The 72,089-nt window shown below is 45.1% G+C and overlaps 1 protein-coding gene across 1 annotated transcript; it reads left to right on the top strand.

Annotated features, from left to right (window-relative positions):
* Window positions 1-16,145: 16,145 nt before the first annotated feature.
* On the top strand, window positions 16,146-50,073 carry GDF2 (growth differentiation factor 2). The gene is made up of 2 exons (XM_086921786.1): window positions 16,146-16,605; window positions 48,827-50,073. Exons 1-2 carry the CDS (start codon window positions 16,281-16,283, stop codon window positions 49,771-49,773), a joined length of 1,272 nt encoding a protein of 423 aa, XP_086777912.1. The 5' UTR covers window positions 16,146-16,280; the 3' UTR covers window positions 49,774-50,073.
* The last annotated feature ends 22,016 nt before the right edge of the window (window positions 50,074-72,089 follow it).

Raw genomic sequence — 72,089 nt, 5'->3', positions numbered from 1 at the left:
ATTGCTGTTTGACCAACTTGAAGAGTTTCTTGGGGGGGTTTTCCGTTTGGTCCAGTAAATGTGTTTTTGTATATTACAGTTTATACCACAAAGTAGTTTACTGGAGGTGAGAGGTTTATGAAGATAGAATGGATACGTAAAACTATAATGTTAGTGAGTACCCCTGTCATGGAAATGAAGCACGTTAGATTAAGCTTGCATTTAAAGAGAAGGAATCGTCTAAATCTCTAAGATGCATAGGGATGGTATTTCTACAATTTTGCTGCACCCACAGAAGGCAAGACTGCCCCATCTTGCTTGCTTATATTTTGGGATCCGTAGCAGTAATTGGTGTGCATACAGCAGATTCCTAAATGCGGCATGTCTTTCAAAAGTGCTATAAAACAGTCGAACAAAGCAGTTTATATAGTACATGGCAAATCAGTCTAGACTGTGTGCCTCATGGGAACAGTCCAGCCCGAACTGCCAAGCCAGATCCTCCCTGGACAGTAAACAAGCATCCTAGGACCGGTTTCGGGGTTTCACCACTCTTCAGCCAGAATAGCTTGATTTTAGTGGCATGGAGAGCATGGGACTCAAGTCAATATCTTTGTGTTTTGGACCCAAACTCTTAGGAAGAGGAGTGCTGTGAGTATAGCTGTGTTTATGTGTCCCTCTATAACACAACGTGGCTCATGTAAAGCACTCTGATACCTTCAGGTCAAGTTCGTGCTATATAAAACTCCCCCCAAAAAACATTCCTTGGTATTTTATGTATTATTACAAATAGACCTCTGAGTGAAACGATGTTATCAACAGCAAAACCCTGAATCATTTATGAGTGAGTCTGGTATTGTCAGTGATCGATATTTTCAGTGATCTCTGAGTGGCTCTGTATTATTAAGAAACAAGCTCTAAATAGGTTTGCAGTATCAAGAACAGAGCTTTACATAGACCTGAGAATTTTAACGGAGAACAGAATGAATGGGAAGTGAACAGTGGGAGTTTTGTCTTTTAGTGGGGAAACCTGAGTGAATATTGGTATTTTACGTAACTCTAGGCATATTATCAAGAGGAAAGTCTAAGTCTGGGTATTATGAAAAGAAAAGCTCTGAGAAATGATGGTTAGTTGGGTGAGTTAATATCAATTATTGTGTTGTTTGACACAAAACTTAATAAGTCTTTTTTTATTTTTAGATAATAATCTCTGAGTGTGGTTCGATATTATGAGCAGAGCACTGAGAGAGGCTCCCTATTAAAACAACAGTTCAATATTTTAGCAAAATTGAATAATAGCGTATAATACACTCACTGCACTGCCTGGCTATTTTATCTTATCCTAAATAGGAAAAAGACAGACTGAATCTTCACAAACTAATCTACTCTTGGGTGCTATTGTAAACGAGTTGAAGAAGCAAGAATTGGCTGTCGAGTTATCTTGAATTGTTGCCATAAAGTTGTATTTTTCAGGAGTTGCCTGTGATGAGGAACGTATCCCACTATACAATATTTCGAGACAACACTCCACGACCCATTAATCTTTCAGTATTGTACATTATTTTCAGCTGCAGTGTTTTATGGCACAGTATTCCAATAACCATTATGCTATAGCACTGGACTAATTCGTGGAACTATTTGAATTTGTCTTCAAACTGTTATACTTATGGTAATTGTAACCATAAAATTATTTGGCTGCCCATCCTTTTTCCTGTAATCACATCTGTGACAGGTATTACTAGAGGTGTGGATTCATTTTTCAGATTGACACAGCTTTGCTGTAAATTAAGCATTTTCTGTAGTGGATTGGGTGTTCTAGTTATAAGTATAAATTATAGGCACGTGAAAGTTTTTTTTTTAGCTCCAGAGCAATACAACATATGAGCAGGTAAAATTGTGATGTTGAAGGTCAGTTTGCACCAGATCATTACTTATGAAAAGCTGTGAAGACATTGCTGTTCCCTGAGTTAGACTTTAAGGCTACTGTTGAGTGTTTTTAGGTCTCGCTAGAGTCAGCGCATGCGCTGATCTTGTGAGACATTTAGTGGCTGCTTCAAAAAGCGCTACCTTGCTGGCCACCAGCTTGCTTTCCGGTCTTGAGCACAACTTTCGTCACCACTTGCGTTTTTTTTTTATTTACACACGGTCAATGCTTGTTCAGATTTTACATGCTCTGAGGTGTGAATCCGCCGCTTCAATCCTGCTGCAGCTGCGAGGAATTCCTTAGGAGATCTCTCCTGAGCAGTCTCAGCAACCGCTGTCCAGGGTCCTGACTGCCAACTTGTTTCCGCGCAGCGCTGAGTCTGTGGGCAGGCACGTTAGCAGTTCCCTCCTACACCAGGTCCCCCTGCCGCTCCCCTCTGCTTGGTGTGTTCTCTCCCGGTCCCTCACACAGGGCATTGTGTGCCACATGCAGCTCTGCAGGTTCCTGTCTCCGCGCCCGCTCTTCCCGGTATTCAGCACAGCACTGGTGTGCTGCTCGCAGTCCCGCCGGTTCGTGCTCTCACGAGAGTTCTCGTCATTCTGTGCTGAGCCAGGTGAATACCTCTCTGTGTGCTCTCCACACACATGCAGTGCTAACACCACTCCGTGCTCTCCAGATACACGCAGCGCTAACACCACTCCGTGCTCTCCAGGCACACGCAGCGCTAATACCAGGCTGTGCTCTATGGATATAGGCAGCGCCAATGCCTCTCAGTGTGCTCTCCCGGTGCACGCAGCGCTAATGCCTCTCTGTGCGCTCTCCCGATGCACACAGCGCTACCTGTCTGTGCTTTCCAAATACACACGGATGCAACTCTGTGTGCTCTCCCAATACAGCCGACGTTAATACCTGCCTGTGCTCTCCCGACACACACAGCGCTACTTGTCTGTTCTCTTCAGATACACGCAGAGCTAATGCCTCTCTGTGCGCTCTCTCAACACACACAGCGGTACTTGTCTGTGCTCTCCAGATACACGTAGTGCTGATCCTCTCTGTGTTGTCCAAAACACGCAGCACTAATACCCCTCTGCGTGCTCTCCTGATACACCCAGCGCTAACAGTCTCTTTGTGCTCTCCAGATACACGCAGCGCTAACACCGCTCTGTGTGCTCTACTGTACACCCAGTGCAGACGTGCATTTGGCAGGTAAGTAGGATTTTCTACACTGTGGGTGCTACTGGGGCTTGACCCACCCCTGCTGTTGGGGATTGGTCTTCAGCCCCTTCCACACCTTTATTAGGGAATTTTAATAATTAGCATCCTACACTCTCAGCTCATAAGTTCCAGCAAAGAGCGACTAGACCCCCGCCTTCCACAGAGCTTCCTGAACTCTCAGCTTTAGATACTTGGCCCATCAGTTCATTGCGCTCAGATCTTGCGGACGCTCCCAGCCTTTCTCCAGCAGGTGGGTTTAGTCTCTTGGCTGGTTTCCCGCAGGCAGACACGAACTCAGTGTCCCACTCTCTGAGGACCATGAAGAGCTGGCATGCGAGTGCCTGGGGCTGCTGGCACAGCAGAGTGCTGGTGACCTACAGCCGGTAGCGCCCGCTCCCCGGTGGAGGTGGCCGCCTTAGGTTCTCAGTCCAAGAGGGAGACAGACCTCCCAGCCGCAGCAGCCTGGAAGAGATGGAGCAACTCTGCCTCGACCCCTCCTCTCTCCAGCTGCTCTAGGGGACTTTAAAGTGAACTCTTTAGAGTGGAACTATACAAGGACAGCGAGAAATTAATATACTAATGTTTTGTGACAAATTGAACAAGCATTGGCATAGCCAATAGGTCTCGCCTTTGGGACCTTATAAGTTTTTAGCCATGCAAAAGTTCATGCTGTTGTACCAATGATATTGTGCTGCATAACTAAATACTTATAAGATCGCAAAGGCGAGACCTATTGGCTAAGCCAATGCTTGTTTTCTGTTGAATCAGAACCCATATACCAATGGATTGAACATTTGCCAACTGTAAATGGCCAGACACTTATGTACCCCATTTAAACCATATCTTTACCAGTCATATACGAATATGTGCACCATTGGAGCCTATTTTTATTAAATGTTGTGGAGGCGAAACCACACACTGTTGAAATAAAAGGGTGGCTCATTCACTAAACGCCTTCAATCCATAGCATTTTTCAAAGTTCTTATCATATGCTCCGCTCAAATGTCGGGACTGCAAAAACTGTTCCAGTCCTGCTGAGTTTCCTTTTCTTTTACACACATCTAGATCCGGATTTATATGGTAAACTTAAATTTGAACTTTCATGAGGTTCTCAACAGCAGGTTCTCAACAGCTCCGCTCGCTGCTAGGCGGTGCCTCCTTTGTATGTGTGCCTCCTTCCTCTGCACATACTGCTGCTAAGGCTGCTCCTGCCCTGTGTTGGTTAGTCCTTGTCAGCCAGCCAGTTTCAGTTTTAATTTTCCTGGTCAGTCTTAGTTTCAGCTCTCCTTGACTCTTTGGCCACTGCCTTTGATTTTGCCCGCTCAGCACAGTTCACCCTTCTCGCCATCCGCTTCCTGCCACCCGCTTCCTGCTGCCCGCCTTCCCAGCACCCCTCCCAGGACCTACTTATTGGAGACCGCAGCACGGCCTCATTGTGCAGGTCCTCACTAGCTCCCCTCGCTACTTGGCAGTGCCTCCTTCCTCCGTGTGCCTCCTCCCTCCGAACGTACTGCTACTAAGGCTGCTCCTACCCTGTGCTGGTGAGTCCTTGTCAGCCAGCCAGTTTTAGATTTAATTTTCGTTGAAAGTCTTAGCTTCAGTCCTCCTTGACTATTTGACGATTGCCTTTATTTTTGCCTGCACGACATCCTTCCAGCTTCCCACCACCCTCTTCCCGCCCCCACTTCTGGCCACACACCTTCCCAGCCCACCTCCCAGGACCTGCTTAATGGAGGTCGCAGCGTGAACATTGCATGGCTGTATGCCACTGGTGCTCCATCTGTGCCTGGACTGCGCCCAGTGCCGGTACCCTGGATCCCCCACCATCCACCACTAATCTGGGACTGAGATCAAAGCCCTGAACTCCAGAACCCGCAACAAGAACTGCTGCCGCACATCTCCACACTCTACAACAGGACCCTTCACCTGCTACCAACACACATGCATACCTATCTGCCACCATCTCACCCAATTTAACTGTGTCTAAACAACCCCACTGCCTTCTGCTCAGTGCTCGATCACTTTGAAAATATGCAACCGAGATATGGGACACCATCACCACCCTCAGCACCCAAATCGTCTTTCTCATCGAAACCTTGCTCAACTCTGCCTCCAAACCCGAAATCGTCATGGCCACGCCTGTCGGCTACAAGATTGTTTACTAGGACTGCATCAACAATCACGAAGGCGGAATTACCATCATCCACAAGAAATCTATTCACTGCACCACAGCTATGGACAACAACACTATCTTCATGGAACACTTCAACTTACAGCTCAAAATAGAAGGCTAACCCACCATCAGAGCTACCCTCACCTACAGACCTCCTGGACCCCTTCCCGGCTTCTGCGACACCATCCCCAAAATTAATTGCCCCCCCAAGCCATTTACACCGAACACCACATTTTCCTTGGAGACCTCAATTTCCATCTGAAAGACCCCAATAACGCCAACAACGTCAACCTTTCTGGACAGCATGAACATCGGCCTCACTTAAATAGTCACTGACCCCACGCACATCGCAGGACACCTGCCAGATCTTTTCTTCACCACTAGCAGCAGAGACAAATAAAGCCAAACCCCTAAGCTCAACTGGACAGACCATGCAATCATCCACTCCAACTACACAGCAGCCTCCAGCCAAGCCACCAGACCGGTCACCACCTCACAAAGCTGCTGGAACAGAGTATCCAAGAGCTAATGAACTGAAGCCCTCCATTCCTCCCCTGACACCTCCTCGAACAAGCTGTCAAAAACTTCACCACTTGGATCACCAACTGCACCAACAGAGTTGCCGCCAGCAAACTCTCCAAACCCAATAGACCATCCAAACAAGCCAGCTGGTACACCCCGGAACTAAGACCCTCAAAACGCAACTGCAAACAACTGGAAAGGAGATGGCACCCCACCAAGGAGCCCACTGACCAGACCACCTTCAATACATCACTCAACCAGTACCACAGACTCCTGAAAGGCACCAGAAAAAAACTCCCTAGCCAACCTCATTGAAGCTTGCTTAAACCACAGCAAAGAACTCTTCAAGATATTCTTCAGCCCCTCAATGACTGTAAACATCATCAGCCCCTCTAATGAACTCTGCAAAACCCTAGCTGACTTTTTCACAATAAAATATCCACCATCTACAGGATCTTCAAAACCCAACTCACTGCTCCCGAAACCTTTCGCCTCCTAGACCCCACAGAGGCCCCCGCCAACAACAGGATGCCCTTCTAGAACCAGCTCTTCATGAAGAACACTGCCAGCCTCATGCGCTCTGGCCACTTTGGGTTTCCCACGGACACCTGCCCACACCACGTGTTCAACCTCGGCAACAACACCATTAGTAGCAAACTCACAGAAATCTTAAACACATTCATCACCTCAACCACATATACAGAGGATTGGAAACATGTGAGATCAAATCCCTCCTCAACAAACCATTCATCGACCCCAATGAGCTCAAAAACTATAGACTGATCTCCCTGCTCCCCTTTCCTGCCAAAGTCCTCCAAAACGCCATCAACGAGCAACTCACAAAATACCTAGAGAACAACAATCTTCTAGACAGATCCCATCGGCATCCAAGACGATGCCCTCAAATGGATCGCATCCTTTCTCTGCAGAAGAAATCGAAGGGTCCTCATCCCTTCCTTTTCCTCAGAGCCCAAGAGCATCATCTGCGGCATCCCTCACGGTTCTTCCCTCAGCCCCACCATTTTCAACACCTACAAGATCCCCCTGGCCAACATTATCAGAAACCATGGACTCAACATCATCTCCTATGCTGACGACACCTAGTTCATCATCTCGATATCTGAATACCCCTCCACCACCAAGGCCAATTTCCACCTCTGCATGACCAGCATTTCCAACTGGATGCAAGACAGCTGCATCAGACTCAACACAGACAAGACAGAACTCCTGCCTGATCTTCTGGAACTTCACTCACTGTGGGACAACTCCTGGTGGCCCACCAACCTGGGACCCCCACCCACTCCCACAGACCAAGCACAGACCTCTGCATCGTCTTGGACAGCTAACTCATCATGAAGAGCCAGATCTATGCTGTCTCCTCTCCATGCTTCCTCACCCTCCACATGCTTTAAAAGATCTTCAAATAGCTCCCAGTCACCACCAGATGAACCGTCACTCAAGCACTCGTCACCAGCCACCTGGAATATAGCAAAGCACTTTATGCTGGAATCACATCACACCTCCTAAAGAGACTTCCGACCATCCAGAACTCGGCAGCCAGACTCATTCTTGACCTCCCCAGATGGACCCACGGTATACAGTCAAAATATTGAGTTTTTATTATCGATTTGCATTATTATCGATTAAAAAATATAGGAAGGACATAATATCGACTGGACAGAATATAGACTACAAAAATATCGAATAGGATAGCATTAATATCAAATTAAAAAATATAAAATGGACATAATATCGAATGGACAGAATATAGACTACAAAAATATAGAATGGACAGAATATAGACTACAAAAATATAGAATGGACAGAATATAGACAACAAAAATATAGAATAGACAGAATATAGACTACAAAAATATCGAATTTGAGGTAAGTTAATATCAATTTTTAAAGTGTTTTTTATGTTAGTATATGTTTGAAAAGTTTATATTTATTTTATTATTTCTATTAATTAATTATTTTTATGGTATTTAATTTTTGCGTAATATAATTCTGTAGCGGTTTGTGGGTTTATAGGGGAATAGGGTGGGTAGTAATTTAATTATAATTAATTAAATATGTTAATTTATTTATTGGTATTTATTTTGAATTAATTATTAATTAATTATTAATTGGTAATTAATTAAAATATAATTGGTAATTATTTAAATTAATACATTAATTGATAAATATGTTAATTTTAGTAATTTATTTTCAGTAGTGGGTTGTGGGTTTATAGGGGAATAGGGTGGGAATTTATTTAATTATAAATAATTAAATATGTTTATTTATTTGTATTTATTGTGAAATAATTGTTAATTATTTATTAATTGGCAATTAATTAAAATATAATGGGTAATTAATTGTAATTAATTTATTAATTGATAATTATGTTATTTTGTTAATTTAGTTTCTGTAGTGGGTTGTGGGTTTATAGGGGAATAGGGTGGGTAGTAATTTAATTGTAAGTAATTCTATTTTTTAATTATTTTTTTTATTTTATCACATTTTTAATTATTTTCTAATTGTTAATTTATTTATTGTTAATTGGTAAATAATTTGTATTAGTAGGTAATTATTTTAAATAATTAATTTTTATTTGCATTTTTAATTGATTAATTAATATATTATATAAAAGTGTTAAGTATTTTAATTAATTTGTAATTAGTATTATTATTTATTTTATTTTTATTTATATATGAAGTATTTACTTTCCCTACTGTTGCACTCACTGGAGTGGGAATAGTAATTTTTACTCCTAGGCTATCCAACGCTTTCCCTACTGTTGCACTCTCTGGAGTGGGAATAGTAATTGTTATCCATACGCTATCCAACGCTTTCCCTACTGTTGCACTCTCTGGAGTGGGAATAGTAATTTTTACCCCTATGCTATCCAGCGCTTTCCCTACTGTTGCACTCTCTGGAGTGGGAATAGTAATTTTCACCCCTACGCTATCCAACGCTTTCCCTACTGTTGCACTCTCTGGAGTGGGAATAGTAATTTTTACCCCTACGCTATCCAACCCTTTCCCTACTGTTGCACTCTGTGGAGTGGGAATAGTAATTTTTACCCCTACGCTATCCAGCGCTTTCCCTACTGTTGCACTCTCTGGAGTTGGAATAGTAATTTTTTACCCCTACGCTATCCAATGCTTTCCCTACTGTTGAACTCTTTGGAGTTGGAATAGTAATTTTTACCCCTACACTATCCAACGCTTTCCCTACTGTTGCACTCTCTGGAGTGGGAATAGTAATTTTTACCTCTACACTATCCAACGCTTTCCCTACTGTTGCACTCTCTGGAGTGGGAACAGTAATTTTTACCACTACGCTATCCAACGCTTTCCCTACTGTTGCACTCTCTGGAGTGGGAATAGTAATTTTTACCCCTACGCTATCCAGCGCTTTCCCTACTGTTGCACTCTCTGGAGTTGGAATAGTAATTTTTACCCCTACGCTATCCAACGTTTTCCCTACTGTTGCACTCTCTGGAGTTGGAATAGTAATTTTCCCCCCTACGCTATCCAACGCTTTCCCTACTGTTGCACTCTGTGGAGTGGGAACAGTAATTTTTACCCCTATGCTATCCATCGCTTTCCCTACTGTTGCAGTCTCTGGAGTTGGAATAGTAATTTTTACACCTACGCTATCCAACGCTTTCCCTACTGATGCACTCTCTGGAGTGGGAATAGTAATTTTTACCCCTACGCTATCCAGCGGTTTCCCTACTGTAGCACTCTCTGGAGTTGGAATAGTATTTTTTACCCCTACCCTATCCAACGCTTTCCCTACTGTTGCATTCTCTGGAGTGGGAATAGTAATTTTTACCCCTACGCTATCCAAGGCTTTCCCTACTGTTTCACTCACTAGAGTGGTAATAGTACATTTTATCCTTTCCGCTATCCTACGGTAAAAATATTGTAATTTTTTAATTAATATTACGTTTATATATATATATATCTATACTACTATTATAAAGAGAGAACACAAACCTTTGAGCCAGGTAAACTACAAAAGTAATGCACCAATCACTACACCCAATACACCATTTGAAAGGGGAGATGTGGCAGAAGGACATAGGCTATAGATATGTACACCATATACATTAAAAAAGCAAAAACGCCAAAAGTGGTAAAGTAGTCCCTTGGGGGCGTGTCCGTGGGCGTCTCAAACAACAAATGTGGGCGTTTACAGGGCCGTGCCAAGTGCAAATAACAAACATAGGCCAAGCGACTTCACAACAGACTTACATATGCACACATAGAGCGGAAATGCGCTTTCACTGAATTTAGAACGCACAATATGCAGACATAGAGCGGAAATGCGCTTTCAATGAATTTCTAACAAACATTTGCAAATCCCAACACATATAGCAGAAATGCGCTTTCAATGAATTTAAATTCACACATACAGCGCGGTAACACCAATATACAAAAACAGCAGAGGTGCGCGCTATAAGAAATATACACAAATTTGTTGCAGTTACCCAGACAACATTGATGCCTTCGCATTAAAAACCGGGCGGGTCTTCCATCGACGAGGAGTGTCAAATGACGCCACACAGGGGGCAGGATTAATCGCATACTACACCAATCACAACGCACTAAAGAAAACACACACACGACTTCGGCTTACCAAAAAAAGTCTTTAACCATTAGCACTTGACCAACGACGTCACAGGGGGGTAAACACGAACAAAAAAAGCTGACATTTCTTAACGGAGAAACGCAATGGACTGCGCATTCACAAGACTTTCCTCACATCTTGCGGACAAGATAAAACGCTTACAATAAGACATACGAATAACGAAAATAACACAACTGCCCATAATCACTCGAGCACTGCCAGGACTTCACCACACAATTGACAAAACGAAAGGGAAACTTCTTTGAAGGGATACAAAAACGAACACACGGAAAGAGCCTTCGAAAGAAAAAAAAACATTAAACAGGTGACACAACACTTTCCTCACATCTTGCGGACAACATAAAACGCGAAAAAAAATACATACGAAATAAAAAAATAACACAAGTGGGCCAAATCAGTTGAACAGGGCCAGGACTTGCACAGACAACTCTTCTGCGGGAAGGGCGGGGACCCTGAAGCAGCCTTTTACTCCCGGACAACGTCGGGTCGGGCTGCTAGTATATATATATATATATATGTATTAACAAATCAGTTTGTATGTTTTTTTTTAACTTACATTAATTATTTAATAATAATAATAATAATAATGAGATTTATAGAGCGCGAACAGCTACCTCACAGGGAGGTGTCCCGGCGCTAGAAAATAAAAAAACGTACCACAGAGGTCCAGGGGCAGGAGAGGGAGACCTAGCGAGGCTGAGAGAAGAGCCAAGTCTTTAGCAGCTTCTTAAAGCAGGGCTCAGATGGAGCCTGCTGGATTGCTTGAGGTAGGGAGTTCCATAGCACAGAGACATTTGCTGAAAAGGTGCGACCGCCAAGGCGTGCCTTTTTTGCTCGTGGGACAGCCAGCAGGGTACGGTCATTAGACCGTAATGCACGGTGTTGGGTATACCTAGGAAGGCGTTTTTTTAGGTAGAATGGGCAGGAGCCATGTAGAGATCTGAACGCGAGTGTCAGGGCTTTGAATTTTATCCGGTTGGCGACAGGCAGCCAATGCAGGGTTCGAAGGTGCGGAGAGACTGACTGTTTGAATGGAATTCGCAGTAGCAGCCTCGCAGCCGCATTTTGAACCACCTGCAGTTTATGGATTAAGAATTTAGGGAGGCCCAGATAAAGACCATTGGCGTAGTCCAGCCGTGAGGTGACAGTTGCATGGACTACCATTTTCCTGCAACTCTCGGGAAGAAGTTTAAGAAATTTACGGAGGTTTCTTAATTTACTTAGGCAGCAGCCGGCCACTTGTTGGACATGGGAAGAGAAAGACATCTTATCATCCCATCTCACTCCAAGGTTTTTTGCCGAATGACTGGGCAAGGGTGAGGGGCCCATTTCCACCGGCCACCATAGCTCAGGGGCTGGGACAGGGCCTTTACCGAAGAAGATGACTTCGGTTTTATTGGCGTTTAATTTTAGTTTGTTGGTATTCATCCAGTGTGCAATGTCCTGGAGACAGCCTTTAAAATTTGCAAAAGATTCCTGTGTCATTTCCGTGTAGGGGAATACCAGCTGGGTGTCATCGGCATAAGAAATCGCCTTAACACCCCAGTTGGCAATCAGCGTGAAGAGGGGGGCCAGGTAGATGTTGAACAACAGAGGACTCAGGGCTGAGCCCTGCGGGACTCCACAGTTGAGGATTTTAGGTGTGGAAGAGATCGTCCCGAGTGCCACCTTCTGCGTTCTCTGAGATAGATAGGAGTTAATCCAGCTCAGCGCGTGGTCTTGAATGCCTATCTCTACCAGTCGACTAAGTAATCTGGCGTGGTCCACCGTGTCGAAGGCGGCCGATAGATCCAGGAGTACCAGCATAGCTGAACTTCCTGCATCCATCGACCACCTCACTGACTCGGCCACCTCTAAGAGCGCCGTTTCAGTACTGAAACCGGGCCGGAAGCCAGACTGAGTTTCATGGAGAATGTTGCTAATTTCCACAAATTTACTCAGTTGGCGTTGTATCACTTTTTCCAGCATTTTTCCTGGTGCGGCTAAAAGGGATATTGGGCGGAGGTTCGTCAGATCATCTGGATCCCCATTTGGTTTTTTCTTTAGGGGGAGGAGCGTAGCATGCTTCCAAGCGTCCGGAAAGATTCCTGACGTAATGGACGAGTTCCAGATGCTTTGGAGTGTGGGTGCTACAGGGTCCGCTATAGTGCACCAAAGTTTAGCCGGACAAGGGTCGTCGGGTGAACCGGATTTACAACGGTTAAGCTCTTGCCTCACCTCGCTCAGAGGGACATGCACGAACTGGGTGAGGATTTCTTTTTTTTCGCTGTTGTGCGCTATGTCTTGTTTCTCAGTGTTTATCGCTGGACCAAAGGAATCATAAACTTTCTTGATTTTATGGTCGAAGTATTCTGAAATTTGCTCACAGAGTAATGGTGTGGGGGTAACTTCTCTCTCAATGCATTGAGGTTTGAGGAAGGACTGTACAACTTTGAACACTTGTTTGCTGGATTGTTCTGTTAAGGTTATTTAAGTATTTTAAGTATGTTTAAGTTAATTATATTTATTATTTCATTAATTTTTTATTAATTTAAAGCATTTAAAAAAAATCGATATTTTGACTAACTATATTTTTTACATCGATATTTTTGATTCGATATTTTTGTACTTACCTATTTGGAGATAGGAGGTCGATATTTTGGCATTCTATATTTTTACCTCGATATTTTGGTAGATCGATATTTTGGCATTCTATATTATGTCAGTGATCCGGACCCACATCCCCCCTCCTGAAAATACTCCACTGGCTCCCCATCCACAAGAGATGCCAATTCAAGATTCTGATGCATTCCGACAAAGCCCTCCACAACCAAGGACCAGCATACATTAACCACCGCCTGACCTTCCACCTAGGCTCCCATCCCCTGAGATCCACCCCCTCCCCCCTCCCTCACATCCCCCGCATAGACCGCAGCAACAGAGGGGGTCGTTCCTTCTCCTACCTCGCCATGAAGCCATGGAACAGCTTCCCCATCAATCTCCGGAACTCGACCTCCCTGCAGGAGTTCAGAAGGTGACTCAATATCTGGCTTCTTGACTGAAGCCCCGATCACCTTGGACCTAGCACCTGGATACCCTCACGGGTGATTAGTGTGCTCTACAAATCCTGTTAGATTTGATCTGATTTGATGAGTCATACAAACGGTTAAGTCGTGAAACAGATATCTATTTTAATGACTTACACTTGTCAAATTGTTTTGTTTTGCAACTTTACATTTTTAAGTTTCACACGATTAGAAATAATCTAGTGCCCCATTTTATATAAACCTGAGTGCAATAGGGGTTCTGAAAGATATTTTTCCTCAAATAATCTTTATATAGAAAGATTAAACACAAAACTGAGATCCATGACGCTCACTTAGTGCCCAATTGTAATGTTTCGTCTATTTCTAGTTTAAATTCCATGCTCACAGAACATCCAGGCCAATCTCGTTTCCTCTTGAATGGTAACATGATAACTCCACTCAGCATAATTGTTTGGTGATGTCATGGGCTAATACCGCTTAGTTCCAATGCCTTTCTAGTGCCATGTGTTTTTTACCTTCCCATGGCAATACACTTTAGCCCTCGATGAGGGACTACATGGTGAATGGATCTTTGACACCCTTATTTTGCAAAACGTGTGTAATGTAGAGTGGCATGAAGAAGTCTGGCGACCACGTGCATTAATATAGGTTTGAGTCTCTAGGCGCATGTGAATTTCTATTGTCTTCATAATTTCATTAAAAGGCCCCACCAGCAGATGGAGAACACCAGCATTGAGCAACTGACCAACCATAGATCAAGCACGTTGATCTGTACACCCTCCAGTCTTCAAGCATATGTGTCATTGTGCCATATCCAAAACATAACTGAGAAAGTGCAGTCAAGATACTACTCAGCATCTTGCATAATGTAACCAGGACATCAAAAATAATTTATGTCAGCTAGTGACTGGACCCTTTTCGGAGACAATGTTGGAACTGTGATTCTAGATGTAAGCTACTGAGTTGCGTCAGACTTTAAAGCAACTAATAAATAGGAGGAAAAAATGGTTAATGGCTGTGTAATGGTTTTCCAGAAAATATGTCAAATCAACCTGTATGGCTTAATTTGGTCATTCCCCTGGTGGTTTCTGCAAAACAAGAAGTAACTTTTCCTGTGTTGTCTGGTCATAATGACTAGTATTTTTTCTGCATCTTGCGTGGGAATTTACGTGTCCAGGTTGTGCATATTTTTGTGAGAATAGTTTTTTTTCACATGGGGGTATCTTGAGAAGTATGGTTTCCGACAGTACACCATTTCCTCCATATTTCTATAACACACTCAGGGTGGCACTATTGTAATGGGCGCAATTGAGAAATAGGATCATAATTATAGGTAAGCCACGGAGGGCATTAATATAGCCCTAAAAGAGCTAAAAAGAATTTCCACTGGGGTGGTTTAACAGGCAATATCACAGTTTTGATCGAAATAACTCTCTGAGGTGCTGATAAGAAGAGGTAAAAAAAAGATCCATTCTGATTATGTGTATGTGCATAGATCAGAATTCCAAGGACTGTGGTAAATACCGCAACACACAATTTTCCTCAGGTTATAATGTCCAATGAATTCTAATTTATGTTGAATTAGGTGCAGAAAGAAGCAATTCTCCAAGTAGTTTGACATTTTCAAGAGAAAAATGTGGAATAGGTGGTATATACCGTACGGTGAATAACACACCCTGATGTTTTGGTATTGACTGGATGCAGTGTCCATTTACACCAAAAAATGATTGCGCCAAGAGGGAGGCAATAGATCACAAATGTGATGTATTGTATAAAAGCAATTTGTGTGTCAGAGCGATCCATTCACATCCTGGAACATTCAGTAATTTCCCTTAATAAATAAGACCCCACAACAAAGGACAATTGAGGCCTAAGCCAAGCGTCATATCTTCGCTCTTCCTAGTGAATTAACCTACTGATGGTGAATTGTTTTTAAACACTCGGAAACTTGAAACGGTTGTGCTTCTGTGGTTAGAAGCTTCCGATTGGTTTTTATTTCGCATAATTTCGTGAATGGGTTTCGACACATTTCGACTCGTTGAAAGAGAGGCAGGAACAACAGATGACGTAGTAGACTGGAAATGGGGGCTAGACTTCTAAAGCCTGAAATACAACTATTTGTAGAGGCCCAACGGACACAAACCAGACATTTCGCAGTGTGTTCTACAAATAACAATTTTCAACCGATAAAGGCGGCGGATGGGACCTTTGCCTTGTGGCACGGAAAAGGCCGCTGCACGCGCGGTGATTTGACGGGTTGGATTTTCTGCATGAAAGGCCCGCCCCCTCACACGAGGCCGCGGAGTCACTCAAGAAGAAAGTCCACCGGCGTTGTCTTATTGTTCATTAATTTGCTTGTGCGAGTCTGTGGGAAAATTGGGAAGCCGGGAGACTTTTGATCTCTGAAGCCCTCGGGATCCCACCCATTCCTCGCTGGTGTTGGCGAGGAAATGATAAAGTCACAATTAAGGGCTGACCCCGACTTGGGATGCAAGCATACAGTGTACTCCACACCCGCCATGTGCGAGCGGCGAGTGTTTATAGAATCTTCATTAACAGGGAGTCTAGCAAGATAACCGGGCTAGGATGCAAGGCAGCCATGACAGTGATAAGATGGATCACACAACCGAGGGGGCTGACAGCTGAGAGAGACCTTGGGGAAGGCAGAGTCCAGGGAGAACTCATGGACGAAGCAGGTCCGGGACGGCCTTTCTCCGCGCCTTTGCTATTATTACCTTGGACACCCTGATTTTCCTGCGCATTCACCCTAAGGAATCTCAACCTGCTTTGAAGGACAAAAATGAACACTTTGGGCCTGTTGGCTGCCTTGTCTGTTCTTAATATCACCCCTGGTTCCGGGAGGGGCAATCCCTTAGGGGGCCTGAGCAGGACAGAGTCACCCGAGACACCCACGAGTCCAGAAGGTGACCAGCACTTAGACCTCAGCGCATTTTTGGAGAACATGAAGGAGGATTTTCTGAAGAGTCTGAATTTGTCTAATGTCCCCTCTCATGAACGCATTAAATTGGAACCGCCGCAATTCATGATTGACCTTTATAACCGCTACGCCATGGACAAGTCCTCCACCCCATCGTCCAACATTGTGCGGAGTTTTACCATGGAAGGTAAGTAACTTGTCTGTCAGATGCCTTTAAAAGATTACACTCCAGTAAGAGTATGTATGTACTGGTATAGGGTCATGAGACCCCTCTCTGAGAGGACATTTGAATGTACATCAAATATAGGTACCACTTTAACAAAGTGCACACATTAATATGATCAGGAAAATACCATACTAACAGTGTTTATATGTACCCATGGTTGTTGTGAGAGAACGTTCTAACAATATTTATGTACAGGATCAACTAGAGATAGCACTTACGGACTATGTATGATTATACTGTTGCTGGGAGACCCCTCTCACTGATTAGGTAAGTTTCTATGGTAAGAAATAGATCCCTCTTACAGACTACAAAAAATGTGGGCCATCTCCACAGTATGTGGTCAGTAAAAGCCACATCACTTTTTAGAAATGTTGTGTGGCCGCTGGAGCCATTCTCATCCAATTTCATGTGTCACTTGAAACGTATAAGTTGTTTGGAAGTGGGCGCAGTGGTACTTTGGGTGGATTGGAGGAGTTAGATGGCAGACATGATATTGAATAGACTTAGGTTAAAAATGTATTTTCAACTTTTTGCCATCTCTTTTGAATGATTTCAATTGAAATATTAATCAAGAAAACACACTATTGAGGAAAGCACAATTTTCAGAGACGCAGTGTGAGGGAAGGAACATTTTGTGGGTGGGAATATAGTGTAAGAAATGACAATCTATCGAAAAAGAATGTGTTTAGGAGAACACAAGAAATAGGAAAGCAACGTATATAGGAAAAACCATTAGTTTAGGAGAGCAGGCTAATATACTTTTTTTTAATGTTACCTGGTCATAACAAATTGAACAGTCTCTCTGTACAACCAAAAAAAAATTATGCAGAAGATTACACTTCGAAAATAAATCATTGTGCAGAACAGTACATTGTGTAGGAAAGCATAGTGTGTAAAACTACACTGTGTACAACATTACAGTAGGCAGACTAGTACATTGCATAAGAGAGTAAGTTGCAGCAGCGAGCGTGTTGTCTCCAAGAGGATAATGCATAGAAGACCAACTAATGTAGAGTTGTGCCTTCCGCAGGAAAGAATTTTGTGTAGTATGTTACTAAGTAGGAGAAACATTTGTGTAGGCGAGCATGGTGTTGCAATTAGCATGTTACTTCAAAGAGTGCACTGTGAATAAGAATATGTATAGCGGAGAACCATATGTAGGAGTCTGGGACTAAATGGTGTATGTATGTTGAAGGCCAGACTTTGATAGTAGAAGAAATTGTGCTGGAAAGCACATTGTGTATTAGAGCATGTGTAGGACTCTAGGTTTTGTAACATAGTGCACTGCATAGAACACTTTGTGTAGGGGAGAATACTGTGCAGTAGTACACATTATGCTGGAGAGCAACAGGTGTAAAATACATTTTGGAACAGAGTAAATTGTATAGACATCACGTTTCAGATAGAAAATCTTTAAGTAGAATTTCCCTCAGTGTAGATAGAATATGACGTGTTGAAGAACACACTGTGATGTTGCTGAGTGCTCACAGATTTGCCTATCAAATGATCACTCCTTATCAGATGTGAACCACACAAGTGAAAATGTGTAAGACAACCACATGACTGTAACCAGTTCATAGGGCTTTACGTTAATTCACACCAAGCAAGACTAAAGATGCGAAACGGAAGTGGAAACCCTGAAAAATGTATAGATTGTACAGATGATTGCTTGACCTTGGATGGAGATTCTGAAGTCTTAATTATTTCTCAGAAATTCTATTGGCATCTGCCTATTAGTCAAACACACGTATGAGCAAGGCGATGTTTAGTTATTTCCAAAAGAGTGCATGGATTTCTTGGAATCTAAAGATCAAGGGCCATGTTTACAATGAGAGTGACTCAGTGCGTGCCGCAAGCCATTTGGCTGTACCACACTGGGTCACTTTCTAAGCACAGGGATGCAACATATGTACAACAATATGTCGCATCCCTGTGCTTTCCCCTGTGCTGGCACACATAAGGCTGCCATGCGCCGGCGTACGCACCCTTGCACTATGGTGCAAGGATGCCTGCGTCGTGGAGAGATTATTTTTGTTCAGGGACACCTTCCTGCACAAAAGCAATCAACTGAGGTGAGTTCCTCTTTCCATCAGTGCTGTAGAATACAGCACGCATTGAAAGATGAAAAAACATTTCTCCTTGTTGCGCCTTGCTACGCCACCCCTACGGTGGTGTCGCATTCTGACGCATTTCGAAGTTTACGATTTCTTGTAAATATGGAAATGCATTAGAAAACATGGCTGATGCGTGGGAACACCCACAGCAACACCCATGTCACGCCCCTTACACGCAAAATGTTACTTGAGAAGAGGCGATATTTACAAGCACACGTAAAGCCGCACAGGATGGCTTTACGTGTTCTTGTAAATATCAGGCAGCAGGTTGCGCCGCCGGTGCTTCACCCAACGTGACCTACCGGCGGCGCTGGGGGCTTGTAAGTAATCCCCCTTGTCTGTAAAATACAGATTACTTTCCGGGTTGCTAAAGAATATCTAGCACAATGTTTTCTGCAAACATAATGTGACTGACCATGATAGAGCTGACTTGTAAGCTCTCCATGTCCCTTTATCCCAACTCGGACATGATACACCAGTCGTCTGCCGACATGCTTTTTGTACATTATTTCTTACCATTATGCTACCATGTTGTATGGTGCTGTTGTTTTCTGGCTAGGTTTACCTTAATAAAAATTATGATAGTAACAATAATAATAATAATAACAACAACAACAATAATAAAAACAAAAATAATAATAATAGTTATCGCATTACTACTATTAATAATAATAATAATAGAACTAACACCAACAAAACAGCAACAATAACAACAATAATAACAATAACAACAAAACAACAACAAAAACAATAACAATAATAATAGTGATAATAATCAGTATATTAATAATTATATAGCCAGGTGAATGTCCTCATAAATAGCTCTGAATTTCAAATAACTTATTTGTTCAGCTGAGAACTAGGGCAAACGTTCAGTTGGAGCTTCATGCGGCTACACCTGGTGCAGTCCTTACTCTTTCTGATGGCTTGATTTCTCACCTTCTGCAACTTAACCTCTTCCATGCTCATGATGGCCGGGAGCCGTCACACGTCATGGTGGGCGTGTGCGCTGGATGGTTCCCGGCAATCTGAATTCCAGCCCACTAATGAAAACTTCCGCACAGCACGGAAATTTCACGTGCACGGAAGGGGTTAACAATGTGTTTAGAGGGATTTAAAAGGATTTCTCGGAAAAGGAGCTTTCAGTGGTCCTGGCATGAAATATTTATTATTATTTATTCACAATTTCATATAGGGTGCACAAGACCAAATTTAGTATCTGAGCTCTTTATACAGGGAGAGTTGCTGCTCACTACAAGCTGTTTACAAAAGAACAGTTACGTAGATTTTAAACAACTGTCTCACTCATGAACGTAATCTATGCTACAGTCTTGTAGATTCGCGCAATAAACAGAACACGCAGTGTCGGCGTAAAAGGTCATTTTATTAGACCAGGCTGCGTAATCTGTACATAACAATAAACATAAACAGGTAATAACATCAAACCACCACTCACACTCCCCTCTCATTCGTTTCACTCGTTCCACCTCATCACAAACCCCTACAAGCTCCATACCATAAAGCAGCTCTGGCCTAAACTGGCAACGCTATAGACCGACCCAAAACCACACCTCCAACTGCCGGGTGGGTGAGTGTCCTTTCTTTCTCCCTCCCGATGGTGCCAGGAGCAGGAAGAGGAAGTTCCCTTCCTCCCCTGCGCCTATATACCCACCCCCAACTCCTCCCCTTCCCCTGCCTGTCCTATCCTGCGTGAAAGACCCCGGGGGAAGACTAGTCTGCGACTGTGCTTCCCCCGGGGCCCGGCACCGCGCAATAAACAGACCACGCAGTGTCGGCGTAAAAGGCCATTTTATTAGACTAGGCTGCGTAATCTGTACATAACAATAAACATAAACAGGTAATAACATCAAACCCCCACTCACACTCCCCTCTCATTCGTTTCACTCATTCCACCTCATCACAAACCCCTACAAGCTCCATACCATACTTTATTCCTGCCCCTCAATCACTTGTCATCCAACCCACTCCTTGCGTCCTTCCAGTCATGCCTCTATCCACCATTCAAACTCCCCCCCAAGGGATGGGTGTGCCCGCTCTTGACCCCCCTGTCCCTTCAAAGTACCACCAACCAGAGAACCCCCTGTAGGGCGGTTCCCTGCCCCACCCGTCCTCTCAGGTCTGTCAGCCCGCACCAAGCACACCTGCACTCACTCCCTGCGACACCAGATAGCCTCATTCCATAACTTGCTCACTACATCTCTCATCTCCATCATGTAATAAGCATTGCCCATCTGTGACAGTGTACTCCGTCGTCCCTAAAAACTAAAGGTTCCTCGAGTCGAATCCCTCCGTGTGCAATCACTTTGATGTCCTTGTCACCACAGTATAGTCTCATTACCCTGTTGAGCTTCCTTCGTGCCTTTTCGATCGCCCCATGCTTCATAGCCCCTCTCCACACTTTCCTGGGGACCAACTCTGTCCAGGCAATGCAGGTCCCTGCAAGCCTAGATTTCAGCACCTTCAGGTCCCTTTGCATAAGCTGTAAAAGCGCCAAACCTGACAGCTGCACCAAGTCATTTTCTCCCAGATGTATTATCAACAAATCCGGGCATCCCCTTTGGAGGGTCATCTTCGCGAGCCAGGGCAGTAGTGCCCCCCATCGCATGCCACCTTTGCCCCACCATTGTACCTCGTGCAAGTGTTCTTTCAGTTCCAGGTTACGGCCGTAAACCTGTTGCTCTGCATATTTGGACGCCCAATGCATAAAGGAGTGCCCAACAATCCATGTCACCGTCTTACTTCCCGGTCCACCCAAGCAACCTACGAAGAAAAAGATGTTAGAAACAAGAACAGCAAAACCATGAATCAACCAACAGCCTACCTGGGACCATCTCATTTCCTCACATACCTCTCACAACAGCGTGACTTCCACCGCCCAATCCGCCTAATCCTATCCCAGGACCACCCCAACCTGGCCGCAGCTGTCGCGGCCCCAATCCTGAAGGAGGGAGTCCCGAAACCAGACGCATCCAGACCCAATTGTCGCAAAGCCTTGCACAACACAGCCAATAATTGGCCCGCCGTCATTCTCGCGCCTAATGCATGACAAAAAATTTCCCCACGTGCCACACTCACCGTCCCCAGGAAAGTCCGCCATTCAACCACAGGGCATACTTCCCCACCCTCCGTCTCATTCAGCCACACCCACTTACCCCTGCCCAACTGATCAGTCTTCGAGCACCGCAACCAAATACCCAAGCGACCTCCATCCACTCGAATCTCCTCGAACAACCTACCAGCCATTCTCCTTGTACCCAGCAACTCAGACACCCTGAACGCCCCGAAAAACATCCACACCATACACAAACGAAAAAGGCCAACCTCAACCAGGTCGTAACAACATTCCGGCAACACCCCAACCAGCCGGACCAACAACTCAAAAGTAACCGCTTCCCGCAGCCTACCTCCCCCCACTCCTGCATTCCCTGCCCCAACCCCGCAACATCCTGCTCACGATCACATCTTTAGTCGGATCAAAACCCAGAAACGAGGCACAGTAAAAGGATATCCCTGCCAATTTACCAGAAATCGTAGCTGCAGTCAAACCCCTATCAATACAGTCCAGCACAAACCGTCTCAGCCCTTGTTCCACCTCAGACTCAACCCCCACGACACAATCCAGATTCCAACCCATGAAAGCACTAAATTCAGACCATGCCAAACAACACGTCCTTCTCGTGGTGTCTGCTACAGAACCCTCCACCAGGCCAATCATCCTCACTCCCCCAAGGCCCAGATGCTGGCCGGCAGCTCGGTCTTGCATGTATCCGCTCCCGGCGCCAGGTGCCGAAACGGCTGCCACTGCGAATGAGACAAAGCATCCGCAATGTCATTATTCGCCCCAGGGACATGCTTTGCTCGAAACACCACATTCAACCGCAAACAAGCCAACATGAACCTCCGCAACAGCCGCAGCACTCTCAGGTCCCTTGCCCTCTGATGGTGCACCAGATCCACCACCGTCATGTTGTCCACATGGAAGAGCACCGACCTGTTTCGAAATTCCTCCCCCCACACCTCCAGTGCCACCAGTAAAGGGAAGAATTCCAAGAAAGCAATGCTCCTCCCTTGTTTGAGCCATGGGGCCGGCCAGCTCTCCGCACACCACTGTCCGTCCCAGAAAACACCAAACCCCGCTGACCCAGCCGCATCAGAGTAAATTTGGCATTGCCAGGCGGCCCTGTCCTCATCAAAGACCAGGGACACACCGTTAAAGTCTTGCAGGAATGCAATCCAGGTCCGCAAGTCGGCCCTCACCCCCATGGAAATCCTGACTCTGTGATGTGGAAGAACTGCCCCTGACATGGCCATGCCGAGCCGCCTACAGAACGTCCGCCCTGCATGCACCACCCTACACGCAAAGTTAAAGAAACCTAGGAGTTTCTGAACCGCTCGCAAAGGAATCCGCTTCTCCCTAACCGCCCATTCCAAACATTGTATTGTATTGTATTGTGGCATACTTGTATAGCGCGACCTGTCACCACCAAGGGCATCCTGGCGCTTTGACCCATAATCCAGTGAAAACAGTAGCTCAGCCTATCCTGGGAAAAAGGTGAGTTTTCAGAGCCTTTCTAAAAGCTAGGAGATCTTCAAGGCTTCTCAAGGATATTGGCAGAGAGTTCCAGAGTTTGGCCGCCGCTACTCTGAACGAGCGGCCGCCCATCCTCACTCTCTGGAATCGCGGGACTACCAGTAGCCTGGACGACGAGGAGCGTAGAGCTCGAGATGGATGATACCAGGCAAACATTCGCCGCAAAGGGATGGGGCCCAGGCCATGAATAGCCCTGAACACAATACACGCTGCTTTGTAGTGCACCCGCAGATGGACCGGCAGCCAGTGAAGTTCTCGCAGCGCTGCCGTAGAAGAGCTATGGTAGGGGCGAGAGAGGGCGAGTTTGGCAGCAATATTTTGCACCCTTTGCAACTTGCCCAGAAGTGTTACCGGGGCCTCCAGAAGTAGTGCGTTACAATAGTCAAGTCGACTTAGGATGGTACAACGCACTACTTCTGGTCTGGCTTGCTCAGGGAGGAGAGGTAGAACCTTACGCAGCATACGAATCAGCATCATACATGTGGAGGTGGTCTTGTTTACATGTAGATCCAGCTGCAAGTTGGGCCCAAAAGTAACGCCTAGATTGCGCGCTGATTGTGCAGCTGACACCGTCTCTGAGAAGGACGGAGGCCAGAAGTCAGCTGGGAGATCTCGAGGAACTCGATCGGTGGAGCAGTGCAAGACCTCTGTCTTTGTTCCGTTGAACTGTAACGAGTTCAAACGGAGCCATTCCGCTGTCGCCTGCATGCACCGGTGAAAAGTCTCCAGTGTGACTGCGTCCTGTCCCTCCAGGGAGAAGACCAGCTGGGTATCATCCGCATAATTAAATGCGGAGATACCAAAGGATTTAATGAGCTGGACTAGAGGGCGGAGGTAGATATTAAAGAGTATAGGGCTGATGGCTGAGCCCTGGGGTACTCCTTGTCCCACTCTCCGCTCCTCTGAACTGAAGGGGGGTAACGAAACCCGTTGTTGACGGCAGTCCAAATAGGAGATTAACCAATCCCTGGCCTTGTCTTTGACTCCGCATTCTTCCAGCCTAGAGATCAAGGTGGGATGGCTGACCGTGTCGAACGCGGCCGACATGTCGAGCAGCACCAAGAATGCTGCCCGACCACTGTCGACTCGCGCCCGCAGATTGTCTAGCACGGTCACCAGCGCGGATTCCGTCCCATGCGCTGGGCGAAAGCCGAATTGCGTCTCATCCAACCAGATGTTCCCTTCTAAGAAGCCGGACAGAGCGCGGGTGACCAATTTTTCCATGATTTTAACCGGAAAAGGAAGCAGGGAGATTGGCCGGTAATTAGAAAGGCATGCAGGGTCGAGCGTAGGTTTTTTTAAAAGCGGAGATACCACTGCCTTCTTCCAGCAACTTGGTACAGTAGCTGTCTCAAATGACTGGCAGCAGATGGCATGCAGGGGCTGGAAGAGATCCTCTTGAAACACCTTCCATAGTTTTGGAGGAAGAGGATCCAGAGGCGAACCAGATGAAATCGTACGGGCTAAATCGCCGAACTCCTTCAGAGAGGGAAGGGGAAAACTACTCAGCTGGGGTCGACTGGCCTCGCTCGCCGGAGCTCCCAAGCTGAGGGCCGGATCCAGAGAAGAAGGAAAAGGACTACTCTGCTGGGGTCGACTGGCTGCAATCGCCGGAGCTCCCAAGCAGAGAGCCTGATCCAGAATGGGAGAGGAGGAGCTACTCAGCTGGGGTCGACTGGCCTCACTCGCCGGAGCTCCCAAACTGAGAGCTGGCTCCACAGAAGAAGGAAGAGGACTACTCTGCTGGGGTCGACTGGCCACAATCGCCGGAGCTCCCAGGCAAAAAGCCGGATCCACAGAGGGAGAAGAAGAGCTACTCAGCCATGCCAGTATCTCCGCCACTTTGGCAGCAGGGAGGCGCGCCAGCCACTGCACCGAGTCCAGCTCGATCCCCAGAAACTTCAGGCAGCAGCTGGGACCAGCCGTCTTCTCCGGTGCCAGAGGCACACCAAACTGAAGGGCCATCCCTTGGAATCGCGACAGGGCCCTGCTGCAATCCCCGGAACCCGCCCTTCCCAGGAAGAGAAAATCATCCAAGTAGTGAGTGACCTCGCGGCACCTACTGACTCGCACGATGACCCACTGCAGGAAAGTGCTGAATAGCTCGAAAAGAGCGCAGGAGATGGCGCACCCCATGGGCAAAACCTTGTCCACATAGATGGCCCCCCCAAACTGCATTCCTAAGAGCGAAAAATCCGCCGGGTGAATAGGCAGTAAACGGAAGGCTGACTTGATGTTGCATTTCGCCAATTCAGGCCCCGCCCCACACACCCTCACCAGACGGATCGCGTCATCCACCGACGTATATAGCACTCTAGAATCCTCCTCTGCAATAAAGTCGTTCACAGACTGATCCTTCGGCCATGACAGGTGGTGTATCATTTTGAACTCACCCTCCTCTTTCTTTGGCACCACCCCCAATGGAGAGATGATCAGATCATCCAAAGGCCAGTCAGTAAACGGGCCAGCCACCCTTCCTTCCTCAACCTCCTTCCTCAATTTAGAAGACACCACACTCAGCAATTCCTTAGCAGATCTCAAATTGTCGGCCCAACGGTGCACCCTAGGACCTTGGTAGCCCACTCTGAAACCCTCCGTGAAACCCCAGAAAAGCCGCGCCGCCGCCTCCTGATCCGGGTAGCACGAGAGCCACGGGGCTATCGCCTCCACCTTAACCGGTGTAGGTGCCCTTCTGTCCAGGGTGGCCCCGCCCTTTGGCGTTCCTCCACTGTTCAGAGGGCGTAGCAAGGGTGAGGCACTGAGTAAGGACATGTTTCCTGCCGCAATTCGAGCACTTATGCTTGAACTTACAGGGATACCTGGAACAATACCCCCTATTGTAGCTCCAACAGGCCCCCGTGGAATATCCCCTTGGCTTGGACTGTTGACCCGAGACAATGGTGTTGGGCACTGTACCTCCACCCGCCCCGCTTTGGGTGGGACGCGGCGGAAAAGACCGATACACAACCGGCAAGCCGCTGGCCGTGTGTGTGGACGCAGTGGAGTGCGTTGACCCCATCCACTGCACCCATAGTTCCTGATCCACTTACCCCCAACTCTTCTCGGGATTCGCACTGACCCTGGCTCTAAACTCCTCATCATAACTCAGCCAGGCAAAACCCCCGAACTGCATCTGAGCTTTGCGAATGATGTCCATATATTTGAAAAGCGCAATCGCCCTGTCCAAATACTTTTCTCAGTAAATGCTGGCATAAATCAAGAATGCTGACGTCCAGTCCTCCATCGTCACTGGCACCCTAGGGCGCCTCGTCAGCTCCCACTCCTCCTCTTTGGAACCCTCCTTAGCCTGCACCTCTCTATGCAGGAGCTTAAATACATCCACAAATTCATGCCTCCAGACCGTGCCCTGAGTTTCTCTGAGAGATGCGAGCCCAATGGCATTGCCAAACCCATATACGGTAGTTTCTTCGGCACCTTCACTCCTTTCTCCTCTTTACCATCCCCTTTGTCCGTTTGCACCCCCGTCGTCACCGACTTACCGTCCACCTTCTCACCATCCTCAGGTGGACCGCCCGATGGCTTCTCCACCTCCCGCACCGAACCATCCCCAACTCCCACTGACCTGCAAGTCCTCTTACGCCCCTCCCCCCCCGTGGACCGTCAACCCAGGCTGCCCACCAGGATCCCTTACCTGTGAGTGCCGTTCTCCGTTCCCTGGGCCTTCCTCTGGGCACCGCCACCTGGACCGCCGCTGTCCCGGCCTTGGTCTTTGTCACCGTCGGGGCCTGCAAAACACCAATGTCGCCGTTGTCCGCAGCGCCCCCTAAGCCTTCTGCGTCATCCCGCACCTCCCCTTCTTCAAGCTCATCACTCTCCACTCTGTAATCCAATTCATGCACCAGTTCCAGATCCACCGCGCACTCTCCACCTCTTTCACAGCTCTCTTCACACCTTTCTGCACACCCCATGCGCACGCATGCCAGTCTCCACATGCGCGCAGGAGCCAGAGCCCTCGGAGGAGGGACAGCCGCCGCAGACTGCCCTGCTGCTTCTGTCCTGCGTTTTGGAGCCGTCTTGCGCCCCGCCAGGTACCCCCGGGCTCTGCCGACAGCCGCCGGCTTGGATCCCCTCCCGCCCCTCAGGTCGCTCCAGCCTGAGTGGGCCCCAGCACCATCGGGCCTCAAAGCCGTCCTGGCCGTCCCTACACCAGCCATAACTCTCTTGGGGGACTCCTCCACGGCCTTCTTGGCCTTGGCTCGCCTCTGCGCCTCCTCTAACTCTGCCTCCCGTTCCTCCTCAGAGGTCGGGGTAGGAGGCCCCTCAATTTCGGACCCACACACTGCTCCCACTCTGGCCCTGGTCTGCTCCGCCCACCTAACCTCCCGGATTTGATCCAGGAGCCTCTGCTCCCTGTTCCTGTCTTCCCAGGACATGGTGCCCCAGATCTGTGGTGGTGGGGGCGGGCAATAGCCCATGAAACCCACCCCGGGTGGGAAACAACCCCCTAGGACAGGACCCGGGGCCCACCCCCCGCCAACACCCAGAAATCCAGGCCCAGGAAACACCCCCTCCTCCACCGGCCTCCCAGCCGACTCCCGCCCCTCAGGGGCAGGGGTGGGCGCCCTAGAACTCGTAGACAGGTCGATGGGGGCATCATCCCATTGCCCCACGACCCTTGACCCTGAGCCCCCAGCCTTGACCAACCCCAAGGACAGGTCTCCACATGATTCCCCTTCCTCAAAAGCTTGGACCGCCCCTTCAGCCCCAGGGTGGTCCACAGCAACAGCAGACAACCGGGTGCCTGGCCCTGCCCCCTCCCCCACCTCTACAGTCACTGGTGCATTAACCTGGTGCTCCTGTTGGGGCTCTGCGCCCCCCTTAACATTTCCTGAAGTCCCGGGCAAGAACTGGAGCGGGGGGAAGACTCGCGGGGGCAGGCTCTTTCGTTTCCCGCCCGCGCCGAGTCCATCGGTGCTCCGACCCCCCCTCGCCCAGCCGCCGGTCCCTGCCCTGAAACCTCATCCTCCTGACAGGCAATGACCGCCGCCGTGACCCTCGCCGAGGCCGCGCGCGGGGTCCTGACGCGCCGACCCAAGACTGGCCCAACACACCTGGCTGCAGGAGATCTTCTCTCCCGGCACGCGCCAGCAGCAACAGGGCCGCCTGCACTTTCTCCGCCGAAACTCCCGACATCGCCGATTCATACGCGGCCGGCGTGGGAAACTGTACCTGCTGCCGTCAGACAGCCACGCGACGTGAGCAAGTCAAAAATCACCCCCGGCCTACTCTAAACACTGACCCTAAACTGTGCACAGTCTCACTTTCTTTCTCCCTCCCGATGGTGCCAGGCGCAGGAAGAGGAAGTTCCCTTCCTCCCCTGCGCCTATATACCCACCACCTAACTCCTCCCCTTCCCCTGCCTGTCCTATCCAGCGTAAAAGACCCCGGGGGAAGACTAGTCTGCGACTGTGCTTCCCCCGGGGCACGGCAATATGCAACGCTTAAACTGCTCTGGTGGTCATCGGCGCTGGAAGTAGGGTTGGGTAGGAGGCGTGGATGTGGGGGAGGGGCTGCTGAAGCACATCAAGAAAAAAACCATGCTGAAGTTCAGAAGGTGACCTAGCAGCAAAGATGCCTTTACCTTTTGTCAAATTTGCTGCACGTTCAAGGTCAAAGGTCAAATGTCAGGCTACGTTTTTGGACAAATTAACGCTTATTCGATTAACATGAGGATCAGTGTTTACTTTTCAATCTCTGACTATAGTGAGGGGGTTTTGTAAGTTGTACTATCTCCCAATCGTGCTGCAGTGCAGGGAGTAGGAAAGGAAAAGGCCGTAGGATGTTATGTGCAGATGATAAATATTCACCGAAATCCCATTTCCACATGCAGTTTTATCAGTAAAAGTGCACGTCTGTGCAAATGTAGTGCCAATTTTAAGGCAAAATGAGCTGTCTGTAAAGGGCAGTGCACTACCATACCATCCTTTAGTAATATATTTGCAACAGTGGGCTCCAAAGTGCACCACTTCCTACATTACACACCCTTACCACTTGGCTGCGGAATGTTTGTGGCTCAATTGCTGCACTTGTTCCTTTAGCGGTGCTTGGATTTTTCACAGTCGCTATGTCTTGGGTGCTGTAGCGTTGATGGCAGCACCCCCACTCTGAACATTCGTCCAGTGCCACGGCCAGTGGTTGCAGGTGGCAGGCACATCCTCTCATTGTTGGGGACTGGGACTTATTTTTCATCATCAAAATTTGATGCAGAGGCAGAAAGGGGAGAAAGAACAGCGACAAAGGGAAAAAGATGGCTGAAAAAGAACTTGCAAGGATGGTATAAAGAGACGCGAAGTATAGACTGGAGGAAGAAAGGGGAATGAGGTGTAATCAAGACTAGAGAGCCTTGGTATTTTGGAACCCAAGCAGTTGGCAGTGCAGTGATAGGCTGCTATGAAAACTTTCGGACTCCTGCACTTATGCTATTATTATTTTTTACAAATTAACCACTGAAGAACTGACTGATTCCATTCAGCTATCAGCTTGGGAGGTATAGTACCAGAATATCATAACCAAAGTGAATTCTTAAAGAAATATGGGGCCAGATGTAGGTAAGTTAATTTTATCGATTCATAAATACCGAATTTTACCGATTCGGTATTTCTAAATCGGTAAAAAGAAGGGGGAGATGTAGAAAGAATCAGTAATTGTATTACCGATTCTGTAAGAATCGGTATTTACCGAATCGGTACATACCAATTCGGTAATGCCCATTGATTCCTATGGGCATTGAAGCCCATAGGAATCAATGGGCATTACCGAATCGGTATTTACCAATTCGGTAAATACCGAATTTTTCAAGGGTGCAGGGGGTGTCACTTTGACACCCTCTAGCACCCCGATTTAAGGCATGTGTGTCATGTGGCACACAGACATGCCCTAAGGGCATGTCCGTCTGTCACATGCCATAGGTGTGCATGCACACATGTGCATGCACACCTGGAATCGGTATTTTACCACCCAATTGGATTGGGTGGTAAAATACCGATTCGGTAAGGCCTGTGGGACTCAGAAGAGTCCCACCCACATTTCAAAATTACAGAATCGGTAAAAATACAGATTCAGTATTTTACCGATTCGGTAAATTTACCGATTCGGTAAAATAGGCCACCTACATCTAGAATAGCCATTTACCGGTCGGTAACGGCCGAATCGGCCGTTACCGGTCGGTAAATGTCTACCTACATCTGGCCCCTAGTGTCCTATATTTATGTTACAAAAATATCACCCTCATTGGCGTTCATAAAAAGAATCTATTCCAATGAGGAAATATTTTTTTAAATGATATATTATTCACAATGTTTCTGCCACCCTATATTTTTGCTAACTATATTCTGCCACAAAAATATCTGGGGGAATACCCTAGGTACAATTTAACCATGAACATGTTTCCCTTTTATTAATGTTGGGCTGGATGTTTTACAGTGATTGTTGGTGCTGTAATCTCCCCCAGTCTTTGGGCCCGATTCACAGAACTAACTTAAGACAAAATCCTAAGCTTACTATCATTTTGGTATTCACAGAAGGCACTTACTCATTTTGATATTAACAGAAGGCACTCACTCCTTTTGGTATTCACAGAAGTTAGGAATCCTAACTTTAGGACTTCTAAATGCCTTCTGTGAATACCGAAAGTCTTAAAGTTAGGATTTTTCTCAGTTTAGGAGTAGTAAAGTTAGGAGTCCTAACTTAAGGACTCCTAAATGCCTTCTATGAATACCGAAAGTCTTAAAGTTAGGATTTTTCTCAGTTTAGGAGTAGTAAAGTTAGGAGTCCTAACTTAAGGACTTCTAAATGCCTTCTGTGAATACCGAAAGTCTTAAAGGTAGGATTTTTCTCAGTTTAGGAGTAGTAAAGTTAGGAGTCCTAACTTTACTACTGCTAAACTAAATTCAGTTTAGGAGTCCTAAAGTTAGGAGTCCGAATTTTACTACTGCTAAACTGAAAAAACTCATAACTTTAAGACTTTCGGTATTCACAGAAGGCATTTAGGAGCCCTAAAGTTAGGAGTCCTAACTTTACTGCTCCTAAACTTAGAAAAATCCTAACTTTAAGACTTTCGGTATTCACGGAAGGCATTTAGGAGTCCTAAAGTTAGGACTCCTAACTTCTGTGAATACCAAAATGAGTAAGTGCCTTCTGTGAATACCAAAATGGTAGTAAGTTTAGGATTTTGTCTTAAGTTAGTTCTGTGAATCAGGCCCTTTGTGATTAGAGGAAGTTGTGATAATTTTGGGCCTCCAGGAAGATTTGCTGGCATCTATGTGTGACCAAACATTAATGTATATTTTAAAGTAGAACTTGGGAAATCCATCCCAGTGTTGAGTTAGAGGAGCACTATGCTATGTTCACAGTAACAGAGGCTGAGGAGAAGCTGAGAAAGGCATGTGCTAGAGGCTTGTTAATTTAGGGCATCTGGTAAGTGTTATCATATATTTGCAATGGTAGTTTAGGTCCATCACTGTAAGTCTGTTTGTCGCTAATGCAGAAAATATTTTATTTCAAGTAATTCTTGCAGTCATTTGGGTACCTTTATTTGCATCATCTTAGAAATTGTTGGGAGATTTGATTTGCTGTGGTGGTTTGCTAAACCCCAATCAGCAGTGTTTTTAGTAGAAAGACTTTTGTAGTTGGCTTATCAACTAACATTGCTTTCAGGTCACTTGCTGATCCTATCTCACATCAGTTGTTATTGTGTTACTAAGTTCTTTAAAGATATGTTAAGTGAGATTCTATGCTCAAACAGGGAGGGAACTGTTATCTTACATGCAGTGTACCAATAGTTGCATCTGACCTTTTACATTTTTAGGGCGTAAGTGACCTGCACTGCTGCCAGCTCCTCCCTTTCCAGTCAGACAAGCAGGCAGAAACTCACAGACAAAGGGCATGCTCATTCGCACACTTTCACTAACACACACACACATTCACAAACAGGCAAAGATTCACTTAAGCTCACTAACACAAATACATGCACACGCGTATATAGAAACTCTTAGCAAATGAGCGCCTGCTGGTCCTCACTAACCTCCCTATGGCTTCACATCTCCTGCTATCATCTCTTCTGTGATCAGGCCGGACTGGAACCGGAACCGGCCCTGGCAAACGCTCGGCCGGCCTGGGGGAATGGGGGGGGGACTGTTGCTGGGGGCCGATATTGCACCTGCACCGGCAACAAAACGGCCCCCAGGGCTCTAAAATAGTCCCCACTCTGGTGGCCCACCGGTGAAATGGCCATTGGCCACTATCACAAGCCCAGCCCTGCCTGTGATGGTCCTGGAATGATTATGCTCAGGGCACACGTCGAGGATACACACAGGTTGACAGTGTCTACCCACTCTTTTCACAAGGTGGACTCCATCTACCCAGCCAAGAGGTTGAGTCCCACCACAGAAATATGCTTAACTTGTCCAGAAAAACCGGGACACTTTCAGCAGCATCTGTACGTTGTACACTTTCATTTCACCCAGCAACATGCGCACAGGGATCAGGCTTATCAGATTCCAACTGGGCCCACAACATAAGCTGAAGTTAAGGAGTCATCAGGCCTCATTTTGTTGGAGTATCCTAGCTGGGAGCTATTGGGAGCCTCACACCTAAATCAAATGGTGGGGGTAGTAAAGTCACTCAGCTTATCTCTTCACAGATACTTAAGAGAAGCATGCTTTTGACTTTGTTCACTTCCTGCATATAAGAGATATGCATGCACTGTAAGAATGTCAGATGTGTTGGTCTTCCCCAGTATTTACACATATAAAAATTTAAATACCACTATTTAGCTTTATTTATTATATAGCACTATAGTGCTACTCATCCCAATGCAGGGTGTCAGATTGTTTTACATCACATGTACACCGTATGCATTGACAAAAAACCATATGTGTGTAAATGCATGCACACTATTCATTACATAAGTCAGTGAGGGTTTCAAGGTGTAGGAGCCACATGTCCTTCATAGCACATTGTGCTATATTAGAAGTATTACAATTTAATAACTGCAAGTCATAAAAGGATCTCTGTGTTAAAAGCAGTAACCCACTTCCCCATTTACATAAAATAAAAATCTGCCATATGTGTGTTACAAGCTGTGCTTTGCAGGAGACATATTAACATTTACATATCCTTGTACCCATCCATCCATTCTTCATCCATCCACCAATTCACCTACCTTGTATCAATCCAGCAATCCATGCTTCCACACCTCCATCCAGGCACCCATTCATCCATTACCCCATTCAGCCAGAATGTTATCATTCCAACCGCTTTCTTTTTCTCACCTATGCAAATATTGTTTTATCCTGACATCCATCAGTCCATTCACCCTTGCATCCATCCTTTCATCCTTTTTCCCTTCCTTCTCATTACAATTTCTTTCTTATTTTCATATGCCCTTCATTTCGCTCTTCCTTCCAGCCCTCTCTTGCTCTTTCTTTCCCTCTCTTTTACCCTTCATTTTTGGCCAGTAAATGTGCGCAAACATGCCTTTTTACTGCTTATAGAATTCGAGTTTCAGTGAATATTCATAATTTGCACATAACATCCTACAGACTTTCGCACTTCATGCACTGCAGCAAAATTGTCACATAGATCACTTTATAAAAACCTCTCACTTCTTAGCCAGAGAACAAAAAGTAAACACCAATCTACATGTTAGTTGTCTTTGAAACCACAGACATGTGATGTGATAAAAACAAAATGTAAAGGCATCTTAATTGACCATTCACCTTCTGATCTCCAGCATGTTTATTTCTGGGGGTGCTGCAGCACCCCACACACACCCCGCTTCTAGTGCCTATGAATCCAATTTTCTCTGTTGGGCGGCGTTCACATCCCCACGCCATTGCCCCTCTGCTTCTCCCAAGCAGTAGAGCCAAGCTCTAATTTCTTTGTGCATCCCAACAAGGCTGTTTATAGCGCCACCCATAGGGCATAATAATTTATTTCATATCTGAGGGTTTCCTTTCACCCGGGATCATTGAAATTTTTCGATCGTGTGGATGTGGCGTTTTTCGTATAATTATAGATTTGCCACATTTGTCACATACCCCATCATCTGCAGTGTAATCTTCAGATTTGAACAAAAACATTTTTATTTCTAGCTCAAACTGGTCAAAAGTTACTAAAATGGCTGGAATTAAAGCCTGAAACGGCTGGCCAAACCGTCATGCTCAGTGAAGGCAGTGCACTACCACTCTCCCTTAGTGCGTGTCACCCTCCAGGCCCTCCAGCCCCCACCCCCAAGACTTGGCAGGAAAGGAAAAATATAAGGAGCATTCATTATCATTTTATTTTCCCTTTCCTGCCACTTTTGCGGGGGAGCAACGCTCATACGACATAGCGAAGGAGCTGCTGTTGCGTACCCGGACACTCCACTACCATGGTTCAATAGATTCAAAAGTCTTTGTTGCATCTAGAAAGGCCCCCTCCACCATTATGTCAGGGTTAAGCTGATGGGTTACTGTGAAAGGGTTTTAGAAATTATTAACCTTTGATCTGCCAGGTATATTGTCAGCCTGGTCTGGACGAAAAACTCCAAGAAGGAGTGGGAGGATACCATTCATTAACAATTTTGCCAAAATGTTATTATCCACGTTTATCAAAGATGGCGGTCAATGTGAGGCAAATTGATTAGGCGGTTTCACGTCTTAAGGAGCAATATATCAATTGTTTCCCTAAAATTAGGTGACAAGCTCTTCCTGTTGGTTAGCTTAATTATAGACATCCAGCAGAAATGGGGTAAGTTCTGTAGCATACACTTAATAAATTTCAGGTGGTAGCCTGTCACCAATTTTCATAGTGCCCTTTACACCTTTAATTTCTTCCTCTGTAATTGGGAGGCAGAAGGGTTCCTGCTGTTATCTCTCCAGTGATGCTAATTTCGCCTTTTCTGAATATTCATTAATACCCTGCGCATTTGCTTTGACCATGTATAGGTTTAAGTAGTATTCTTGAAGTGTATTTAGTTTCGCATGTACCTCATATTAAACAACACCCTTTACAGTCTTAATTTGTAGAGTGTCTGCCTTGGCCCAGGCTGGGCGAATCATCCCCGCTGGGGTACGACTCTGTCTTGTTCCCTCACCAAATTTCCTGGCTGCTGCCAATTTCCCCAAGAATTTTTTTTCTCTTTGTGCAGCATCTCAAAAATGTACCCTTTTAGAGAGCAGAATCAAAGGAGTCAAGCGTTATTGCCTGCACTTGTTTGAGCTCACCAATTTCAGACTCAAGCTTAACCAGTGTCCATCTCAAGGCATGGAGATTGCCATGTCCTTTGGCAATACAGCCTCTCTGATAGGCACCTTAAATGTTTCCCAATGTGTATCAAATGTTTCGGCTAATCCCTGATCAGTCGCAAAAGTCAGCTTCTGTCTAATGTAGTTAAAGCATTCTGTGACATCATTAAGACCATATAGATGTACAATGACAATTTGGGCCCTTCCAATCCAGCCCGCACCATAACGCTGCATTCCATGCTGTGCATCTCCACCTGGGTCAGCCTGAACTGGGCATCCTTTCGAACCAAGACTGCCACCCTTGCTGGAATAGGTGGAAGGTGGAAGGTTTGCCAGATTCTTGGTGTAAAGTTTTGCTCAAGGCCGTAACTCACTCAGTAAAATCAAGCGAGATTCCAGCAGGACACTGGTTCAAGCAGAAAATGTCATGGAAAGTGGCATAATTTTACATTTTATTGAATTTAGCAAATTTTACTTAATGCAAAATTTTGAATTTTTGCCAGTGTAATTAAAATTTCAATGAGGATTTTGTCTATCCAAAAAGCACCATTTCCAAACACACGTTTGCCTGCACACTAACAGAGCCATTAGAAGACCCTATGTAAAACCTACCAAGCCCATGCGCACATCCCAGTTCTGTAATCGAATAACCAGAAAATTATGCATTTCAAAAGCAATAGTACCTAATACTGGGCAATGGGCATCCATTCAACTTCATGGTACAAATCAAAAACCAAAGAACAAAGGGCCCAATGTACAAAAAAGCCAGTTTGCGATTTCCTAATTGCGAAGTTTTGCGACTCGCAATTAGGAAATCGCAAACACCCATGTACAAATGTGTCCTAGACACATTTCACGATTTCCAGTGGTGCAACAAATAGACCTACCTCATTATTATTCATACCATCTCTGTGATTGCTTTTTAAATATAGCATTTTTTTTAAATGCATCAGTTTTCCGTAAGGGAAAACTGGATGCATTTAAAAAAAACACATAGCAAGCTATTTTTTCATTTTTGAAGAGCAGGCAGTGTTCCCTTGGGCCTCTGCCTGCTCTTAAAAAATGTTGGTGCCCACATTCACAAATGGACAGGGGTCCCTTGGGGACCACTTCTCGTTTGTGAATGGGTTACTATCAACTTGAAGTTGGTGGTAACTGCAAATGTTTTGCAACTGCATTCCCAGTGGCAAAACATTCCTACATACCAGTGTGACTTACTATTATGAATGGCCGCCCTTAACATGTCCTTCCTAACAGTGAATCACAAACCCTATTGTGCAAGTCAGTAATAGGTTAGCAGCTCGTAAAATAGGGTTGGTAAATGCCATTAAGCATTTTCCCAGTCGGGAACGGGCCGATGGGCCTTTTGCAAGTGGTAAAATACTTCGTACATCTGGTCCAAAGTCCTACGGCACACATACACCCATATTCATAGTTCATCATTTCAAAAGCATAAGGTTGAAATGTCCGATCTTCACTTCTTCGAGACAATGACTCTGGACCTCCATAACTTCAGCCAATCAGATATGTTGCGGACAAAATCACTACAAGCCCATGTAAAATGGTAGAAATTGGACATACGAATGCAGATAATATAACATATTAGCTTAAACTTGAGGAAGGACAGGAGGGTATATGTGTAGTTAGGAACCTTGGTATTGTAATTGAATGATTTGGACATGGGTGTATTGTATTGTATTTCACTGAAGCATTTATATAGAGCTTACTTGCCCTTGTGGGGCATTGAAATGTTTGTCTCCTTGGGCAGCAAGCTATGGCATGTAGGGTGTTCTGTTGAATGGTGGTTGTCTTTGTTTTGTGATCTCATGTGGAAAGTGATGACCATCACTGTGTGGTTATCGCTTTTTGGGACACAGTGCATAGAAGTGTGATAAAAGAAGAGGCGTGACAGATAGGCATGCAGTTTATGGTTCTCCACTAGTTGGCAGCTTTGGGCAGCTGTGCAAGAAATTTATGTTGTTTCTTAGTTTATAGTCTACTTATCTGATTACTGCATTGGGTTGTACAACCGGAAATTTTGTGCATAGTTATGGTCCTGAGTGGACAGGTTTCAAGAGAAAATAAAAGGGGCAGGGCTCTGCTGGTATGGGCTTTGTTACCATCATATCTTGTTTGTATACTCTCAAGCTTGACAGTAGACCCAACCGCACTCCTTTAGGAGATACAACAATCTTCGCAAATTTCTTAAATCAAAGTAGACAAGAGTGCACAAAAAGTACATCCAAGGAGGATTGAATTTTCACTTTAGTTTATTCATGTGTCGTAAGTGTCTTCTCTGTTGTGCTGTCACATCACAGCTTCATATGCAAAGTCTCATAGTTAATCAATCATTTCCAAAATACTTTTTAAACAATCCAAATCAATAACCAAAAGTATCTTCCAAGTACCCAATGCATTTTGTGCGAACTGCACTTCATCAGGGGAAATACATTTTAATCGGTACTAGTCGAATCTCTGTACGCGCTGTAACTCTACGATGCTGCATTCAGTCGAAGAACGTTACCATCATCCCACTTCTGAGTAAAGAAGCAGTTATAGTATATATGGTTATTTGAGACCTGCAGTGGTGGACTAGATTAAAGTCTTCCACCTGACCAGTAGTATGTGACAGGTTTCTTCATTTATTCCATACATTTGGGGATTGCTGGTTTATTGGCTGGCACAGGACTGGTGGACAATGCGTGTAGCATATTTTTCTATGTGAGTGTAAAAGGGGTAAGTTGTAGTTGGCTGCTGACTGCTAAGTGTTACAGTACTAGTATTAGTACGGGCCAGGAATGTTACATATGAATTGACATAACTATAAAATATCTATCTAGGATAACCATAGGTCATCTCTTTCAGCTTACCGGTATGAAGAACATAGTTTCCTGGTTAGGCTGTTCCCGAACTGTGGTTTGTAGGCTGAAAATTGAACTTGAAGGTGCGACTGTCTTTCTGGGTCCTGCTCTCAAGGATGTAGGATGGTGTAGTTATCTTGGAAATGGCCATAATTTCAACCTTCTTCTGAAGAATATATGCTCCTGGATGCTTTGAATGTTGGCTTGTAGCAAGTTCCAGTGCTTGGTGGCTTCTACTAAGAAAGCAGTGCCTCCTATGGATTTCTTGCAGTGAGGTGGCATGATCCTGGAGTGCAGTGTCCTGTATTGCTTGAATTTATCTTGTAGGTATAGTCGTCCTTTTTCTTGGGAGGCTCTGTGGACTCTGCAGAGTGTCTTGAACATTATCTTTCTACCTAGAGGTAGCCAGTGGAGTGATTGCAAGGATAGAGTCATGCATTTTCCTGGGAGACAGTGGCGGAGAAGGTCTTGAAGCAGCATTTTGTATGAGTAGTATGTTGCATCTGATCAATCGGGTTGTGCCAATGTATAGGCTGTTAACATATTCAAGGTTTCAAATTGCGATTGTAAGGATGATTTTATCTTGCTGTTGGCATCCAAGGTCTGCGAATGTGCTCGCAGTGTTTTCATTGTGAAAAGGCACACTATATGATGTTGGTAATGTGGTATCAAAGATAAGTCTAAATCCATGGTTAACCCAAGGTTCTTGACTCCCCTTGATGTTGTTGGAGGAGCCTCAAGAGCCTTGAGCCATATGGGGGTAGGCAGTGTTTTTGCCATTTTCTGCAGATCATCATCCTCATCTTTCTGGTGTTGAGCTTTAGATGGTTAGTCATCATCCATGGGTTTATGGTGCAAAGGCAGTCAAGTTTTGAGTTGTAGAGGTCTTCCAGGCTGTCCATCTGTAGAATAATTTGGGTGTCATCTGTATAGTTATAATGGGTGAGGTTGAACGATTGTATCAGGTTTGGTAAGAGGGTTTGGTAGATGTTGAATAGATGGGATATGATGGACCCTTGAAGAACTGTGTTGGGTGTGAAGAGTTGATGTGAAAAGTGGTAAAATAGTACAATTTGTCTGTCTCTGAGATAAGAAGCCATCTATTTTAGAGCATTTTCACATACTGCCAGATTATGGAGCCTTTGTAGTAATGTGTGGTGATAGACAGTGTCAAATGGAGATGATAACTCCAGAAGCATTAATGCAGCCACTCTGTTCCATCCTCTTCACGCTGAGTTTTAAATCATCCCATGTGAATATGATGGCTGACTCTGTGCCTCCACCTCTTCCGAATCCAGAATGTGGTATTACAATAAGTCATTATCTTCCATAAAATGTGAAGGCTGGGTAAGCACTGTTTTTTCAAATATTTTTCTTAAGAATGATCCATTTGATATAGGCCTGTAGTTTGCTGGGTCGGATGGGTCAAATTCTTTTTTTGGGGGGAGTGGTTTAACACAGAAATTTCTCAGTTTGGGTGGGAATGAAACTAGTTCCAGGATTTTGTGGAGTAAGCATCTACCTGCCTCCCCTGCACAAGTTGTGTCAAGGATATCTTTAAGGAGTTTTGGAGATGCCAGAACTGAAAGGGCAACTGCTTGTGATTTAAATATAAAGAAAATCTTTTTCTGAGAGGGTATTGGAATTATGTAGTGATGGAAGATTGCTTATCTCTCTTACTATGTTGGTTGGGTGTAAATTTTTCATCTTTTTAATTATATGAATATTTTGTCACAGAAGTCTTGCGATTGTGACGCCTCTGTGTTTTAGCAGTCTGGATTGTGCAATTCAGCTAGAACCTTGGAGGTCTTTAGAAGGTCAGTCAGCATCAGTTATTTCAATTAAAATCAAATCAATAGCTTTATTTCGATAACACGTATCATAAAAGCATTATTCAACAGTTGTACAGTAAATAAAAACATGTATAGATTTTTAAATACAGAAATTCGCTACGAATGTGCTTGCACAACATTTTTGACGTCATGTTTATACACAAAAGTTTAAAACAAAAATCATTAAAAGCATTTATCTAAAAAGTGTGTATCCAAGTTTCTATGAATTCATTCCATACCATGTACTCATTGGTTAAAAGAGTTTGTATAAAAAATGGTAAAAAAGAACACAGCTCAGCGCAGCAGTATTTATATAAAGTCAGGGATGTGGAATTCCTATAGCCCGACTCCCAGGACATATTGTTTAGGGACAAGGGCAACAAGTTTTAATGTGTATTTTGTCCTTGGGACCAGTAGGCCCAGCCCCCTGCAGCACAAACCCTTTGGCTGCAAGTTTGCAGTAGCACATTAAGGGCCAGGGAAGGGCACTGCCTGAAGTTAAGTTATTATTTGTTTGCCTATGTTAATACTGTTCAAACTTGTATTAATGGTTCAATAATTGAAAGCCTTTATTATTAGGGTGAGCGCTCTAAGTAAATGTAATTTCTGATCGCACTACTGACAGTGGTTACAGTATAAAAATGTGTACTCACGGTTTCAAAGTTTAGTAATATGAGGCTATGCATAATGCTCCCAGAATGCTCTCTGATTAGATGCAAATATTTGCAGAAGCTTGAGAGCAAGATTAATGACTGTGCTTTCAATATAAAATGTTCCTAAAAAATGAAAGTAGGAAAAAAAAAACATTTTGCTAAACTACTGTGACATTTCGGGTACCGTTTCTTTGCAGCATCATTTAGTAAAATGTGTTGATGCATGCTAGTGTTTCACAAAAATATTCATATTGGACAATCAGTGTAACCTGTTTCAATAAGATTATGAGAAAAATAAAAATAAACAAGCATTGGCAAAGTCGGTAGGTCTGAAATTAGTGATCAGCTTTTTAGTTTTGCCAATACGTGACTTTCTTTGGCATGGTTTTTGGAAAGCCTACTTGATGTGAGAGTTGCCGGGCCCTCACCATTATAACAAACATTGGCAAAAGCAAAAAAAAATTGGTCTAAAAAAATCACACACTGCCACATTAGTTACTGCCACTGAACAAAACTACTTTGTGTGCCAATATACTCCTTGTGAAAGTGCTTAATGCCGTCACTCACAGTGAAGCCAGCCGATACAGAGAGAGGGAGAGAGAATTCTAACAAACACAAAAGGTTGTGGTTAACGCCAGACCAAATTAGGGGCAGCTGTATGGCTTTCGTGAATTTACAAGAATTTATAGAAGTAGGGCAAGAAATGTACTCCTGGAAAATATTTGCGAACTGCAGTTTATCATGAGCAAATATGCATGTGTAGATTTGCTCATGCGAAAACCCGAGTGTTTGCAAGGTCATTTTCCCATCAACCACTTTTTTCCCAACTCTGGAAGAAGGTTTACACCTGCCATTGTCAGGAGTACATTTCCAACATTTCTCAGTATGGGAAAAGATTAGAGAAGAGTTGTTGAAAACCCTTAAAACATCCAAGTTAGTAGATTTGCACAGACTTAAAGGGCATTCCAACCCTGGAACTATTGCTTACCACTACCTTCAGACCCAGTATGTAGATCTGCAGAAACGTGGCAACATAAAGAGATTGCTAGTATTCAAAAACTACTATGGTATGAGCCCTGGCGTAATCAGAGAGGCTATATAAGAGCTCTTATATAATGAGATTGCTGCCATAATTTGTCGCCAAATCACATGGCACCAAAGGGACAAGTGGATTTTGTTACAGGACAAGTAGATTTATGAAGCAACTTGCCCCATGGACAAGTAGATATTTTAATAAATTCCACACCCCTGTAAAGTGCCCATCTGAAGAGATATTCTAGATTTATGATGCCATCCCGATATAAGCTGTGGTTCAGTAGATGCAACGTCACATAGCTTTTTGACGGCCTCTGGTGTCATTCAAAGCCTATAGTTAGGTCACCCCACACAGGGCTTTATGCCTAACTAACCAAGTGTGGCTTAGAAACATAGCCACCCCACAAAAGAACAGGACGCTTGGGTCTGATTTTAGAAAGCGCAGAGCAACCTGGTGGTCACAGGTGCCCATGTCACTGCAAATCAGTTTTAACCACTTGGACCTTGCGTTGTGGTAAGCTGGGCAAGCAAACATGACATGGGCAACACACTCCGCTGGGCTCCACAACAAGGGCAACTTTCTGTTATGTTCACGGCTGAGTGCCATTTTGATGTTAGAGCATTAACAAGGAGCGAGCAAAGCCTAAACTGAGTATACAGAGCCCTGTCCCGTGGGACCTGGATCACATCTAGGTATGGCTCCAGACTTCTAGTCTGCTTTAATGTAAAAAAATAATCTGTTAATCTCCCCATATTCGGTTTACTGAGCTCCTGACTATCAATCCAATCCCAGTATTTGCGCTTAAGTTTCCTTCTTACTCTGAGGATTTTGGGTGTCCCACGATTCTTTAAGGCCAAGTAGTATCATAGTTTTCCTCCCATATGATATCCCCTTGACCCTATGGTGCACACCTAAATTCATTACCTCCATTAGAGCTGTGGCATAATTGGTGAGCTCTGCGGTACGCCTTAGGCGAACCCAGAAGAGCAATGGGAGGAGCTTAGCAATGTGTCTAAACGGCGGCCTACCCATATCGTGCCTTAGAGGTGTTAATGGGGTGTTACGGGGAAGCATCACTAAAGCATCACTAAATCCCTCAAGAACTTATGCTTAGACCTACTGATTTTGTCTACATTCTCAAACCCCCATAGCTTCCGTAGAGAGCCGAGCTAACTGCCTTTGCATCATAGACTACGAGGGCCGCGGGAAATGGCCTGCTATATGAGGAGCGATGTTCTTTGGTTAGTGCCCCGGCCACACGTTTATGATTCATAAGCATTTTAGCTAAATGGGGCCTTCAAAGCATTTTGTCTGAGAGTCGAATGCCAAGGTATTCAAAGGTCCCGACTATCTCCAGGGCGTTACCATTCAGTGTGAGATTGTTCCTAATAGATTTGTGGGGGTTAAAAACCATGAGCTTTGTCTTTGGGGTATTAATAACTAAGCCCCGGGAGTCACAGAAAGATTGGTATCTGTTTATTAGTTTTTGTAGCCCAACTGGGGTCTTCTACACCAACAGGGTGTCGTCAGTGACTAGGAGAGTCAGAATTATTTCTCCCACCAAGATTGGGGCGTCGGCTGGGTCTTCTTGGAGATACCTCTCCACCCAGTTTACATATAAGGAGAACAGGGTGGGGGCCATGACGCAACCCTGGCACACTCGCCAACAGGGATCTGCTCTGTCAGCTGAACTGGGGCTCCCCATCTCACCTGGGCGTAGTTTCCCTCATGGAGGCGAATCACTAGGTTAAGGATTAAGGGTGGAATGCCCATGTTTTTAAGGATCTGACGCAATCTGGTCCTAGGTACCAGATCGAATGCAGTCTTTAAATCAATAAATGCAAGGTAAAGGCTGCCCTTTCCAGTTAGCACGAGTTTCCAGTATATAAGCATCTGCCTAAACACCTGGTCGATCGTCCCAGTACTGGCCCTAAAGCCAGCCTGGTATTTAGAAAGGACATCCTCCTCTTCAGACCATGACTTGAATTCTCTGTATGAGGACCCTCCCTACACCTTTTGCATTACGTCAATCAGACTTATAGGCCTGTAATTTGAGGGATCTTCCCTGTCACCTTTTTTGCAAATCGGGACCCCTTTGGCGCCTTTCCAAGATTCTGGAACTGGGCAACCTGCAACTATAGCGTTGAACAATAGCTGAAAATAACGTGGCCAGCCTCTGGGGTCAGACAAGAATAGATCTTCTGGAAGTCCGTCTGGTCCAGGAATTTTAGCAGGGACAAGTTTCTTTAATTGCTGCCTCGATTTCGACCAACGAAAAGGGATCAATAGCATTCCCTACTGGCGAGACGTCTGTGGGTCCACATGGCTCCTCCAGACATCCGTCCTCTGAGGTGGAATATAGTTTCACAAAGTGGTCATGCCATTCGTGGCAGGTGATGTGATTGGGCAGAGTACCTAAGTCCCTGTTATTGCCCCGGCTCACTAATGACCAAAATTGGTTCCTGTTCTTCCCCAGACTTGCATTCTTCAATTTCTTCTAGTGGAGTTCATCCCATTAAATTATTTTTGCTTTGTGCATCAGTTATTTATATGTATGGAGTAGTGTTTTTTGTGGTTCTACTGGCCCTTAGGTAGCTTCTATTATAGTGGCGTAGTGTGATTTTGTCTTGGTCATTTCTTGACTGCCTCCAATTGTAGTATGTTGCGTTGTGCTTCCATTCTTTTGATGCTGTCTTTTATCCATGTGATTTCCTTTTTGTGGTCATCCTGGGATGTGGCCTTTTTTTGGTATCTGTTTGTTCAATGAAGTGGAGATCCAGTTGTAGATGTGTATGTCTTTTGGTTGTATGTTTATTGGGGGTTCGTTCAAAATGGGAGTTGAGTTTGTGGATATCTATTTTTACAATTGCATGTATGAGCAGTTTTTGTAGTTGGATTTGGTGTCTTAGAAGTGTTGTTGTTGATCAGCGTGTTGATCTTCACAGGGATAATGTTTCGGTCCATCTGTAGGGGGAGTTGTCTACAACTGAGGCATGTTCTAAGGGTGCAAGCTTCTAGGTTTGTTGTATTAGCTGTGGTTGGAATCAGACTTCCTGTCAAACCATATGTTGAGGTCTCCTATAATGTATAGTTTTGAGTGCTCCAGATGGGTCTTACTCACTGCATCTAGTAAGTAAGCATGGGCGAATTTTGCGAATCTTGCGTTCGCGAATTTTGCGGATTTGCGAACTCGCAATCCGCAAAATCCGCGAATTCTCGCGAATTTGCGGATTTTTTTTTTTGTGTTTGCGCGGGTTTCTGCCAGTTCGCGAGGGTTTTGTACAATTTCGCAAATTGCGAACTTACCTGTCGGGTCGCAAGTTTCGCGAACTTGTTGTTTCTACGTGTCCAGCCTGTTTGGGACACTCTTCTTCATCACTGCCACTCTCTGTCATCACTGCCACTCTCTGACTACTCATGCCACCCTCTGGCCCACCCATGCCACCCTCTGTTTCATCACAGCACCCTCTGGTTGTCCAGTCAGTGTACATTATTCTGGCAACGCAAGCACACCTTCCCTGCCTCAAGTGACCTGAATTAATTTGGGGCTGATTAATGTGTCACAGAATATTTTTTTAGCTGGCACCTGCTTCCTTAGTGCTTCCTGATTAGTGATCTTTTGCACTTGCTAAGTGCTTTCATTGTTGCAAAATTAGTTACAACACCTGCCCTGCCCCAACTGACAATAATGAATTAGGGGCTGATTAATGGATTTGAACTTCCAGCCTGGCTCCTGCTTGTCTCCCTTAGCTGTAATTCAGGACCTTTGTGGCATATGTGTAACTATTCTGAGGTTCAGAGCAGGGTCACATAATAGTTGCAACTGGCAACTGAACTCTGGAGGGGCCCCTCAGGAAGCACTACAGGAAATGGCTACTAATGATGAGCCTGAACTTTTGAACCTGGTAAGTAGTTTCAGTTTTGCTAAGATCGTATTTCTGCAATTTTGCACTTATTCGCGGGGCGCGAAGTTGTACTGGGAAGCCGCGAACTCACGCGAACAGTGCGAGCAAAATCCGCTGCTCGCGGATTTGCGGATTTTGCGGGAGATTCGCAAATCTCGCGGATTGCGAATTTACCAAAAATCCGCAAAATCCGCGAGCGAAACGGATTTTCCGCCCATGCATACTAGTAAGGCATTTTTAAAGTTTGCATTGCTGGGTGGCAGTCAACATATTAAGAGAAAGGATTGATAGTTGGAGTGGGATGAAATATTTTCATCAATAATTAACAGCTGTTCATGGTTTGGTTTTCAATTTGTTTTTTTTTTAGATATTCTTTGTGGGTGATGCCAGACTGCCTTCTATTTTGCCAAAACGGTCTTATTAATTATACAAAATCTGGCGAATGCATTTCTGACATGTGGGTGCAAAGTCTTAGCTGAGCCATGTTTCTGTAATGAAGATGAGGTTTGGTATTGTTTCTGAGAGTTGGTAAAAAATGTGGAAGTAATTTTTGTTCATGGATCTTCTAATGAAGAATAAGCACTGTAGTTGTTTTCTTTCTCTCCTCTTTATGTGAAAGTGCTTTGAAGTGTCTGTCTGATACAGTATGGGAGGAGGAATAGGGACATTGAGGATTCTGGTGGTGGTGGGATGGATACAGCCTGGGTGGAAGTGTGGTTACTTGGGTAGATAATTCAAACGTTTGAGGCAAGTGTGCAAGAGGGGCTTTATATGGAGTGTATTGATGTCACTACTATGTTGTCTGGTGGTTTGAATGGGGTGTGGTGGGTGTTGGGGGAAGATCATATCAGATGATTTGGTGATTAAACATTCACGTCTTCTCTTGATTTGTAATTTCCTTTTGGTAAGTATCATCATGTTTGTCAGTTTTTTTGGGTTATGGTATTAGAGTTGGTGTGTTTTTGATAGGTTGGTGTAGGTTATGTGGTTGCTTTCGACATTGAAGAGGTTATATGGTTGATGCGGGTGGTTTAGTAGTGGTTATGGGCTGTCAGTGAATGTATCTGAGGGATGTGCATGTAGAATAGGTAGTTTTAGGAAGTAGTATTAGATTAATAAAAATGCAAATGAGCGCTTGCTTACCTGAGGTTTTAATGATGGAAATGCAGAGTTTCTGGCCCGAATCGATTTCCAGGCCTTAACAGGCCCAAACAGACAGCACTCATAACTCTGTATCTGGACACCTAGGCGGGACATCTTAACACCTCAGGTTAAACAACCCTGGTTATTAGATTATTTGGGCCAATGGTAAGCCTGGGCATAACTCTCACGAGCAGAAACACTGGCCCTAGGAATAAATCAGAGCCCAAGAGATAAGCCTGAGAGCCAATCAGACCCTAGCCTTAGGAACCAATGGGAGTCCACCATCAGAGGGTAAGATTTAAGTGGGTTGGTAAGCAGATTACCTATTTTCAGGATTAACAGCAGCTTTTTGAAGTCAGAATTTGAAACTACAGATTAGTGATTGGTTTAAAAATCTAGGAAAGAGTGTATGAAAGGGAGTGATAGAATAGAACATGGTTTACAGATTACAAGTAGAAGTTATATGGTCAAAAATGCACATCATCAACTTTGATATGCAATTCTATCAAAATGTTATTATGAAAACGATTGCCACCTGGGAGCTCTAGACATACATAACTACTAGCTCAAGAGCTGACTGGGAGTCTTACCAAAATGCAAAATGGAAACATGCCCAGTGATACTAACTTGGGAGGTACATGGGACCTCTGACCCTGCACAACCTGCAATGACATTGGATGCCATCAGTGTCACCATTGGGTATCCTACCCAATAGTGGCCCGTGGTGGAAGTGCTGCTGGGCGCTGACGTGGGGCAGGGTTGCAGGGTGTAGGGTGGGGTGTAGTAAACTATGGATTACGGCTGATTAGAGCTAAGTAAACATATAAATAAATAAAACAAATTGTGTTGCGCGTGCTGCATCACCAAATGCGATGCAGCGCGCCTAACACAATTCGTTAAGGCAATGAGTATAGATCTGTACCGCCCAATCCATTCAATCTTCACACTTCTAGCCTCTCCTTCGGTCTTCCATGTATGGTTTAATCATACAAGGTATCAGTTCAAGTGTTTGGTGTGGAAGTGTTCATTTCATGATCCCAGAGTCAACCATACCAGGAGAATCAATGTCTTTAGGGATGCACAATTAATGGGAAATTCATTTTGAACCATTAGATTTCCCTGAGAAAAGAGGAATTACATGGGGAATCTGCAATTATTTGCCTCATTCCCCCGTAATTGCCAAATCTCCCCACAGCTTTCCCCAGAGATTTTGACAACTTTCTGCAGGTGAAATATCTGGGAGAATCATGATGGTCTGCGTCCTCTTTGTGAAGCTGATCATTTCTGATGGGTCCGAGTGACAGGGACACTGATCCTATCAGGAATTTCGGGCCTCTCATAATGAGCACCAAATTCATCTGGTTCGGATTGTGCCTGGCCACAGTCTCCTTGTGGACCTTGCCCATTCCATTCCTCAGACATAATTATTGGGAGCAATAAGGTGGATCCAGACTGTCCCTTCAGAAATGTGGAAAAACCAACAGAATCACTAATACGCAATGCAATTATCGAAGATAATAGCCATTTACCTCTGGAGTTTCATTAGAGATCCTGGGTGAAAAACAATTGTCTGTATCTGAATTGCCACAGACCTTGTAAAGAGACCTTTATTTTGCAAATTCATTGTAGCCATTCCACCTCTCACATTACAAGATATTTCATTCAGCTTGCTCAACAGGTCTGTGAATCCCAGGAGCCCATTCTTATCGGCCCCAATACTGTTCTTGACCAAAAAACAAGTAGTATGAGAGCTAATGTTTCCTTCTCTTTTTATCTAGATGCTCTTCCTGTGGCTACTCCCGAAGATCTCATGGAGAAACATGTGCTTCTGTTTAATGTTTCTGTGCCAAGATATGAGGAGGTGACACGAGCTGAGCTCAGGGTCCATATCTCTTCTCACCATGATACAGACAAGCTTCTCAACTGGAAGTGTGGCGTGTCCATTTATGATGTCAAAGACGCAGATTTTCTAGGGAGCTCCCAGGCTCCAAAATCTTTCCTGGCCTTCAAAGAAATCCAAAAGACTGGGTGGGAGTTGTTTGAAGTGACAGCTGCGGTTAAGAGATGGGTGAGAACTGACCAACCAAAGAACAGGCTGGAAGTGGTGCTGGAGAGTAATACAGACACTGGGCATGGCGGTCATGGACAAAGTGTAAGTCACCTAAGCACCGACTCCAGGAATGTGCCAATTCTGATTATATTTTCTGATGACCAAAGCAATGGAGTCAAAGAGATGAAACTAGAACTCAGAGAGATGATCAGCCATGAGCAGGAGAGCGTCATAAAGAAGCTTGCAAAAAATAGCACAGGAGAAGATGAAGGTATTGAGGAGGAGACGGATGAGATATCCTTCCCCTTGCTTGAAGGCCACACGTCTTCATCCCGAAGCAAGCGTAGTGTTGGAAACAACATCTGTAGGAAGACATCCCTGCGTGTGAGCTTCAAGGATATAGGGTGGGACTCTTGGGTCATTGCCCCAAAGGATTATGATGCATTTGAATGTAAGGGAACATGCTACTTCCCACTGACAGATGATGTCACTCCAACTAAACATGCAATAGTGCAGACACTCATGCACCTCAAGCACCCAAAGAAAGCAGCCAAGGCCTGCTGTGTCCCAACCAAGCTGGACCCAATCTCCATATTGTACAAAGACGATGCTGGAGTTCCAACCATAAAATATCACTATGATGGCATGAAGGTGGCAGAGTGTGGATGTAGGTAATTTGATGGAACACAACAAGGGTGGCACCTGATCCACCTTCAGTTCCTTCCTGCCACAGAGTACACACAGTGACATGCAAAATAAGTTGAACAGGTTAGAGGCTTGAAGAGTAAACAGTAATAAAAGGTGGAGAAAGATACAATGGTCAAAGCAGTCTCAGGCTTGTGCTTCAGAATATGGAATTACACAGTATTCCTAACACTAAGACTGAATCAACATGGTGTTTATAGGCCATCTCTACGCTGTACTTACATGTACCTATATGTTCACCTGCTTATTATCCCGTTAAAGATATTTGCCTCCATCTGTCCAGTGTGAGGTTCCCTTGTATTGGATGTCAGTGGGATGATGGTGCGATAAAGAGAGAGAAAGACTGACAGGGTGATCCTGGAGTGTGGGTCTGTCAGTGGGGGCATCGTACTCTTCAGGTTGACTGTTCAAGTGCATTTTAGAGTTCCAAAATCTAGGTGTTTGCCCTAATGATTCCACCGCACCTGGGCAACTGGTAAACCGTGAAAAAAAGAAGCAGTGTGTGGAAACGAATTTAGAAAAATCACTGAAATACAGAACACATGAATTAATCCCTATTACTGAGTATCACCATCCCAAACAACATATACTCATTTATTTCTGACATCACGAGCAAACACCATTTCCAAGTATCAGAGATCGTTTATCTAGCAAACCAACATTCAATATATTGATAGTACATTACATCACATATAACATATATAGTAATACCCAGTAATAGGGATTAATTAATGTTTTCTCTATAAGAGTGATTTTTCTAAAACTGTTCCCACACACTGCCTATTTTTGCATGGTTCAAGTGCATTTTGGGAGCAGGAAAGTATTATAACCATAGACAGTGTCTCCCTAAATTTTTGTCTCTTGAATTTTTGCAACCTTCTCAGGAACTTTTGCAGATTTGTCAACTCAAGGGGCACAATCACAATTTCACGTGGGAACATCCTTTGCGACGCAACTTTTACCACACAGTGCCTTCACAACGCAGGTTTTTCAATGCAAGTCATTACAACGAATTGCGCTCTAGGATAGGTAATAGTTTAATTTACTATCCAACACCTTCCCTACTATCCACGGGGACTGGAGTTGGAATAGTAAATTAAACTATTCACTGTTCAGCACCCCCAATGCAAGTCGTTGTAACGACTTGTGTTGAAAAACCTGCATTGTAAAAGCATGCGTGGTAAAAGCATGCGTTGTAGCAACGTACATCCTTTCACGTGGGTCCAAATGAGGACCTTGATCTTTCATCTGGAATCAACAGCAGCTCAATGATCTAACAGTGCAATAACAAACGAGGTTCCACCTGCAACCCAGCCGTTCACCAGAACTAAACCACAGAGGACCACCTACGGTATGCTAAGCCAGCCAAACTGTAGTACAAGAGACACCACCAATAGTCTAGTGAGGCAGCAACAGAATAAACGCTCAGGAAGAGTGTAGTAAGGAGGTCCACGCTTGTAGGATGTAATTAAAGATGATTTATTCAAGCAGGTAACATGTTTAATACTTCCAGACAACAGGTAGTTGAGATGAGAAGAGGAACTTAACCAGGAGCAGCCTGCCTGCTGCTCAGCCCATGTTCAACTCGCTTCACCTCTCTATGGCCCAACATTCCGAGGCACATCGAGACCCCTACATTCTATTGAGCACAGAGGACAAGCACTGGCTGAGCAGGAGGTGTAATAATACATTACATTAACAAATGCAGGCTACTACAAAGAGCTTGAAGGCTTATTAGCCAAGTATACCCTAACTCAGGAGTCCCCCAGTTAAGCCATAGTTTAGCCAGTCATGTTGACAAACAATGAGGCACTATCCTCATCTAGCTGTACTTAATAGGAATCAACCACACCAACTCATCGGCCAGCCAGCTCTGTTGTAAATAGAGCAGCCCTGCATGGTTCATCCTTCGACAAACTAATAAGAACTATTTGTAGCAAACCATCGCTCGGCTAAACACTTTTTATCGAGACTCTCCAGCAAAGGAAGCTATCCAAAATAAGTGAGAACACTGCCCCAGCATGTCCCTCAGCTCTGTTGTGATCATTGGGAAGCATGCCACTTCTACTGAAAGATCATCTACTCCATTTCAAAGGGATCACCCCACCACCATATCCTTTACATCTACATCTTAGGGAGGCTTCCAGCAAAACTCTTCTTTAACTAGCACAAAGTCAGTACACCAATCCGCTTTCTATAATAAAGGGAAATACCACACACCCGCCTAAAGGCAGCTCCATCGCACAGTGAGAGTCAAATCTACACTCTTTCTATATCTACCTCCATATCACTAGACAAGCCAACTATCCAACTAGCAACTCCTCCTTCATCTTTTTAATAATAACAGGCCAAACCCACTGGGCATATTTTCACTCAAGAATACCTCCACCACTTAGGGGAACCCTCCAACACCTTCTTGTAGCTCTCTAAAGCATAACAGCATATGGTGCTATGACATTCCCTCAGCCAAATCATCACAGCATGTAGTATTTAAAGCTTTAATTTTGTGAGCATGCCCAAGAATGACATCTTCGGTTTACTCTTCCTCATAGCAGATAGTCCATAACTTAATTCTTCATCTACACGTGCCTTTCAAAACGCTATCTGACAAAGAGAGGGTCCAACTATTAAATGTGTTTATTTATGTCATTTTTTATATTTGCGGTTTTTTATTGGTATCATTGTTCAGAAGAAAAATGCAATAAATATACAGGGCCTTTTAATTATGAGTGTCCCAGAGTGATTGCCATTATTTCCCTGCCCAAGAATTGCCATTCCCACAGTCTTCTAATTTGGGGATTGACACATATGGATCTGATTTACAGTGATACATTCCCACGTGTTTTTCCCCTGGTATTCCACCAGAAGACCTTTCCTGCTTGCAGCAAATTAAATCTGTGGGTGAAATATTACTCACCAGTGGTATGCCTGCTATATTTAGAATTACAATGGACTCAGTAACTGCAGTTCGTGGGCCCATCGGGATTAACGGGGTGGCACTCACAACGAAGACCACAAAGTGATTCCAACAAAGCAACACAAAAACATACCGCACATGTTAAAATACCGAATTCAGATATGCGAGCAGCGGCGGCTGACACAGGTAAGCGCAGTGGGGCAGGCCGGGCTGGATGGGGGGGCAGTCAATAGACGACAGGTTAGGTCAAATATATATATATTTTTTCAAAAAAGATTCTGCCGTCTTTTGTCTCCTCCCCTCCCCCCCCCCCCCCCCCCGAACGCCCGCTCCATCGTCCCACCGTGCTTACATGCACCGGCTGCGACTGTATGGGAGTCTTACCAAAAGTAAAAGCAAATAAATGTTAAGTGACATTATAGAATTGTATAAAAATTCAGCACTGTAATATTGCAGCAAGCGCAGGATGAGGAAGGTAAGAAAGAAGAGCTGGTGTAACGAACGCCACTTCTTTGGAATTACTCATACCAGTTCCCTGGTTGCACAGAGCAAGCAGTGAAGTAGTCAGCATTAGGGCTGTGCAAAATTCACAGAATTTGCATTTGCGTATTTATGTGAAATTACAGACACATTACACAAAAGCCTGCCACCGTACTAGGAAACAGGACCGACCGCCATAGGTGCGGCGGTCCCGCCATGGAGATTAAGATGCCACGGTGGCATCCTGCATACATTGTATTGTGGCGTGCGGTGCTGTACGCAGCACCCGCCACAATGCAATATATGCATGTCACGCATTTGCATGCACAATGTGGCAGGCACTGCGTGGTGCCTTCCACATTGTGCATGCAAATGGAGGGGGGTACCATGGGTACCCCCATGTGCACACCTAACACACCCCACCCCTGGAGGTCCGCAACAGGCCCCCAAAAGTGATCTCCGTCTGGCTTTTCATGGCGGAGTCTCCGCCTTTGAAAGCCCTGCACTGCCGCCCATCATGATATGGATGACGGTGTCTTGCAGACACCGCCACCATATCTGAGCCCTTTTCCACCCGGTTGCCTGTTTGACCGGCGTAAAATCGGCGGACGGTCTTTCCGTCCGCCGGGGCCACCCCACCATTGTAATATGGTGGGGGGGAAATGGGAGGCGGACGGTAGATAAGAGCGGGCGGATCGCCACCACCATACGCGCGGTGGCGATCCACCCGCTATTATAATAGACCCCTAAATGTATCCTTGTGTCAATTTTTGGACATGAGAATGCATTTCACCCTAAAAAATAGCAGAAAGAAGACACTTAAACACGTGTTTTATTGTTCATGTTGTTCCCATGAACTTGCATTACCTTGTTATCATGAACAGAGCGTAATTATGCAATGGAGCTCATTTGGGGAATTTTGTGTAACAAGAGTAATGCAAAATTATCAAAATTATGCCTGACGAGGCCGGCATAGCATAAACTTTGCAAGAGCCTAGTCAGTATGCTGTGGGATTATGAAGTGGAATGGAAGGATGTCAGAGGAATACATCTGATCCTACCATGAATTTACCAGGACCAGAGAAATCTATTAGACATGCCACCACAGTTTAAAGAGGCAGAAAAGGCAGTGGTGAAAGGGGTCAAAGACCACAGTGAGAAATATTTGATGATAGAAACAAGTATGTTTAGAATGAGACTGAGTAGATTCGGGGAAGCAAAAACTTTATTCGCTCATGGTTTTCTTTGATGTCTAGGCTGTGTAGTGACCAGGGTCAGGGGGCACTAGGACCATGCTGGGAGGGACAGGAACCGGACACCACTTCCGGTAAGGGAGTGGGGAGGCATTCCTGGACAGCGTGGGCACGGACGTGCATGTAGGCAGCAGAGAGAAAAGACCAATAAAGAAACATATGCAACTGACCCGTCTCTGTGTGGGTTTGTGCATTAAGAACATGACAGGCAGGAAAAGAGTAGCCTTTGAAAATAGTAGATCTGTTTAGTGACAAGGGATAACAATTCAGTGTCACATGCGAGCAAGGAGCAGATAAGTCAAGGGAAGACAGTCAAAAAGGAATGTACCTACAAAAGGAATTACTGGAAATAAAGCATGAGCAGGGAAACTATTTGCATTGCATAGGTGCCAAGAACACCCAATGGCAAGAGGGAATCCATATCTACTTGCAGTGTTATCCTTAACAATGAGTAAGCTATTGTGCAAGCTAGACACAGAATTACAAATTTTTAAAGCACAATAAAAGCTAGTAAAGAGTGATCACTATTTCTCTTATGATGTTGGAGAGGTCAAGAACAAGTTGAAGACAGGTAGCAGAGAGGACATTGTGGTCCCACTCTGTAGAAGTGGGAGCCAGAGTGTTTCTGAAGGAAGGGCCTTACCTATCTCTGCCACTGGAAACCATTGACCTGGCGAGCAATCCATTTAGGGGCGTAGCTATTAAACGTGCAGCAGATGCAGTGGCACCCTTGGGTTTTAAGTGCCCATTGTTCCCCATTATGGCTGTTTTTTAATATCAAGTTACTGGTAATGAGTGAAAGCCCATTTCCTTGCTAGCCTTAGGGCCCTTGTGACCTGTGCTATGTCACAACATCTACCACTGCACCATCACTGATTTTCCAGGTCTGAGGCATTTGTTGAAATAATATCCTGGTTTGTGAGTTCATTTGTTTGTTTGTTTAATAATCCAGATTGGGTGAAAACAATTTGCCACTAGCTTGGCATTCAACTCGGCCTTGAGTGCACCAGGCCTGCCAAGCAGGCTAGGATTTAAGATCTCCACGTGGCAGGCAGTCTTCCACCGGAGGGTGGGAGTCAGAGTCTATGCTAACCTGGCGGGCTAGCAGGCTGCCTGCCACACTTTAAATGACCTCCTAAATCTTCAGATTGAACAATTTCTTGATTAAAACATCTTGAGCAGTATGTGAAATAGGGTGAGGTATAGGTCACAAAGCTGTTGAAAAGTCTGCAAATTCCAGATCTTATGACAACTTCCATAAACGGAATGACTGAAGCTTGATGCTTCTTTAGTTTAAGGGTTCTCAAGGTACAGGATCATTTGTCACACGAAGGGTCACTGACCTTAGTTTTCAAAATTTCTGCTGATGTCACAATCTTCAACCACTCCTGCCTTAGGTTAATCCTTAATATCAGAAGAGACAACTGACACCAATGACTCACCCTGCGTGAGTGAGGGGTAGGGGAGAGAGAGAGAGAGAGAGTGAGAGTGAGCAATGGTTCTGGTGTACCCGGAGCTCTAGTGCAAAGAATGTTGGATGTGTTTAGATGCTTTTGATCAGGACTCTTCAAGTTCTATTTTTAAGGCTCACTTCTTCTGCCAGGAGAGGTACTCTGTGACAAAAGAACACAGTCACTTTAGGCAACCATCCGTGAATACTTTACAGCTTTAGTTTCTTGCTCCCTTCAGTATTTTCTGGCTTACCCCCACAATTCCTAAACCCAAATGTAGAGACCACCATTGAGTTTACTCTGCTACTCTACCTGGGGAACAACTAGTCTTGCTCGTTTAAGAAAAAGCTAGTCTTCGAGAAAATATTAGACAGGAATTACTGAAAGAAATCCGAGTCCACTTGGAAGACTTTGAATACTGAACGCATTGTTAAATCCTAAGCGATAATTTTTAGGTTCTTTCCTTATGATAACTAACGTATCAACTGTGTTTTTATGCTGTTTTATTTCACACAACCATACGATGTTTTATTTTTATTTTTCATCCGCTAAAAGCTCCTCATTTAAATTAAAAATGTAAGGGTGTTCCTAAAGAACGGAGAAACCAAAAATGAAAGTTGCCCGGCTAGTGCACTAAACTGAGGTACAGTAATGGCCTTAAGGTGCTGGAGCATTGAGCCCTAGTGAGAGAATTATTGTGATAGGTGTTGGAAGGTAGGATCTGACTGCATTGTTACCCCCACTTTTTGCCTGGTGTTTTGCTGGTTTTTGACTAGTCTGACTGGGATCCTGCTAATCAGAACCCTAGACTATCTGTTCTCTCCCTAAAATGTAATGCCATGTACTTTGGTACACTCCAGATCGGATACTGGAGTACCCTTATAAGGCGCTGGTATGTGGTACCCATGTACCCAGGGCATAGGTACTCAGAGACCTCCCATGGGCTTAAGCATGTATTATGCCACCAATGAGAGGCCATGCAAAATGGAACTACAGGTCTGCTACTGCAGCTGTGTAAGCTGGGGCTTGAACCACTTACTTTAGATATAGTTTCACTATATCCATAGGTCACTACACTTAAAACTGACAAGTCACTCCAATAGCAGGCCTTAACAATCCTGAAGGCAAGGTGCTGGGTTTTACGTAAGAGTGTGCCCTTGCATGAGCAGGGCCCCTCTGCAGCCTTCGGAGACCATTCTCCCGGGTTGTCTGTGACTCAGCCAGACATATATAGGTAGAGGTGCATTATAACCTTGCGGTAAATGTTATCTCGAAAACGGCTGAAACAAAACATGTTGTGTTTGGTATCAACCAACTTGGAATCATACCTCCACACCGGTAAACGGTGTGAGAGGTATGATTCCACCGTTCTGAAGCAAGCTTCGTGGGGTCACTGGTCTTTCCGGTGCCAGCCTTCTCGACCTGGTCAGCACAAAATGTATGCTGCCAACCAGAGATAAATTTCTGCCCTCCTGCTGCTGAGCCAAGCTCGAGCAGAGGAAGGCAGCACAATAGGCATCCCGTCACAGGGAAGTGTGACCACGTCCCAGACAGGATTTAGGGGCAGATTTATGTTAACTGGCGCATCCCCAGGGATGCGCCAGTTAACATGCGCCACAGTGCGCCACAGCTCCGCCAGCCATGGTGCGCCGCATTTATAATGCGGCGCACCATGGTGCAAAAACGGCACAGATGCGTGACGCATCTGTGCCGGAAATGTGGCGCATTGCTGGAGTTGCGTCGCAAGCGCGACGCAGCTCCAGCAAGGCTCGGGGGTGCCCCATTTTAACAATGCAGCGTCAAGACCTACGCCTGCTTCAAGCAGGCGCAGGCTTTTGACGCAGCATTGGCTTAAAAGTGACTGAGTGAAATCTCATAGATTTCACTCAGCCACTTTTGCGAGGCGCACCTGCCCCGGAACGCCCACCCTGCGCCGGAACGCCCACAAGCGGCGCAGGGCTTTACAACGTGACGCATCTGCCTAGATGCGTCACGTTGTAAATGGATCGTAGGGATGCGCCACGTTTACGCTGCAGTTGCGTGACGCAAAGTGGCGCATTCCCAACATAAATCTGCCCCTTAGTGTATTGCTGCTGGGTGGGTGCACTTCCAAAGTGCCTAAGGGTCTGCACCTTGGGCACATTTGGTGTCCCTGTGCATAGTCCAGCTCAAACCAGTTCTGGGAGCCATTGGCTCCTGCTCTGGCGTGAAACTGGACAAAGGACATGGGAATAACCTCCCTCTGGCCTAACCCTCCCATAGGAGGGTCTCCTGAATCTGTCCAACCCTCTCCCGTGGGTACTTAAGGGCTTACCTGACTATAGAACCTTAGATTTTACAAGTACAAGATTCTGCAACATGAAACCACTGACCTTCGCCCAGCTGCACACTCTGGACTTCGACTGGACTACACTTCATCTCCCTCTCTGTCCAAAGCTTTGTCTGTGCCCTTGCTCCATACTGGCTCCATTTAGGACCTGTGGTGCACTAAGGACAACTGAAGAATCTCCCTTGGGGTGAAGGAGTCACTCTTCTGCATTTGCAGGCACCATAACACAACTGACTATTCAGTTAATCCTGAAATCCTCCAGATTGCGAAGGCTCAAGCAACACAGGAGGTGGGTTCCAAAGTTCCTTGAGGTTGAGCAGCCGTCTCACCAAGTTTGAGGCCAGTATCCCTCGTGAGGACAGCATAACCCGAACCCCTGTGCACCGTGTACTTTTGCAAGTGCATATGCGTGTTGGAAATTCTCGAGCTTGTGCATTGGACTCCATGTAGTCCTGACCCTGAGCAGGATTTCCAAGAAAGAACTCCGGCCTCCTCACACTGAGTGCTTCGTGGGCTGGTACTTTGTGATCATGCTTAAGGTCTCCTCATGACTCCCGGTCATTTGTCCTGTGGGTGCTCCTGAGGGTCATCCTGAATCCTGTTGGGCATTCCTGGTTGCTCCAGACATACCCTGACTCCCCATTTCCTGGTGAGTCCCCTGGACCTTGCTGGTCCTCACGTAATCTGCTTGACCTTGCTGCATGGGTTGCTGTTGCCAAGGCTTTTTGGTGCTCCAGCCAGACACTGACCCCTCAACCCTCGTCATCCTTTGTGGGACAGCTCGCATCTAGCTCCTGGTCATCCTCAACCTCTACTGATCCTCGTGGCTGCAGAGTCAAGCATCCCCACTTCGCTCTTGAAGCACACGACATCGGTGGGCATTCGTCTTCTGAGCCCTGGTCGCCCTGAAGTGACCCAGACTATGTCTCCGCAGCCGCTGCTTATAGGTTCCTCCCATCATGAATACACCCTTGGATTCCTATGGACACTTTCTTCCTTCCAGGCAGCAGCTCTTCTTTGCAACCCTCCATTGAGAACGACTGCGGTTTCCGACACCACTTCAGACCTATGTACATGGCTCCCCTGGGATAGGTAACTCGGGTACTCCGGTATCCATGGGTGGGGTGCCTCTCCAACCTCCTAAATTCCAAAGGGTTTCAACGAAATCCACCTAGAAGAGTCCTCAAACTTTAAAACTCCAACCGTGCCTTTCCCATAGAGATGTACGGAGCACGCGGTCGTGTTTCCACACTGCACTCATCCTCCGGGGGGTCCCTGTGTAGTCACCTTGGGTGGTTCCTTGGGGTCCCAGTGATTGTACGTGCTCTAGGAACTGTCTCTATCCAAGTCATGGTTCTTATACCACTATTATAGTAAATGATTTGGTCTGCCCCTAGAGCCCACTGTGTATTGTACTACTTATGATTGTTTCTTTGATAAAGTACTGAGTGCTTTGTGCTGTATCCTTGTGTAGAGGATACTAGAGAGTGTTATATAAATAAATACATATTTTTATAACTACTGTGTGGTTCTCCTTTCATTTAGTTAATACTAAAGGTGATACTCTGGTAAAACAAGGTGCTTTATATTCCTTCAAGATTAAGCCTGAAGGCTTCTCTACGCAGGTACCACTAGGATAGCTTTCTAACGGTTATCGTTGACCTCATACATCAAAAGGGTTGTTTGGACTGGTGCAAGGTGACCACATTAATTAGTGGAAAGCATATACCAGGCCAACTTCTCACAGTAGTCAAGGCGAGGGAGGCTCAGTAGTGGCAGCTAAATAGACATATTCCATGGTTTAAGGTTGTAGAAAGTCGCCTTGAAGGATTGTGATTCCAAGAGAGGTTGTAAGTACCTAGGTTCAGACGCCAATGTCTGGGTTGATCTTGTCGCAGGAGGCGGGGCTTGGAACCCATGGCAGCACTGACAGGAGAAGTGGCTCTCTGTGCAGATGGATTGTTGAAGGCAAGAGGGTGGCCACACTTTGAACGGGGTATTTATAGTTTGTCATGCACGTGGAGAGTGGTGCCTGCCAATCAGAAGACAGTCACAGACAGGAAACACAGGCACTTTATTAGTCAGCAGTCATTTTACAAACAGAAACAAAATGCCATGCACTCTGGCAGAAAACATAGGAAGCAGGAAGTCTTTAATTTCTCGGAAATGTGTAATTAGTTAGCAGCCCTTGTACAAACAAAAATGAAATACCATACTCTAGGGTAGGAGAAAGCGGAGATGTTTAATTGCTTAGCAGTGTATAATTAGTCAGCAGCCATTGCACAAATAAAATACTAGACATTCCAGCAGGAAACAAGGACAGCAGCAAACAAATGCCTTTAATTGATTGCTCAGCAGTGCATGAAAATAAAGTACATCGCAGAGCACATGTCACATGCCTAATTGGAAAATAATGATGAAAATAGGTAACATACAGCACAGACTGGGGTATTACACACTGCACTGCAGAGAGTTCCCAAGCACCCCAAAATGTTGAGTTTGTCAACCACAAATTTTGAACATTGTTTTCAACCATCAGTTTGTTGCAACATTTGGAACAGGTCACAGAGTGAGTCCTTATACTATATTAACCTGTAACACAAAGCGAGAGGCACCCATCAACTGAAACAACGCTCCTCGGGTTACAGAAAGACTGCATCGTCATCTGGATGCTGGAGACATGGTGGCCCTTATACTGCTTGATCTGAGCGCAGCATTCGACACGGTGTCTCACACCGTGTTACTGGAAACCTTAAGATCACTGGGCATCTGTAGTTCAGCCCTCGATTGGCTTATTTCTTTTCTTGCCAATCTGACCTTCCAAGTCTTCTCTCCTACTGCCAGCTCCGATACCCATCTCTCACCCTATGGGGTACCTCAGGGCTCCATCCTTAGCCGTCTACTATTCAATCTGTATGTCAGACCTTTGGCTAATGTTGCCGAAGATGCTGGGCTGTCCCTATACTCTTACGCGGACGATTCCCAGGTTATCTTCTCTCTGTCAGTGGAGAGAACGTCTGAGATTTCCCTCCTCCAGTTGGGTATGGGTAAAATTGCCTCATGGATGCAGGCTAATTACCTGAAGCTCAACGGAGAGAAGACCGAAGTTCTGGTCTTAGGGAAAAATAAGGACCTCTGGGGCCCCCAACATTGGCCTAGCGAGATGGGTGTACTTCCTCAGCCCTCCCGCCAAGTTCATTACTTGGGTGTCATCATTGATGATTCACTGACTATGAAACATTAAGCTGTTAAGGCAGCTGCCACTTGTTTTACCATCCTGAAGTGGCTAATAAAGATCATTTGGATACTGTTGGAGCCTGCCCAGAGAACAGTAGTCCAGGCGCTTGTCACCTCACGACTGGACTACAGTAACATTCTTTACCTGGGGGCCAATAAGGAGGTGACTCGTAGGCTGCAGGTGGTTCAGAACTCTGCTGCAAGACTACTTTGCCTGGTTCCCAGCGCTATCTCTGTTTCTGGTCACCTGCAGGACCTGCACTGACTCAGGGTTCAGAACTGTATTAAGTTCAAAGCCCTGAGCTGCATGTTCAAAATCAAAACAGGTGTGGCCTTTTAGTATCTGCAGTCTCTGGTTAGTCCCTTTTCGCCTCCTGCTGCCTTTGCTCATCTACCCAAGAGAAATTAATTGTGCCTAGAGTCAAACTTTCCCGGATGGGTGGACGATCATTTTCATAACCTCAGTCCCTCCCTTTGGAAGTTCCTCCCCAATTCGGAATGAAACAGTCTATATTGAATTCCACAAATCCTTAAAAAGCTGGATTTTTTACCAATATTCATTAAGCTGTTATTCATTCCTCGATCTGGCCGGCGCTGGGAAACCCTTTTTGGGTAGCTGTTGCGCCTTACAAATTAAATTATTATTAATAATAGTAATAATCACAATACTTGAATCTTGAGTTCACCAGTGATATTCAGTAATCAACCATATAAACATCAGAGCATGAAGATTTCCTTGAAGTGCAACTCTGTCACCAGCAGGACAAATGACAACGAAGGATACACACAATACAAAAATGTATGTAAATGTAGACACACCAGTGCTATTATAACTAACTGAAAGCTAGAGGAATGGGTGGTGCTCTACACAAAGCAAGATGCACCAAGCAGTCCATGGAGCAAATGCCAGGGATAATCCACAAGGCAATAACACAGGAGACAACACTTACACCCCCATCGAATCACTTGAACAAAACTTTAGCGCACCAGCAGAGAGGAACCCCATCCTATCAATAATGCACTGGGCAGGAAAACATGGCGGCCGCGGGCTAGGGCAGGTCGCGTCTCTCTAGTGGAGCCCCGTATTCCCAGTAAAACGTAGCGGAATTCGGCAGGATACGATTCTTTTACCGCTGTGACTCACCAGGTTGCTCTGGGTGTCCTTTTGGTCTCTTGGTCTTTTCCCCCGTCTTGTTTGGGCGCCCTTGCTCTGCGTGGCTGCTTGGAGTGGTGTGTTCAGTTAGAGGCGAGCTCTGAGCAGTGTTGCGCGGCTCGGCTCTGCCCGCTCCAATCTGTCTTGCTGCTGTCCTGCCGCTTGTGGGCCCCTGGACATTTCCTGGATTCTTAACGGCCCGGGGGTGTTGTGGGGTGGCGTTCGCAGTGGTGTCTGTGGAAGGCATCCACTCGGAGCTGGCTCGGCGGTTAAGCAGGTCGGCAGGTCAGCAGCTTCTGCAGCTTCTGCAAGAGAGGGACGGAGCGCCTACCCAGCGGATGTGCGGCTTCAGGGTCCTACCTTCCACCTCTCTTCCCCGGTGAGCCGAGGCAGCCGTGGAGCTGCGATGGAGCCGCAGGGCGGCGGCTTGCGGGAACCTTGGGGGCAACAGCAGCCTTCTTCCATCCCAGAAGTGCTCGGTCACACTGAAGGTAACGCGACCGGGGGTTGAGTCCCCTCGCACCGACAAATCAAAACCACAGACACGGCGCCTTAAACCCAAACCTGAGGTAAGGGCAGCAACGGAGGAAGGAGCAGAACGTGCAGCGGCTCAAGATCTACTTTCAAGTAAGGTGACCGGGCGGAGGTGTGGGGGTGCTAAGGCTACTAATATAACTGAGGGTGGGCTCGGCGAAACAAGGGATGTAGGCACTGCTGACACCCACATAGACTTTGCTATTGATCAAGGACCAGGTTCTAGCACTGTGAATGAAGCAGTGAATGAAGTAGTAGCAGGCAGTACTGACGAGGGCACTCCAGGGTCTTCTATTTTTGTTTTCACTGGCAAACATATTGCCACTATCCCCAGATCTTCTGATCCAAAGCGTGGCGCCAAACCAAAATCTAGAAATACCAAAAGTAGCGCTGTGCGACTTACTCCCTCGCTTAGGACATACTTCAAGGTCCTGCCACAGGTCCTAGAAGTCACTTGTAGAGCAGGGGAGAACAGACCTCAAGATAAAGATAAAGGGATGAGTGGTATAGATAATACCCAAGGGGCCGCCTCTCCAAATTTGACGATCTCGGAGTCTGTTGATAATATTTCGGAGGAGCCTGGATCTTCAAACTTGCATGCCAAAGGAAATAATGATGAACCAGTCCCCTCAGATTTTGAAACTCGGGAAACTCGGGAAGGGATATCAATGGAGGTACTCCTACATGAGATCAAAAGTGAATTCGCTGAATCTAAACGCAACCAGCAAGAGATAAAAGCGGAGTTTGATGCCCTTGACAAGAGAGTAGACCTGCTTACTGAAAGGACAGATACTCTTGAAAACACTGTAGGCGAATTAAAAGCTAAAGTGGAATCTGCACAGGAAAAGATAAACTATCTAAGACGTGACGGAAACGCAACAAAGGAAAGAGTGGAATCTTTGGAGAACTACTCACGGAGAAACAATATTAGACTCCTGAAGGTCCCGGAAGGAAAAGAGGGGGGAGAAATGAAAAAATGTATTGCCTCCTTGCTCAAAGAGTCCCTGAATTTGGAGGAATCTGTTGAAGACTTGGAAAGGGATATTCAACGATCCCATAGAGACCCATTTCGCCTAAAGCCGGGGAGATCAAAACCGAGAAAGATCCTAGTCAATTTTCTAACCTACTCCACCAAGGAGAAAATATTGAATTTAGCGCTTAAAACTACATCTTTAAAAGCCTCAGATTTCTCCTATGTTGTTAGGTCTGACTTGTCTAAAACAACCCTCGACAGACAGTGGGAGCTAGGCCAGAGAATGGAGAAGTTCAGGCCTCTGGGGGCTACTGTTTAGATGAGGTTTCCTGCCTTCCTGAGGGTTATGTATAATAACAAAATGCATAACATCCATTCCCCTCTGGAGGCAGATGAACTCCTGGCCTCCATCAGTGACCATCAGCAGGGAGCCGGTTAGATACCAAGAGTCCTACAGATAAAGAGATAAAGAGAATAAGAGATTAAGCTCCCTATATCACCCTATATCATCCTTCCCCTCAGTGCCATACAGTATTCTATAGTTCCGGCATGTTAGAGTAATTATCTCGGACTAGTGAATTTAATTTTAACAACCCCACTCATTAATTCCATTCGATAGTTTGTATGGTAGAAGCATACTTAGGAATAGTAAAATAAATAAACAAAGGAGTGAAAAAAATAAAAAATATAAAAATAAAAAAATGTTCACGGGAGGGTGTTTCAAACAAAAAAAAAAAAAGGAGAAGAGAAGCAAAGTCGGAAAAAGCAATAACACGAATCGGGAATAGGGGGGGTGGGACTCATAAGTGAAGCGCTAAAAACTGGATAGAACTCTCCGAGGTTTATCTACCTCTACTACTACTACTCTCTGTACCTTTTCACTCATGATATTTTTCCCCTAAGGGTATTAACCTCGGCTCTGCCGGATCACATTTCATATTATCAACACGTAACAGGGCTGGGTGAGGGGGGACTCCTCAGAGAGACAAAGCTGGCATCACCGGCCAGGTCAAGTAAGGGAGGGTTTTCCAGGGAGGGGAGGGGGGGAAGGGGTAAAACTGCAAAAAATCTTCATTTGTCAGACACCGATCTACATTCACAAACCTCACTAAACACAACTCAGTCTCGTTTATTCTGCCTTGGGAGTAGTTTTCTTTGTATTGATTCGATGAGTCGATGTAGGGGTAAGGATATTAGATGCTTGGGATAAAATTCTTGTCCTGGAATGTCAATGGCCTGCGTGTTAAGAGGAGGAGGTATAGAATATTACAGTATTTGAGGGACTCCCCAGCGCAGGTCATTGTCATTCAGGAAACACATCTTCTTCAACAAGAAGTGAAGGATATGTTGAGGAATGTTAGATGGGTTGACTGTTTTATCTGTACTAACCACAATGCTAATATCCGGGGCATCCTTATCATTTTCAAAAGGCAAGTCAGAGCGCAGATTATAGACCAAGAGGAGTACTTCAGTGGTAGGTGGCTATATGTTAAAGTAAGTTTAGAGGGCAGACCTTATAACTTGGTAGGTTATTATGGTCCTAACCAGGACGACCCCTCATACTTGAATAAAATCCAGCGCCACCTCTTAACAACGCACAACCCAATAATTTGGATGGGAAATTTTAATTTAGTTCTTAACCCTAATTTGGACAAATCCCCCAACTCAAGGGCATTAACTTATAAGAAATCCAGGCAAGCACTTGGGGTGATCATGTCACCGCTTGGATTGGCAGACCCATGGAGGGAGAGAGCAGGTAACGCACTTGGTGTATCATATCATAACTTTAAATATAACCATAAGTCTAGAATTGATTACGCTTTCTTCAGTTACTCATTAAGAGACCACCTGAAGGATTTAGTTTATTTGCCCTCGCATCTATCAGATCATTCTGCCATATCTTTTTCCTTAAAATCAGTTCAGCAAACCTCTCATACATCTTGGTCATTCGACTGTACTATTCTTTTAGAGGAAGAGGAAACTGACCTCCTCATTCAAGAAACTAAATATTTTATGGACACCAATATAAACTCAGCTCAGTTGGATATAGTATGGGAGGCTTATAAAGCAAATTTACGAGGTCACATAACCAACAGGGCCTCTTATCGAGGGAAAGTATACAGGGCTAAGATCGCCAATATAGAACAGGAAATCACCCTCCTTGACCATTGTATCGGTTCCGGAACTGGGACTAATGAAGAGCAGAAACAACAAAAGGAATTAAAGGAGAAGCTAGATAGTATCCTCCAAGAGAGGGTCACAATGAGATGGGCAGCAAGCAAGCTTTCAAACTTTGAATATGGTGAATCCTCGGGCAAGGCCCTTGCCTGGAAAATTAAATCTGACCAGGTCAAAAAACACATCAAACATATTAGTGTAGAGGGGGAGACTTATGAAAGATCTACTAGAGACATCGGGGAAGCATTTCTCGAGTTCTTTCAGCAAATTTATAAGGAGGAGATCTCGGACGACCCGATGTCTAAGCTCAGATGGTTAGAGAAGATAATTCTTTCCACTCTCACCCCGGAACAAAGTGACCGGCTTGACAGACCAATCTCAGAGGAAGAGGTGAGCGAAGCTATTAAAAAGGTGAAGAGGGGTAAGGCGGCAGGCCCCGATGGTCTTCCCGGTGAGTTACTTCGGGTCTTGGCACCCGAAATAGTTTCAGTACTTACTAGACTCTTTAATGATATCTTAGCCAAAGGAGCCACTCCACCAAAATCATGGGGGGAGGCAACTATCGTCCTGATTCCGAAACCCGGGAAAGATCTGGCCAAATGTGGCTCTTATAGGCCAATTTCGCTTTTAAATAGTGATTATAAGCTCTTTGCGGCTGTGTTGGCGACTCGGCTGGGATGCGAAATTGGCTCAATAATCCACACTGACCAGAAGGGCTTCATTCGAGGTAGACAGCTCTCATACCTTACTTATGACCTAATCGGGCAGTGGATATTGCCTCAACTTTCTCCCTTCCTTTGGCCATTATGACCCTCGACTCAACAAAAGCGTTCGACAGAGTAAACTGGTCATATTTAGCTGAGGTCATGAGGAAATTCGCAATTGGGCCTAACTTTCGGAGGGCTATTGGTCTGTTGTATGTTAATCCCAGTGCGAGCATTTTGGTAAACGGTTCATGTACCCAGCCCTTCCAGATCAGTAGGGGAACAAGACAGGGGTGCCCCCTATCCCCCCTACTTTTTAATATTTATATTGAACCACTTGCACAATCCTTTAGGGATGATCCAAGAATCTCCTCATTTGAATATGGTGGTTGGGAAAGAAGGGTAGGGCTTTACGCCGACGATATAGTAATTTACACCAGTGATCCAGCAATAGCCTTCCCCATAGTGGTTGAAAAGGCCAAAGAATTTGGAAATATATCAGGTTATGATATCAACGTTGAGAAGACGGAGCTCATGACGTGGAACATTGCTAATACAAGCGTTGTGGTGACACCCTCAATTCGTTACCTCGGAGTTAAAATTACGCAAGACATTGACACCCTAGCTAAGGCTAACTTAGAACTAGTCTTCCGAGAATGTAGGGCCCTATTGAAATCCTGGGCGGGTCTTCGATTGCCAATTTTTGGGAAAGTCAACATTGTGAAAATGTCTATCCTTCCGAAACTGACTTTTATTTTTAATTCTATCCCCTTGGCTTTCGACTCTAAGCAACTTCATAAGTGTCAGCAAGAAATTAATTCTTTTATTTGGGGCAATAAGGCTACAAGGTTGGCCTGGAAAAAACTAAGGAGGAGGAGGGAAAAAGGAGGGCTTGCCCTGCCAGACTTGCAGTACTATTCTTGGGCATTCCAGCTTTCCCACTCAAGAATGCTCTTGAAGTCAAGTCAAGTCAAGTCAAGTCATAAGCTTTTATTCGATTTGAAAAAAACAAATCATACAAGCAAAACAACTAAAAACAATTCATTGCATATGTAATACTTCTAAACAAAATAACTCAAAATATATTCGGGAGTAGCTCTTGAAGTCACCAGTTATCTCTTCAAATGGGAGATTGTTTAAGGCAATGCTGGTGGGGGCAAACCTCCCGCTAGACGGGTTTCTATTTAAGTTCGGAGACCGAAAGTTTTTTAAAAAGGTGAGGCTTAAGACTCTTTTAACACTATTGAAGTCATGGGTGCAAATTAAACGTAGAGTGGGGCTGGCATATTTTTCCAACTATGCTCAGATATGGGACTCTCCTGGGCTCCCACTGTGTTTGCAAGACTCCCTAGAAGCCCCCCTAATTGAAGCTGGGTTCTCCAGATGGGGTGAACTGGTATCTCGAGGTATCTTGATAGAGTGGGAGGAGCTTAGGGAGAAAGTAGGGCCAACTTTGTCAAGATTTAAGTACATCCAAATTAGCAGTTGGGCCAGAGAATTAATTAGGAAAAACTCGAATACTGGGAGACTCAGCCCCCTAGAACAGCACCTAGTCGAAAAACAGACAGGAGGTAAGGAGGTTGCTTTTTGGTACTGGTCCATATTGGAAGAGATTGATGGGGATTTCAATCTCCCAATGGAGCTATGGGGAAGTGAAATCGTGTCAATGGACGAGGACTTGTGGATAAAATCCTTCTCTCTTTTGTATAAACTGGTTAAACCCGCCTGGTTGAGACGAAACCATCTGTTCACTCTACACCGGGCATATCTCTCCCCTTTACGTCTATCTAAATATCAGGATGGGAAATGTTGTAACAAATGTCAACTTCCAGCAGCCTCAGATACCCACATGTTTTGGGAATGCCCCCACATAATCGCTTATTGGAAAGAGGTTAAAGTCACTCTAGATTCAATTCTCAAGACCAGCATTCCTCTAACGCTATCATTAGTCATCTTTGGCTTTGATCAGAACATCATCGGGGCAGCGCGGTTCATCTTATTCTATGCCATCCTTTTGGCAAGACGGCAGATATGTATGCATTGGGTGGATACCATCCCCCCGCACACTCCGCTTGGCTAACGTCACTCTATGAAACATCCAAGATAGACTTGAATAGATCCTGTAGAACCCAGTGCCTCACATTTTGGAAACTCTTGATAGACTGGAAGTGAAGCTTTCTTCGGCTCGTTGGGGTTTTTTTTTTTCCCCCAAAGATCCGATGATTATGCCCATCTACTCCATGGCTTAGTATTGTGGTCTGCCCCGACTCCGTTATTTACCTACTGGCCAAACAGGCATGAAGTTGCCTAGAGGAGCGTTATCAAGGTGCATCATATCTCCCGCCTACACGTAATAAGTTCTGCCTAGTTCGCGAAGCGGTTCAATTACCAGGGCCCTGCTCCCAATGGCAGTGAGGTGGTTGGTGTGTTTTCTTTGCATCTATGGAACGAGTGTCGGGCAGATGAGGTTTAAAAAAAAAAAAAAAAAAAAAGCAGAGGAAACCCTTGCAGCCTAGTCAGTTAAGAGCCACTATAATGCAGAAGGAGTCACAGTTCAGTTGCAGTTCAGACAGTCATACATAAAAGCACCAGTGGCATTGACTGAGGACATATTACAAATATTGCCCTGGTGTTTTACCCACTTTGCATGCCTCGGGTGCACTATGTTATTACAGAAGGGGCCACACCCTCCCCAAAGCCCCTTTTGTAACATGGATTGCACCGGTGTAAAATGTTCACCCACATGGTGGGCTGTTCCCTCATTTTCATGGAAGCACGGCCTTATGCTAAGGTGGGTACACCTATGGTTATACACCTGTGCCTTATTACAGATTTGGCACAAAGGGGAAGAAGCTGCCAGAATGTGCACTGATCGCGCACCATTCATGCACAGTCACTAAGTCGTAGAGGGTGCCCAATGGGAGGAGTTCACATGGGTCTCAGGGAATACCTGGCATCCCCTCAGGTGAGAGGAGTCGCTCTCTTAATAATAACGTCGGGTTTGCCTCCAGAAAAAGACAGAGCTGCAGCTACAAATTATGCTTCTATCTTTCACTAATGTGTTCTCCTCAGCGCAGGCGCAAACTGAAGGAGTTTCTGAATTGACATTTTATTTTTTCAGTAATGGACTGAGGGGCATATTATCAAGGGGGACGATAGGCAATTATCGCTGGTTTAGCGGCGATAATTCTATCGCTATATTAGCAAGCTGTCGCTAACTGATGTTAGCGACAGCTTTTAGGCGATAGCGAGCGGTTTGGGGCCCGCTTTGCATGTCAGCATATTTATCGCTAATGACACGCAAAGTGGGCGTACCCAACCTGTTAGCGACTGAAAGCAGTCGCTAACGTCGCTATCGCATATTAGCAAGGCGGGAGTAGCAATGGAAATATTCCCGCTATCGCCAAAAACTAACGCCTGCTCGGACCAGTTCTTAGCCATGTTATCCAATGGGAGGTGGATTACATGGCTAAGAGCATTTCGTCGCTAATGCGTGAATATCACTGTATTCTCAGCGATATTCACGCTATCGCCAGAAAAATTATCGCTTTGGAGATAAACGTTGCTAATAGCACGTTATCTCAGCGATAATTTTCGGCGATGCTTAGCGATAAAAAAATTGTTGCTAAGCCTAGTTAGCGATAAATATACTACTTGTTGGTAATATGCCCCTGAGTTTCTCTGTCTTTGCAAGGGTGCATCGACAATCGGCACAGTTAACATGATGTGTAATGCAGCACAAGATATCTTGCCAATGCAGAAAAATATGAATAAAGAAGCACTGGCAAAGCCAATAATTCTGTTATTGACAGGCTATGGAATTATCCTTTTTTATTTAAGATTAACTTTTTTTTCCTTACAAGCATAATATTAGAAACAAAAGGTAAAAAAACGAAAACATGAACACCTAAATGTAGCTGGCATTAACAGTTTTAAGTTTAAACTTCTTTCACTGATGTCTCAGTTTACTCATTTGTTTTAAAAATAACAAGCTTTTCTACTGTAGCCAGTCTTTTATTATTAATTTGTGAAGGAGGCTACATAAAAAACAATATAAAACATGACATTGAATAAAAACCATTTAAAGCATCTAATCACTGAAGAGTAAGGAAATCATTTTAGGTGTATGTGATCAGTTACTTAAAAGTGATGGGGAACAAGGAGTAAAGTGGACTTTACTCACTTGCCCCATGCTGCATGCTCTGGTGTGGTGAAGGAAAATATAAATGGCAATTTCATAGACCAATGGAATCGTCCCTCTATGTATGTATGTTATGTATGGATATTTTGGTAAAACAATAGTCAGGTGAGACAGGTAAGACTGGGCCACACCAAAAAAGCATTTTCTAAAATCCTGCCACTGACATCCGAGTTGGGCAAAGGCTAAAGTGGGCTGACCTCTTGCCCCGGGTGATAGTGGACCAAAGCAAAACATCACTGACAAACCAACATACTTATGGATGAAGGTGGTTGTCTGAAAGCCCTGTGATGTATATAGAATCTATCACTCACAGCAAAGCTAGCCAGTGGCTGAAGTGGACTGCCATACTGCCCAATGCCTTATGCTGTAGTCGGTGTAAGAAATATATGAATGATTCAATGACAGACCAAGAGATGAAGACGTCTGACTGAAGGCTCCTATAATATTTAATAAAATCAAAAGGTCTTGGCTAACGCCAGAACATAAATTACTACAACAGGGGAAACAACCTTTACAACGCAACTTTTACAACGCACTACCGTTTCAACAAAACGTTTACAGCGCAACATCCATTACAACGCATTCCACACAATGCAACCATAACAACGCATGACACTACAACGCATACCACTACAATGCATGTCATTACAGCGCATACCATTACAACGCATACCATCACAATGTATAGTACCCTTACACTTTCCAACACTTACCCTACTGTTGCACCCCCTGGAGTTAGAATAGTAATTTTTACCCCTACACTATTCAACACTTACCCTACTGTTGCACCCCCTGGAGTTAGAATAGTAATTTTTACCCCTACACTATCCAACACTTACCCTATTGTTGCACCCCCTGGAGTTAGAATAGTAATTT

The sequence above is a fragment of the Lissotriton vulgaris genome, chromosome 5 (genome assembly GCF_964263255.1).
Source record: "Lissotriton vulgaris chromosome 5, aLisVul1.2, whole genome shotgun sequence".
Lineage (NCBI taxonomy): Eukaryota > Metazoa > Chordata > Amphibia > Caudata > Salamandridae > Lissotriton > Lissotriton vulgaris.
Note: the sequence above shows the minus strand (reverse complement) of the source record. Positions and strands in the feature narration are given on the sequence as shown.

Excerpts from the sequence above, each read along its gene's own strand:
- GDF2 (XM_086921786.1), top strand. The coding sequence starts at position 16,281 with ATGAACACTTTGGGCCTGTTGGCTGCCTTGTCTGTTCTTAATATCACC. Across the intron at positions 16,606-48,826 it reads GCGGAGTTTTACCATGGAAG|ATGCTCTTCCTGTGGCTACT; the intron begins GTAAGTAACTTG and ends CTTTTTATCTAG.